Source organism: Mauremys reevesii, linkage group 8 (assembly GCF_016161935.1).
Source record: "Mauremys reevesii isolate NIE-2019 linkage group 8, ASM1616193v1, whole genome shotgun sequence".
In the NCBI taxonomy this organism is placed as follows: Eukaryota; Metazoa; Chordata; order Testudines; family Geoemydidae; genus Mauremys; species Mauremys reevesii.
Window position 1 is genome coordinate 24,226,802 of NC_052630.1, and position 72,089 is coordinate 24,298,890.

Below are 72,089 nucleotides of genomic sequence, written 5' to 3' on the forward strand. Positions count from 1 at the left end.
AATGTCCCTAATGAGAGTTATAACCACCAAGGTTGTAAAGACACCCAGGCAATGGGAAGTTAGGGACAATACAGAAAGAGACTCAACAAATTCTAAGATAAGCACCCCTGCTTGTACTAGTTGCAAGATAAGCACCCCTGCTTGTGTGTAGATTCTGAATTCTAAGAAATAAAGTAGTGTTGCCTTATAACCTTCTAGCTGGAGTACAGGTATTTATATTTTTATCTTCTCTGTGTCTATGCTGTGAATATAACACCCATCAAGATTAATTCCCTAGTGTACTTAGTAGCTACTACTACAGAAAAAAGTAACCATCCATCCACCCCCAAACTCTCAGAACATAATGATAGAGCCCAGCTTTCTCCTTTATATAGATTAGAGCACCTGGCAGCTAAATTGTTAACTGAACATAATGAGACTTCAATTATCACCAGTTAGTTGGCTTTTAGGTGTTTCACCTGAAAAGTCCTGTAAAGTCTACCTCGTTTAGTTAGTATGTTCTCAGGCACCCTTGATTAGCACAGAGAAAGGAAGCTGCCCATACCTTAGAGAATAAATCCTTCACCTACCAGATTTTCACTGTAAACCTGAACTTCTAAATACTCAAAAGTTAGGAAATGGAAAAGTATAAACTTCATGTAAGTTAAAAGTATTGACATAGTTTTTTTTTTTTAATTTAACTATATTATATTCTGAATTTCTTGTCTTCAGTCCTGTAGTTGTGCTTGTTCAGGGCATAATCACACTAATACGTCAGGTATAATACTTAGCCCTTAAGTGGTTTTCATCATTGGATAACACTTTATGAAGATAATTACTGTCAATATCATTGTCTCCATTTTTGCAGATGGAGTAATGGAGATACAGAGAAAAATCAGTAACTTGCCTAAGGTCACATACCAGATCAGCTACAGAGCTGAGGGTGGAACTCAGGTCTTTTAAAATGTATGTATTTTCAGAAACATTCAGCAATTGTTATTGAAGCAGTTGGAGCAAAGACTTACACCCTTAAGTTCCATCTACTTCTATCTGCTCTGGTATGTTGCTTAAAACTGGGTTTATATTACTGCTGCTATGGTTTATGTTGCCTGAATTTATTAGATTTTATTTTTGTACCTCTATTTCCTCTGTCTATGTCATAGGAATCAGTAATGCTTTGTATACACAGTGGGACCCTGCTAGGGCAGTTTTGCTACTAGTGCTTCTTCTGTTGATACTGCTCTGTTTGTGTAACTCTGCATGTACTTCCTAGTTTAAATTCAATATATTCTTTTGATCTTGCTGTTCCTGCTGTTTTTGTTTGCTTTTTAGTGATGCTAATCTTGGCCCTGCCTGTTGCCTGGCTTAGATGCTATCATACATATCTTATTGCTCACACCTTTAATTCCACAGTTCCAGGTAGCAGGGATTCAGTTCACAACCTTTCTCATGCGTTGATTAGAGGTAATCTGAGGGAGGGTAAAACAAATCACCTTGCAAATAACAAATGGACCAGTGAGCAGAATGCTGACTACATTTTAGGAGAGATTGCTAAAGAGGGAAGAACAAAGAGCAGTAATGTCAGCCTGCAGAGAGGTGAAAGGATTTAGTATCAGCAGTTATAAGTGCTTTCCTGTGGGAGTGTTACTGGAGATGAAATAGTGTGGTTCTAGCCCTGGTGACTCAGGTGTCTATGATTTCTCTAGTAATTGTTTGCTGTCTTCAGCATATGGTTTTGTTACAGAAGGAGACCCAAGAAATGCAAAGAGGAGAAACATTAATAAGGGAAGGAGATTCCAAGCAGGACCCTGAAAACGAGAGGGAGGTTGACAGAAGCAACAATGCCTCTCTGCACCATTGCCACTGAGAGAGAATATTTTTAAGGAATTTAGGGGCCTAAAGACACAGATTGGCACTAGGGCTAGATTCACAAAGTGGACTTTCAGGTACCCTGCCACCTAGTGGAATTCACAACCTTGAGTTAGGTGTTCAGGCTCCCCATACAATTCAGGAGAAGTCAGATGCCTGCAAAAAGGGATTCACAGAAGCTATCACCTATTGAGCAGGCAGCCAGCTAAGCTAGGCAATAAGATATGTTGAGGAGAAGAGTGGTGCTGAAGACCTGCCTAAAAGGGAGTTAGGGGACCCATACCGGGCTGGATGGACATGCTCCTTTCACTCAGAATTCACAGAAATGAACCCTCTTCAGGAGTTAGATGCCTAAGCCACATTAGTCAAAAACCTACCCTTATGCCCAAACCCAGGTTCAAATTGGCTCTGGAGCAGAGACTTGATGCCACGTCTCCTATGTGAGCATAGTAACTACCAACCTATACCATCAGTCTCACACAGTCTGTGACCCAATGATGATTCAAGTATTTCATATGAAATGAAACTGTTTCAGGCAAGAATAAGAGCAACCTGTCCCAGAATACCCACTAACAAGGATACTCACCTGCAGGGTTAGGAGATGTGTGTTGTGAGTCCCACATTCTGAGCCAGCTGAGTGGGGATTTGAACCCGGGTCTCCCACATCCTAAGTGAGTGAACTGACTACTAGGTATAAGAGCAGCCTCTCCACTTCTATGGAGTTTGCTCAGCTCAGGCCTCATAAGAAAATAACTACTTTGTGAATCCTGGTCAGGCTTAGCTATGGTGCTGAGTAGCTTGAGAGTGTCGGGGCTTAGTTGGCTTTGCACATACCGACTGGCAGAAATGTAGGTGTCTAGGCTACTTTACTAGTAGAAACTTAGGTATCTAGAGTTTTTAAGTGCCTACAGGGGTAGACAGCAACCGAGAGTAGGTTTTGTGAATACCAGTGGTACATAAATACTGGACTTAGGTGTCTAAATTCCCCTTGTGAATCTAGCCCCAGCAGGATTTTCAAAATTGCATACATGCCTAACTCTCAGGGGCTAGCTGCCTAATTCTTCTGAGAATTACATGCCTAGGTACTCTTGAAAATCCAACTAAGTGCTTATCCGCATCTCACTAGCTTTAAAAAGCAGGCCCTGAGATTCTGTGGGCAGACCTAACATGGGGCCAGGAACATCTTTTTGTGAGTGTCATACTATCTGGAGTAGCTCATTATCATGAATGCCCAGCTCAGGGCAGACTGTCAAAAACAGGGCAGACACCCCAAACTGGTGGTATTTTCTATAATTAGGTTTCACCAGTGACAAATGTGAACGCCTCTAACTATAACAGTCTTCCCATAGAGTCCGACAGTCCCCGTAGACTCTCCAAACTGATATTCCCATGGCATTTCTCCCAAATCAATGCCCAAGACTTTGGGCCTATCATTCTGGGTAAAGGTTCATTTTTGTCAAAATGGGGGCAGTGAAACTTATCCCCCCCCCCAAAAAGGTGGAGGGGCTGGTGTGCAGGGCTCTATTGTTTTCTGACTGGAAATGGCAGTGAGCTAGGAACCACAATTCAGAATATGTTTTGGTGTATTATATTCAACAAATGGGATAATATGGTTTTGGAGAGAGGAAACAAGGTAATGTTTACACTCACTCACAGACTCACTCACTCACAGACACTTTTGCAGCATGGAGGATGAAGGGGGAGAGGTAAAACTGTGGGTTAAGCTGATACTGGGGATGTGAAAGAGAAGCACTCCATGACATGCAGTCACTTTATATCACATGTGGTGTGGACTGTACAATATATGCACTGTACAAAGGGGATTGTGGGAAACGGGAAGGTCCATTATGGATGTCAGTAATTATGGTAAACCAAATGCCAGCTCTGTAGGCCATAGCTAAGAAAGAACTGACAAACTCACAGCTGGAAACCAAAGCAGCTCATGTGTATGAGTTTTATTCTAAATAGGTATTAGTCATCTAAGAATATTTTTAGAGTTTAGACCCTATGGAATGCTTGTAAATTGCTGCATGAATTAATCTCACTTGCAGTGTCTGTAGTCCATGCTATAAGAAAATATGTAAGTTTTGCTTTGAAAATGTCTGCTCTGAACTTCTGAACCCAGGAATGGGAATTGTCCCCCTGCCCCATCAAGAACACCCATAAAGATTAAATAGGCCACTTAGGAACATCATGATTGAAAGGACTGGTTAATGGCCCTATCACACCTTGGAAATGCTACGTGCAAAAAAAGCTCATCTCATGGACTGGAAGGCTACATGTAAAAGATAAAACAGGGTCACAAGAAAAGTTTTCATCTCTTTGCTGTTTGAACTGTCACAGGGCCAGAGATACTTAACTAACGTGGAGATCCCTAGTGCATACCCCTAGGTCTGCCCCGAAAGACATTTTGAATTTATGGATTACTACATCTCTGTCATGTTTAGGAACCATAGATGGTAACTCATTTGTGTATATGCTTTCCTGCTTTAAATAACTCTCTCATTTCTTTGTCCTAGTTAATAAACCTTTAGTTAGTTAATTACAGGACTGGCTATAGGTGTCTTTGGTGTGAGATCTAACATACAAACCGGTCTGGGGTAAGTGGTCTCTTGGGTCTGAGAGGACCCTCAATTTTTTGATTTTTGGTGTAAGTGACTATTTATCACTAAGTCCAGCTTGCCCAGGTGATTTGGGGGGGGGAGAGTTATATCACCTTTCTGTGCCTTGGTTTCCCCATCTATAAAGTGGAGAGATAGCAATTCTTAACTCCTGTGTAAAACATTTGAGAGCTACAGATGAAAAGTGCTATATAAGAGCCAGTTATTAGTGTATTGGCATCTAGATATACAGAGTGATTAAGTTTAAAAAAAATTAAGCTTGAATCAGAGTTGAAAGCTGAAAGGGTGGTTATGTGGAGCTTAAGTTGGTGTTGTGATTCACTGCAGCCCACAGCCAGTGGCGTTCTCCTTTAATTGTTGAATTTTAATGGAGTATGTTGTTGCCCTCCCAAACTATATGTGGCCATGGTTCCATCAAAAATCAGGCCAGGCTTCATGAAGCTCAACAAACTTGGCCCTGCTTTCAAATTGTACCTGTTGGGGATGTTTCACGCTGCCTTGATTCTAACTTACATTAGCACTAAAAGGCAAACACAGCAGTAAAGACTTTGAGAATTAACAGCTTCTGAAACTTCATGTTTCCAACTGATCAGAGAAGACAACTCTCTCAACAAAGCTGAAGCTGACTTTAATTGCAATTTCATGTAGTCGCCAAGTTGATAATCTTTCATATCCATGATTAAGCTCTCTAGTGTTGTTTGACACAGAGGTCCACAGGAGAGTTAATTAAACATAAATGACTGAACATTTTAAGGTCAGAGACCTTAAAGAAAAGTAGAAGATTAAAAAATACCTACCTTGGATTAAATAATTAAATTAGTCAGTGAATATTTTCCTTCACCCTTTATACACAATGACATTTCTACAGTGCTTGAAGAAATTTAAGTAGATTGTGCTTTTGAGGGGTTTGGGGGAAGAGAGGAAATAAATACAGAGTAGTTCAAAACTGCTTCATCAGTTTACTCTAGAACTGTCATATAATCTTGGGACCCAATCCTACCCTCCTTAAAGGCAATGGCAAAACTATTACTGATTTCAATAGGAGCAAGATTGAGCTCATAGTGTTTTCCACCACTAGGAATGAACTCTGCAAATTATTAGAAATAAAATTCCCAAATAGTTGGAAAATAAAATAGCTTCTTGTGTGCATGTTAAAGGGCACTGTTAGGGAGCTAAAATCTTTTAAAATATAATTATTAGTAGGGCTATGTTTATGTCATGGAGGTCAATGGAAGTCACAGGTTCCATGACCTCCATGACATTTTCTGCCCTGGGGCTGGAGCTCCCGGCTAGCCCTGCCTTCGCAGCTCCCGACCTGGTAGGGGGACCCTAGAGCTGCCAAGATGGGGCAGGCAGCTGGTGGCCCCTGCAGCTGTCCTGCCATGGCGAACAGGCGGATCCCGCACAGCTGCCCAGCTGCAGAGGGCAGCTGGAGGAAACTGTGTAGCTGCCCAGCTGTGGCCAGTGGATCCTAGATCTGCCCAGCCACTGTGGGTGGCCAGAAGCTGTGGGACCCTGCATCTACCAGCTGCGCGGAGTGAGAGGACCCTGCAGCTGTCCAACCTCAGGGGCAGGAGGACCCCAGCACTCCCACACACCACATCGGTGGGGAACCCGGGAACCCCAGCAGCAGTGGGTGCTGAACCCACCTACCCCTTTTGTAAGGGATATTTTTAGTGAAAGTCGGGGACAGGTCACAGATTATGTGAATTTTTGTTTATTTCCCATGACCTGTCCCTGACTTTTACTTAAAATGTCCATGACAAAAACTTAGCTTTGATTATTAGATATGAAAGTTGGTAAGATATGGTTCTGCACATATAGAAAGGTATAAAAATATGTATGTGCAGAACCATATCTTATTTCTCCAGGATGGCCCATATGTGAAATATTGCCACGCCTAAATGTTTAAATTAAAATCTAAAATACCACAAATCCCCACACATACTGGTATTAATATAAAACATTTCAGCATCCGTGTTAGTCTGTATTGGTCAAATATCTTGGAGCACAAAAGAGATAATTGGTTAGACAAATCTGCTAGTATATACATTGAAAGTATTACAGAACAAGAATAAAATTGCTCATTTCTGGGCAAGATTCTTATCTCAGCTACAGTGGTTATGCTTAGAAAGTTTTGTCCAAGATAACTTGCTTGAGTTGTACTCCATTGGTAAGGATTCCCTTTCAAACTAATGGAATATTTCAAGGTGGAAGATTTTTTTTTCTTTTTAAATGGAAACCTTTATATTGTCCTGGAGTAACCAATAAGGTCAGTGGAGTTACTCTGCTTTTACAGCCATAGAAATTATATCAGAATCTGACCCAGAGATGAAACACAGGGAAAAACTTCTCTGAAATGCAAAGGCTAATTTGTTCTTCTCTAGCATAGTAGTGATGGAAGTTAAAACAGTCCACAAGTCTCAGCCTCAGTATAGGAGATAAAACAATGATGTGCCTCGAGAATGAAATATTCTGTCTTCTCAAGAGACGTGCTAACTGACAGGAGAATGTAGGGATGCTTCCATTGCCCATGCTGTACCTAGAGAGGATTAAAATTTCTAGGCCTCTCAATCCTGTGCATTGCACTAAAATTCACACACATGTAAAAAGAAAAGGATTGTTTATTGTTTTTTATTGGCTTAAAGAAAGAACCAACAAAGGCCCTAATCTAGCAAGGTGCCTATGTGGGCAAACTCCTGTGAGCCTACAGAGTCCACTGACTGTAATGGAGTTAAATATGGGCACAAGGGTCCAGCCAGGTGAAGCAACTTGAAGGATCAGGGCCAAAATTCAGTGTACAAAAATACTTAGTACATTTGCTTGAGTCCACTCTCAAAAAGGTGCTTCAGAAAGCTGCAGTTGTGTGATTAACTACAATTTTGCTCCATCACTAGACCACATCTCCTGCCCCAAGTGTGTGTGTGTGTGTGTGTGTGTATATATATATATATATATATATATATATGTTTGAATGTGAGAGCATCTTGCAAGTAAATTTAGTCTCCACAAATGTGTTGCTTGTGCAAAGTGCTGCCTGCCTAGCTTCGTGGCTCAAACAGTAGTATTATTTCCTTGGGATTCATATCTTGCAGCCAGACGTATTCTGGGTATTTAACCTGCATTATGTCTTATTTAAAATTCAAACTCTAACAGTAAGCAAGTGAGTTAAAGGCAAGAAAGGGCTCTTATCCAGCATCACAAAGCCAAAACCAGATGTAGTGAACTTACTAGAATGGAAGCTACGCTCTGCCGTATTTGGTTCTCTTTTGTGATAGTTTTGAAATGCCAGCATTGGAGTATGGTTGATCAATATACAGCATATTATAGATTTAGTTACATTAAAGATAATGATCTAGCAAAGTATTGTTCATATGTGAGATTTTGTTACAAGAAGCTTTTGCTACAAGATAGGCAATTAATCTTCAAGTAGACCAAGTAGAAAACAGGTATTTAGTGGTACACAGATTGGTGGCATCAGTAATTATACAGTCTTGTTACACAGAATTATAGCAAAAGGATGGGGGAAGATAATACATTTGGAATTTTCAATCTGAAATAGATGGATAGCTTTATAAGTGTCTGTTGCTTCTCAAGACATCTCCTCATGTATAATGAACACCCGATCATTAGGATCTCTGTGAAGTGTGGCCTAAAATTAGCTATAACCATCTGCATTTCTGAGCTCGTTGTAAAATGTAAACTCTGTACATGTTTTAAATAAGTACTTATTTTTTTCTGTCCAAGAAGAAAAAATAAAGGCACACCCTCTTCAGATATGACACTCACCTGTTGTGGAGCTCAAAAAGTTGCTGCTCATTCTACATTTTGCCACTTGCTGCCTGGCAATTGCATTTGTTATCAGAGTAATTTTGTTTTTGAAACTATGTTTATTTAGATTTAACATAAAACATCACATCCAAATATAACAAGATCTATATTAAAACCTAAATATATTGAGTTATAATGCTGGTAAGTGTATACCTGCTTCTGTAAGACAGAACAAACCTTCACGGTATATAAATATCTCGGTGTATGGTTTTAGTCTAATGTGTTAACAATTCAACTTGGATTTTGGGGGTTCACAGTACCAGGTTAACATAGCATGTCATGGACTTGTTCCAATCTGTGTTCAACTTTTTTGTATTTTTCCATTTCACTGGGTATCGTTCCTTTCAATGCAACAGTGACTATCAGATTTAGTGTTGCATATCCATACACAATTTTTAATGCTAGTCTGTATACATATGATACGCCACCACACAGATAATGGCCTGAGGCCCTGTGCCCACTGAAGTCGCTGGGAAAGCTCCTTTGATTTCAATGAGAGTTGGAACAAGCTCTAGGAAGTGGGCCAAATATGAATATAGCTGGATCTAAGTAGATGGAGACTAGTGAGCACATATATAATTTTGTACTGTTGATGAGATTGCTGAATGCAGCAGGTGATTTACCTTCACTGATTGCCTCCTCAATTCTTTTGTGTTGGCAGGGTAATGAAATGTACAAGAATCTCACCCACTCAGAAGGCTGAGGCAAACAGGTAAGGCGGAGGGAAGTGTAACATGCACTTACACATGTCCACAAACCAAAACACAGCTAGGAAGTCATTTTTAGACCTGTGGGTGAACACTTTTCACAAAGCAATCACTCTATATCTGACCTATCAGTCCTCATCCTGAAAGGAAACCTGCACAACACTTTCAAAATATGAGCTAGACGCTAAAAATCACGGCCTGAATAGAGACACTAGATTTATGGCTTATTATAACAATCTATAACCCCCTAACAACTCCCCCACCCTGCTGCCTTTCGACCCATCTTTCCTTTCCTTCCTGTGATTGCAGGTGTGTTAAAATGGGCCACTTCACCTTGAATGGTCCCTTGAAATATGTGTTAACTACTTATGATAAACAATCGGTTCCATCTTGTATTTAGCTGTGATGCTCTGAGTAAGGCCAGGCCTACACTACAGACCTCTATCAGTATAACTATGTCACTCAGGATCAGGGCCGGTGCAACCCATTAGGTGACCTAGGCAGTCGCCTAGGGCACTAGCATTTGGGGGGTGGCATTTCGGGTCCTTCGGCAGCGACCGCGGCGGCTGGATCTTCGGCATTTAGGCGGAGGGACCTGGGGCAGGGGGGCACGGGGAGGGCCACCTGCAGCAAGTAAGGGGGGGCACGGCATGGCATGGCTCCTCATCCCATCTCACCTCTGCTCTGCCTCCTCCCCTGACCACGCCACCCCGCTCTGCTTCTGTCCCTCCCAGGTTTGCAGCGCCAAACAGCTGATTGGCGCCGCAAGCCTGGGAGGCAGGAGAAGTGGAGCGGCGACAGCGTGCTCGGGGAGGAGGTGGAGCAGAGGTGAGCTGGGGCGGGGAGCTGTCACACGGCTCCCCAGGCTGGGGGGAGCTGCCGCGTGGGGGGGGCGCCTCAGGGTGTAGGAGGGGAGCTTCTGCAGGGGGGAGCGGAGAGCTGCCTCAGGGCGGGGGAGGGGGCGGAGAGCTGCCACAGGGCTCGGGGGGGGCGGGGGAGGTGCAAGGTGGAAGTTTCACCTAGGGCACAGAACATCCTTGCACCCACCCTGCTCAGGGATGTGAAAAAGCTACACCCCCCTGAGTGACGTAGTTATACTGACCTAACCCCCATCCTTCAGGGAGGTGGATTAACTACACCAATAGGAGAAGCTTTTCTGTAGCTATAGTAGCACTTTCACTAAATGCTACAGTGGTGCTGCTGTACGTGAAGACAAGCCTTAAGTTTCCCAGACCTGAAGAAGAGCTCTGTGTAAGCTCAAAAGCTTGTCTCTCTCACCAACAGAAGTTGGTCCAATTAAAGATATTACCTCACCCACTATTTTTCGCTGGCAAAAAAATGAGAGAAACAGTTTCTTGCTTGTTACCCAAGCAATTCAGTTTTTTTTAATTGATTATATAGAATCGTAAATTTATGCAGTCTGATACCTGGCCAAAAGTCCAAACAACCATCAAGGGAGAATAAATAGAAGAAGTAGAACAATACATCTATTTGGACCAAGAAATTAACATGCACCACAATCAAGAAGGTGAACTCTTGCAAAGAAAGAAAGCAGGTTGGTGTGCATCCAGTTCTATCAAGTATGTCTTCCAAGGAAAAATCAACAAGACAACATGCGCCAGCCTATTCAACTCAACAGTATTACCAGCCATGTTGTACGGCAGTAAAACATGGATGCTAACGAAGACAGAGGAGCAGCAACTGTCACGCAGAGGGTGATGGAAAGAAGAATTCTGGGAATTTCAATCTGTGACCGAGTTCCCAATGAAGTGATCAGACAGCAGAGTGGGGTGCAGCACGTCGTCGTTGAGAGCAGGCATAGTAAAATGCGATGGGCCCGGCATATAGTGAGGCTGTCACTGAGAGCTACCCACAAGAACTGAAACAACCACTCAGCCGATCTCCAAGGAGATGGGAAGATTTTATCGTGAAAAGACATGGCTGCACATGGAGAAGGAAGGCCAGGATACGAGAAGAATGGAAGACGTGTTGTGATCAGCGCAATCTATATGGGGGCTGAAGGACCGATTGATCAAGGTGACATAAGATCCCCAAATGGTCTGCAAATTGTAAACAAGAATCCTTGCGTGTTACCTAAAAGGTGAAACATAGCAACTGTATAAAAGCACATAGCCACAGAATAGAGCACTTTTGAATTCCATCAGAACTGTCTTTTGATGGAAAATTGGGTGTTAGACTAAGCAAAAAACTGAAATATTTCAATTCAGGAAAAACTACCAAAGTGCCTCATTGTGGGAATTGTAGTTTAGCCTCCTCATACACCTGTTCCCCCTATGGTTTCCCAGCTGGGCTACCTCTTGAATGATGCTCCATGGCCAAGATTCCATATTGTGGTGGCTCCAAAGGACAGTAGCCTGGGGTATAACCATGGGTGATGTAGTCCAAACAGTGAGCCTGGAGAATGGGGGCATGAAACACAGAACCTATGGCTCACACAAGCCCCCATGGTGGAATTTCCAGATTGAATTGTTGGTTTTCAGATGCAAACTGTGAAAACTGGCAGTTTTCAATTTTTTTTAAGTCAACATTTTTCATAGAGCCTCCCAGCCCCCATTTTCCAACTAGCTTTGGATTAATACACCCATGATTATTGTTATTATCGCAGTAGCTCCTGGAGGCCCTGACTGAGACTGGGGCCCTATTGTATTAGGTGCTGTGCACACACACACAGTCTCTGCCATAGAAAACAGTCTAAAATAGACAAGAAAGACACAGGTGGAGTGTGTGTGAAGTATCATTTTAAAGATGGAAAACTGAGACAGAGAGATGAAGTGACTTGCTGGAGGTCACACAGTGCATCTGCAGCAAAGCTGACAGTTGAACTCAGGTAGTGAAATTGGTTTATGACTCATAGAGGGACTGATTCTGCAACACTCGCTCATACTGAGCAGTACCTGTGAATAGACTAACAGTATTACTCCACTTAGTAGTGGCCGAATGAGGCCCTAATGTCATAACATAATTCCTGTAACACCAGCAAATTGCCGCTGCTCAGTTTAACTGTCATACTTTTTCTCTCCCTGGTGAAGAATTCTGTGTTTCAACCACTCCTCAGATGCATTAAGGACTGAATCTATTGCCTACTGACATAAATGGAACGCCTCCCTTTGACTTCAAAGAACATTGGTTCAGGACCTCATTTCTGTTAGAAGTGTCCTCTGGTTTGCCACTCTAAATCACATACTCTCATTCACCTAACTGGGTGTCAACAAAAAGCATGCCTGGAAGTTGGTGTCAACAAATCTATGGCTCTGTAACTGTTCAAAAGGAAAATCCATTTTAATACAGTGACCTTCATTTTTAAAAGTATAGGGCTTGATTCTCAGTTACACCAAAGCCCCTTTACACTGCTCTGACAGGTTAATGAAAGCCTAATTAAAGTGGACATAAATATAATATTCTCTTTACTGCCAGAGGTATAAAGGAACCTTGTGTACGTATAGGCACCAGTATTTTAATAACCATATCCACTCTGATTACACACTTGTAACTCCGCTTTCCTCCCTGGGTTACTTGGGAGCAGGCAACACTCACCTGTGTACCTGGACACCTGATGTTGTTGACATTAAAGAAGATCCTGAGTATCCCAGTGGTGATATTGGATAGGTGAAATCTTCTATTCACCCCTCTGTAGGGCAGATAAAAATCAATGATTTAAAAAAAAAATCAAAAAAATCCAATTTTTTTTAAATTTAAATCTGATTTCTTTAATAAAGGGTTTTTCCTCAAAAAGCATTATCTAAAGATAGTTTTAATTAAGATGCATTATAGCTCAAAGATATCTCATCATGAATAGGGATCATAAATTCTAATTCTATAGCATGAGAATATATTCATGTAATGTTTAAGAAAAGTTTTATAAATGAGTTCCAATAGTTTATGGATTAGGGACCCAATTTATGAGGTTCCAGGGGTTTCTGTATAGATTATTTAGATTAATCTTTCTATCTACCCAATGGGACTCAGTGCTCAGTCTAGAAAATACCATCAGAGATGCTTAATTTTGCAGTTCTCAAACTGTAGATTTGTGTCTCCAGAAATAACATGCTTGTTAACAGCAAAAATGTTTTTAAATAAATAATATATAGAGGTGAGAAATAAGGTCTCAACCCTATTGTCCCTCTGCAAATTTGTGTACACAGAGTCAAACCCTTACCTCTTTCTAAAGACCAATGTTTCAAAAAGTTCAATGAATAGAAGATTTGGGGGAGCAGAATAGATCTAAAATATTTAATTTAACTATTTTAGTTAAAAAACATTTTAACAAAAACAAACCTGATTTAAAAAAAACTTGAATGTTTAACTAAATTTTAAAAATTCATATGCTTGTTTTGTTAAAATAGTATAGGTTTGCTGGTGAAGAAAAAAATCCAGAATAAATAATGTTGTTGTTTTAGTTAAATAAAACAATTTAAATGTCTGTCTGGTGATGTTCTCCTAATACAGCATGGCAAGAAAATCCTCCAAATATTAATGATTAACCTGTTTAATTGGAGATAGGTCACTTCCAAATGACTTCATAAATATCTGCTTCAGTTACCTTTGGTAAATGAAATAACCAATCATTCATTTTCTGATATAGCTGTAATACTAATTTGAAAAGTTTTCAAAATAAATCACTTTAAAAATGTATAGTGTGTACCTTCTAAAAATGAAACCTACATCTATCTCTGAGTTGTGAAGAATAAGTATCAAGGTTATAACAACCAACAAGAATGTACTTTTACATAGAAATCCATGATTAAATCGAGTCCTCTGAACAGACCAGATCTTCACTCTATGAAACATAATAAAACAGTGCTTAGAATGGAAATGGCAACTCTACATAAATTTCATAGACTTTGAGAAGGCTTTTGATAGCATTCACAGGACTAGCCTATGGCACATTCTGTGGGCATATGGAATTCCTTTCCATATAATCATCATCAAAAGCTTCTATTTCAATTTTACATGCAGTTTTGATCACACTGAGCTCAGTTTTGAAGTCAAAACAGGAGTACGTCAGTTGTGTCATGTCTGCAATCCTCTTCAACATTGCCATCGACTGGGTAATGGAGCATACAACAGAAGACATGCCAAAAGGCATTAAATGGACGCTCTTCTCATCCCTTGAAGACCTGGACTTCGCAGATGATGTTGCGCTCCTACCACATACCCAGAACACCTTCAGGAGATTAAATACAGTCTGGAAATCATCAAAATACAACACCAAAACCAAACTCAAGATTTATCAGAGATGCATACTTTCAACGCTACTTTATAGTGCAGAATGCTGGGGAATGAAAAAGTATGATATGTCCAAACTATCTTCTTTCCATACAACCTGCCTCAGAAAAATGCTCTGTATCTTTTGGCCCAGAACAATCTCAAACCAAGATCTATTGACACAGTGCAGCCAAGATGATCTGAGCACCCTCTTTGCCAGGAGGTGTTGGAGATGGATCGGTCATGTGCTTTGGATGGAAACTGATTCCATCACCAGAGTAGCAATAAAATGGACACTGGAAGGCAAGCGAAAACAACATGGTGAACAGCTGTGGAAGCTGAGCTGAAAAGCCTGGGGCACAGCTGGGGAACCATTGAAAGGCTTGCCAGAAACAGACAGGAGTGGAGGAGCTTCATCACTGCCCTAAACGCCAGAGGCGTAATAGGAACATGATGATGATAATGATGATGAATAAATAATAATAATATAATCTGTGGCATGGGTGTAACTCAAAAAACCCAATTATAAATAATATACATCCAATATATTTAAATTAGAGTTAACACAACTTTACTTAACAACTTAAAAAATCAAGGTATAACGGATTAAGATATATATCACTACTAATTTAAATCCACAGGGGGAAGTTGAATAAAATCAATTAAAAATAGAGTATACAGTAAATAAATGAAACATATCTAACTGGCATTTATACTGCTGCCATTTACCCAACCCTGCAGTGAACACTCCTCTGGATTTCAGAGTCCCAGACACCTGCTTGTGTGGGTGCGCTTGAAGATCTGAAGCTGGAGACAGTGTGCTGTCGGTTCTGTGTATCAGTCCAGCCAAGGCAACAACGCACAACCCCTCTGACGACTGGAGCTGGCTCCACCAAATGTCATCAGCTCTGGGTCCTGGTTCAGTGGGAAGATCACTCTGCCTCTCCTCAGATTCAGTCTCTCTGCTATGCCCCTTCCCTTGCAAGTACTTTCCCAAACAACAGTGGAGGTTACTTATAGTTTCTTCACTGCAGGCCCACCTCAATCAGCTCCAGGCACAGCAATGGTCTCTGCCCTGGCTCCAGTGAAGCCACCAACAGCCTCTGAGGCTCCCTGCTTGATCAAAGCCCCAGCAGGCTCTCAGCAGCAGCTTCTGGCTTCCTAGAAGCAGCTCCTGGTATGGACAGAGCTCCACAGAAGCAATCTCACTCCTCGTCCCAAAATGGAGTGCACCCCTCTCTCCCTGCACTCCCTGGAAGAGAGAAGTCTTTCCCCAAGGTAGCATGGGAGTTCTAGTCTCTAAGACTAGATTGCAGCACACAGTATCTTCCCTTGGAACACTCCCAGTAAAGTTCAGAGTCCTCTCTAGTAAAGGGTGCCTAAACTCTATTTACCCCTTCTACAAGAAACCTCCCTCCTATCATCAATATGACCTAGTAATAAATCCATTTCATATCACTGCCTTTTGTTTCTATACTAGCCTCTTTAATATCCTCAAACGGCAAAGCGTTCAGTTTTCCATTTAATCTGAAAGACAGACAATATTTCTAGCTTTATGGTAACCCCAATACCATTTTGGGACAGTAGTTTAGTACAAAATAGGAAAAAGTGAATGCTACTGATCTACCAATAGCACTTCCTACAGTGCATAGGTTTCTCCTGAAATTGTCCTATCTCTATTTAGTTTCTGGTCATTAAGGGCCTGATCCTACTGAAGTCAATGGAAAAACAACTTCAGTTTACATCAAACAAAGCAAGATCTACCACCTGGAAAGCAAGTACAAATGCCTCTACACTGTGGTATGCAGTTAAGGAAGTGTCCTGTTTGGACACGGCAATTTAAGGCACCTCTCAGTTTCTGGAGGTTCCTTAGGGTGGTGATTCAGCGTATCCCATCTCCAAGCCAGAGTCTCAGCTAGTATAAATTGGTATAATGCCATTGAAGTCAATGGTGCTATGCCTATACCTACCAGCTGAGGAACTGGCCTGTTGTCTTTTACTAAAAAAAAAATAGTTTTATTTAATTATATTCTAACACATTTTTTTTTCTCCCTCTCTCTTTGCAATGGGAAGCAACTTACCTTTTAAAACTCCATTGCTATTGAAACTTGTCAGCTTATTAGCTGGTATCCCATGCACTTTTTAGAACACAGTTATGTTTGCCTCTTGAGCATCTAGGTCAGCCAAGGCTGCAGGAGCTAGGTCTAAAGACTTTTTTAAATTTCAAAATGCTATTAAAAATTATATGAAAAAGGTTACACAATTTCTTCAGCTGTTCCTTTTTACATAGTGAAATAAGCTGAAAAATTGTTCCTTCCTGGAAACTCTGCCAAGTTCATAGCATTAGAGAACAAAATGTCCAAGCGTTGGCATTTGATCAACGTCTCTAATGCACTTAAATATTTTAAAGGGACTGCAGATTTTGAGAACGTGTCTCTCATATTGGGGTATGTGTGGATTATGCTGTAGTCAAGTAAAGAAATATTGATCTAATGAAGTTACACTTGGAGTAACAAGGACTAGATCTAACTCTTGAAATGTTTGACATTGGCCAGAAGCTTTTAAAAATATGTATTCCTCAGCTCTTTCAGTCTTTAAAATCACTCTTTCAAATGGAATATGTAACAAAAGAGGAACCTGATAGAAATTAAATTTATACTGACCGTCTAAGTGAAAAAAGTTGAAATATATTCACAGAGTATAGTAACTATGTGTTCACACAAACTCTCCATCAGTTCAAGATTCCAGTTTGAATGATTTTTCAGTGCAATCCATTCCAGACCAAAGAGTTTAAGGTCAGAAGAAAATATCTGAAATTTTGGCTGATTAATGTCCTTTGCAAAAGTTTTCATCACCTTCACATTCATTCACATATTCTTCTTACAGGAAAACTTATTCTCTGATGTATTTGGAATGAAGTAATGCCAGTAAAGCCATTTTCAATAAATATTATCAGACGTTAATGCAGCTGGTATTTAGTAATCCTCTTTCTCTGACTGAAATTAAACAATCGCCCTTCAGAAATAGGTTTTCTAGTTAATAACAGAACTTACAAAAGCAGGCTGGGCTAATTTTGTTTGCCTGTTCCAGCCAAAGATCAAGGTTTCCTTTTAAAGATAGTTCAACAAGATTTTTTTAGAATTTTAAAATAACTTTTACCCTCACTGCTTATAACTATTCCTTTTAAGCTTGAAGTTGGAATCAAATTCCTGTCCCAAACACTTTTTCCTATATATACTGAGGGTTTTCTAGTGCAGAGTTGCAGATCAGGAGATCATAGCATATATCAAAATTATCTGTCTAGATTTTGGTTTTCTGAATTGTACTTTTTACTTCTCCAAAACCTTGAATTATTACAGAAATAAGGTAATGATGCCTATTAATGTCATGAGAAAGCTTTCAAATCTCCAGCAAGCATAGCTGTAGAAATAGCTCATGGAGAAAGAACAAGTAAAATTAGCAAAGTTAAAAATATTAAGCAGAAACCAAAGTAGATATAAAAGAAATAATGAAGGAATGAATTTGACAATTGTTAATTAATACCAGAAAACTAGGGTTGATTTTTTTTTGTAAGATCAAGGGAACATTTAATTATACACACAGCTGTTCTCAGATGCTACCGGTGTGGTGCTCTGCTCTGCTCAGTGTTGATATCAATCGGCTGTGTGCGTGTGTTCCCTCTGTGTGCTGTCCCAACTCTGCGCAGATAGCTGACACAGCAGACTCCGAGAGAACCCCCAATGACCACAGACTCTAGTAAGGTACGAAGGCATGTCAGCCAGGTTTATTGTTGAAGAGAAACACAGTCTCCAGCTCCTCCGCATGAAAGTCCAAGGTGCTGCTGAGGTGCGACTAGCTATTACTTATGTGCTCCCTACAATGGACTCAGCTCAGTCAGTGGCGAGACTTTCCACTGCCCCCTAGACCGGACAAAGACACTGCCCCAGGGATGCATTATTATACACAAGTACAAACAAGTTACACATCACTCCTGATGTATTGAGGTGCAACCCCTCTACTTAGCAAGGTACAACCCCTCTATGTAGTTTGGTGCCGCCTCTCACCTTATACATGTTGGTTCGAACAAAACAACTCTATCCATCATATTACCCTTTTGGCCCTGTCATTGGGATGGGTCAGCTTGTTCCTTGTTATCTGAGTGGAGTGTACAAGTCTGCGAATGTTCTCATATCTGGTGTCCAGTACCTTTTAGGTATGTCTCTTTTTGCAGCGTCAGCCCTTTCCTTGCCAGCTTCTGTGAGCAAGGCCTGCCTCTGGTTCACAGCTTAACTTTGCTTTATGTTAGCAAAGTCTTAACCATTACTTTAGTTCAGGCCTTACGCCTCAAACTGGGTCTCTAATAAGGGTTTATATCTCAAGGCCTCCTCTTACTACAACAGCAACAACAAAAAACCCTTATTATTAGATATTTATTTATTAACAAATACTGTTCAACTATCACCATGCACCCTGAGGTGCATCTAATACTACTTCAAGCCAACCAATGAAAAACAACCCTGTTTTAATATATCCCACACAGGAAACAATTTATGAAAAAGATGCCTCTCTCATTCTCCAAAAGAAGTCAGGTATATCCTCTGAGGACGCTTTCAAAAAACAACCTGTAAGCTAAGCCATAGGACTGAGAACAAGATTGGGCTTTGCAAACCATTCCAAGGCCACTGTATAAGAAATTTTGGGTCTCCCAGTCCTGCCCATCTCTCTTTAAGAGCCAGATCCTGCTTCCAATCTCAAAGCTTCACATTACTTTATAGGAGTAGTGTCAGGCCCTAAATATTTGTAACTTTACAGTTCCTTAAAGCAATTGGAGCTGCTGTTTCCCTTCTGGAAGGTACAGAGATGATTTATAAAATATGAGATTAGTGAGACAGAGTATGTGGCGTGCTCTAGAGGGAAAGGTGTAGAATGGGGATTCAAAACTGCTTGCTGGAGGGCACTGCACACAGGACTTTCAGAAAAGTAAAATCTCTGTTTGCTACTCAGCTGAATTAATGATACATCTTTCATGCTGGAGTTGCACTTTTTAATTTTAACCCAAATTCCACGTTTATTAATGTTGGGGCCAGATCCTCTGGTGCATGGTATGTGCTTTAAGCTGCCCTTTGGCAGATTCTAACATAGCTGGCCCTGGGAAAAGTCATCTCTGTCCAAAGTGGGATTCACCGGTGGTACAGATGCTCCTATGTCATCTCCTTCCTGTTGCTGGTGTGAGGGACATGATCGGAAGGAGAAAAAAGGCATAATTGGGATGTGTCTAGTGCCTGTCCCTGGCTCAGGTTTCAATCCTTGGGGGACACTAGGAGCAAGTGTAGATTAGAAAAGGTTGCTGTAATTTAAGATGAGGGACAAGCCCTGCATACAGCAACCCCAGGATAAGCAGAGTGCAAATGTGAGGTTCATGTCCCCTTTGGACACACAACTCCAGTTCATTCCTTCCTCTACCCCTCTGCCAGTACTAAGTACAGTTCAGTTTGTTCCCAGGATTTCCAGTCACACATGCAATACTTGAGTGTTCATCTCAGTGGTTTTGGGCCTCACATCTCAACTAGTCCACTTGCAACGAGCCTTTTGGACAAATATATTTTCTGCTCCAGCAATGATATAACTTTCATAATTGTAACAATCTTTTTAGCAGAGTCATTTCTGAAGCTATTGGGTATTACAGAAGTGAAGAGTTTGGGAACACATCCCCCTTTCATTTAAACAAAAAAGGACAATCTTAGTTTCTATGCCTGGAATCCAGAATTTAAATGTAGTACTGGTAATCCTTCCGCCACAGGCCAATGGCAGTAACAAGGGCCAGGTTCAATCTGTCCAAGGGTACTTTTATACAAAAATACATAACGATGACTTGAGCCCCCACCCAGAACCATACTCCTATTTCAGGCTCACGAAAATAGAAATAAAATTTCCCTGGTCACCTTTGCAGGTGGCTCTTCCCCACTATTAGACTCTCAGTATTCTTGGGAACATTGAACCACAAATGGCTTTTTATTTGGGGAAAAGGGAAAAACGATGAAAAGAAACATGAGCTCCTTTCTTCACCAATATATTTATAAACAGCAAAATGAGCAACCCAGTGTGTTAGCAGTTTGGTTAACCCCCTAGTTCCAAATAATAATGATATAATTTGCAGGCACAGAAATCTTAATTCCACACAAACCCCATCCAACTAAAATGCTACCCACAGGTGTAGTTCATCTCAGTAATAACCAAGGGGCACCATAGGTGGCTCTTTTCCACCAATCTGCTTCAGTATAGAGAGACCAACTATACCAGATCCCACTCCAATGTCCTCTACTATGGTATCATCTCTGCCTGGTAGGTCAGGATGCTGTGAAGTTATGTCAGTGTTGCCACTGGCCATCAGGTCACTGCATAATAAGTTCTGTACTACTGATGATCCAGTTAGGCCTTATTGCAAAGTCAGCTCTGAACCACTGGCCTGGTCCAGTCCCACGGATTCACTCTTCACAGGACACAGAATCTCCCAGGAGGGAACACAGAGAAAACAGAATCATAAGGCAGAGTTCTTGCTATGGCATAGCACTCTTGATCTCTAGAACAGAATCCTTCCCTATGGTAGACCTTGAATTTCACAACCAAATCAAAGTCCACTGTCTGTAAGTTCATGGTGACCCACTCAGAGGGGATATCCTGCACATTTTCTATGCCCTTTTACGAATACAGTAATCATAATCTATTATCATTTACACAATCAAACAAACAAATTCTAACTAAAGCAACAAAATTCAGAAGGTGGCATTATGGTGACACCGTTAAATTTAACGTAAATGAAACTGGCCAGAGCTGACTTTTCCCCTTCTTTGCTATAGAGGGAGCAGAGAGTTCCATCCCTCTAAATCTTCTGGCCCTGGAGCTCACACTTGGATGCCTGAGGTTAGGCACCTAGGGTCATATTTTTTCAAGGTAATTAGGCACCTAAAGATAAGGACCAAGTGAGCCTAGGCACTTTTAAAAATCCTACTGAAAATCTGCATCTTTAGGAACCTAAATACCCTTAAAAAAATCTGTCCCCTAAAACCATATTTAGGTACCTACATGTCTCATTCTTCATTTTCGTACCCATAAGGACTCAGATTGAGGATTTTTTTTACTGTCGCTCATGTTTTTTTATTGCAGCTCTTTTTGAATGGATAAAATACCAGCAGGTTCTCAAGCAGAAAACCCCAACTACACATCCCTGTTCACACTTCCCTCATGGCTACCTGTCTGTAACATTCAAGATGGCAACATGCAGAGGAGATGCAGTGGCAAAACCCATGCTTCATTCACATTAAGGATCTGAATTAATGTATAGATATAGACTAGGGATAGTCAAAAATTTTCCATCAAAATTGTTTTATGACAGAAAATTGGGGTTTTGATCAAATGAAAAATTTAAACTTGTCAAAAATCACGCACCCCCAAACCAAAAAGTTTTGGTAGGAAATTATGCCATGGTGCCTCACAGGAGATGTAGTTCAGCTGTTTAATACCTGCATTCGTCTTTAAGGGCTGAGTTCCCAAGCTGGAATATATCTCCCATGATGCACAATGGCCAAGAAGTCCCATGATGCACTGCAATACCTGAGCAAAAGAGGTGACTATGATGCATCATATCAGACCTAGTCTTCTCAGGAGACCTGGGCCATGGAGGAGAAAGAAGACATAAGCTGTCTAGTCAAAATTCCCAAGAGGCACCGTGACAGCATTTCTGAATCAAAGTCTTCAGCCAAAAGTTTTTTTTTTTATTTTATTTTTGCCCACCCCCCTCCAAAAAAAAATTAGAATAGAAAAATAGAATAGAAAAACTATTTTCCAACCATTTGTACGATAGGTAGATATTATGACAAACTGAATGATTCAGTCATAATGAAATAAGAAATAGAGGTACAGACCTACACAAAAAAGATAGAAGATAAATTTAACACTTCCATAGAAATTTGAGTGCTTTCTTAAAAAAAAAAATTATAGTGTCAGCAATGTGGAAAATACCTTCCAGAGAAAGAAAGAAAGAACGAATTTTTTCCCCCTATTTCTTGGGTTGTCTTTGAACCTATCAAAATGTAATTTTTTTCCTACTGCCTGTTATATAAAAGCCAGTTTTAGGGAAGCGTGTACTCCGCCATTGACTAATATGATTACCGTCATCAAACCAGCCACTTTTAAAGGAACAACTGCTCACCTCCAGCTGAATGGTGCATGGAGTAAGGCTGATATTCTGTGATCAAAGAGAAGAATTTCAAGTGTTTTAATCTTGTAGATTTCCATTCCTTTTGATGTTTTTGTTCCCTCTTTGTTAGGCATTACATATACTGGTAGCGTGTTGTTTGGTTCAGAGTATGCTTATTTCTATAGAGCAGTAACACAACCTAGGGTAAATTTTCCCTGTAATTACCAGACTATGATTTGTCTTCTTTTTAAAGAAGGCATTTGTATTTTGTTCCTATTATAAAGTCAAATCACCTGTCAGTTGTCTTTTTAAAGTCAACATCTGACCCTCTAATTGCAGTTTGTTTGTTTAGTTACTAGAACACATTTCTCAGCTAGGCTCTGATATTTCCCTTAGACTTCATCTGGTGGCTGTGCAAGATATTGCTTTGCAACATATGCTGGGACTCTTAATGGGGATTTCCATATAGTTTACATAACAATTAATTAAAAAGTAGGCAATTCTCATAGCAACTGTTCATCACACAAGGCCCGAGTGGCATTTATTTTGTTCTAAAAGCAGACACATGTATTTTGCATTAAGCAATTTTCTCACCTTTTTTATTTATTTTTACGTGAACCAACTGTATGTGTAACAAATCTAATGGCACTCCATGAAACAGTCATTAAAGCTCTAGTACTGTTTTTATATAATGTAATGGCCCTTCCTTCCACACCATCCCCACTGACCACCCCCACTGGTTGCAGGTGGGTGTGGTTTAAGGGAGATGGAAAGTGTTATTTTGGTTGCCAGGTCTAGGAAAGGAAGACACTGCTGCATGAATGCTCTGGCTACATTTGTGTGCTGGATTTTTTACACAGCATGTTCCTACCTCTTTCCTTTGGATATTGCTGATGCCACACAGTGGCTGATGATGATTTCAACATATGCCAGCCAAGAGATGCAGAGTATACCAAGCAGCTGCCATTCCTATGATCGTGAAGAGCCAAGATGAAACAGGCTCTAACCTTGAGGAGAAGAGACAGAGACATGGAGGTCTTGCTGGAAGAAGGTGAACAAAATAATTGCAATAGTCACTCACATGGGGAGGGTGACCAGGATACTCAGAGAGGAATTGGGACAGGAATGTTTCCTGCTCAAGTACCAAACAAGATACTAGGGCAGAAATTTGTGATGAGGCAGAAAGAACCTAAATTGGATGGCAAGGTGAATGGGGAAACTCACCTGATACAGTTTGAAATAGCAAGTGAGCTGAACTGCTGCTCAGAGGAAGAGAAGAGGAAGTATTTAGCTATGAGACTGACTGGGAAAACCTTGCCAATTCTTCCCTCCATCAGTGAAGATGGATTTGCAATTACCCTGCTATCAGGTCTGGGATGGAGAAAGAGCAGAGGTGGCTTGCATCCAGTTCTAGACACAAAGGAGAGGGACAGCTGAGATGCCTACAAGTTCTTCTATCTGTGGTGGGAGGCTGGCACACCAAGATTAGGTACTAATGTGTCTGAGAGGTGCAGTGTAATGGGTCTCCTCTCACCTCTCTGGCTGGGTTGTATGTGAATGTTTTTTTGAGAAACAGGCTGGGGAAATAGAAAGTGTAACAGCATTCTTTCAGTGCATGGATGAAGCAGCTTGCCTCCAGATAGAGGGGAGGCAGGTGCTGCTGTGTGAGGGCTCTGGCTGCTCGTTGGATCGTTTTGATAACGTGAATTTTTATGACAATGATACTTTATATGCTACAATATTACATCATTAGTCAGAATATGAACAGAAGGTAAACAGTGCAATCTGAGGAAAACCACGGGGTGAAGAGTGTGTAAGATATGCATATGCAATCCACTGCTCAGCATGTGTTATGAGACCATACCAGATCCAAAGAGGACATGAGTGTGTCAGAGGCCATGCCTATAGAGCCTGACTCTTTAGCTCAAGCTATAAAGAGTCATGGTTTCAGCTGTTGGGGTCTCTGGTTCAATCCACAGAATTGACTAAGTGAGGAAGGATGGTCTAGTGGTTAGAGTGCTAATATGGCACTCAAGTTCCTTCTATGCCACAGACTTCTTATGTACTTATGGGCAAATCACTCAGGGCAGGTCTACACTTAAAAAGCTGTAGCACTTTAGTGTAGAAACTACTACACGGATGGGAGAGCTACTCCTGTTGGCATAGTTAATCCACTTCCATCAGAGGCGGTAGCTATCTCAACGGGAGAAGCACTCCTGTTGACATAGGGCTGTCCACACTGGGAGTTGGGCCAGTATAATTATGTCATTCAGGGGTGTGGACTTTTCACATCCCTGAGCAACGTAGTTATACCTATGTACATTTGTAGAGTAGACCTGGCCTCAGTCTCTCTGTGCCTTAGTTCCCCTTTGGCAAAGTGGGGGTCTTAGTACTGGCCAGAAAATAAACACATTAAAGATTATGAGGCACTAGGATATTGGGGGCTACATAAGTATCAAAGATAGCAGCCAGTAGGTTACACAAAGACACTGAATGAAGATATGTAGGGAAGTATCGCTTTGCCATATTTCACATCCTTACCTCATACATGGCTGGTTACTCAGATGCCTACACATAAAAACCTATGGGAGTCATCAGCAAAGGTTAAAATGAACTGCTGATTAGGGAGGAATACCCTGGAGTCATTCTTCACAGGAACAGCATGAAAGCAGCAGTGGCCTACTACCTGTAGGGGGAATTTATGGAAGCAAATATTTATTGCCTAGTGTTCCCATGGAGACAAAGTATCCTGGACTCTACCAGTGCAATGTCACAGAACCTGGTAGCCTCTCAGGTACCTTGAAAATAGATTTCTCCCTTTTGATCATTGGATTTGCTCTCTTGCACTATTGCTTCGGTTTCTCTGCTCAGCATGATTTCAAATAGCAGATTTGAAGGCTAGGACTTATAACAATGTTTAAAAGGGGACTGGATAAATTCATGGTGACTAAGTCCATAAATGGCTATTAGCCAGGATGGGTAAGAATGGTGTCCCTAGCCTCTGTTTGTCAGAGGATGGAGATGGATGGCAGGAGAGAGATCACTTGATCATTGCCTGTTAGGTTCACTCCCTCAGGGGCACCTGGCATTGGCCACTGTCGGTAGACAGATACTGGGATAGATGGACCTTTGGTCTGACCCGGTTCGGCCTTTCTTATGTTCTTATGTTCTTATGTGTACTTCTATGGCTTCCTTGAGTATACCTGATATAAATCTGCTTCCTGCTGTGGGCTGATGTTGCTGTAGGCAATCTTTTACTCCCCTTAAATTGCCCAGCAGGTCAGGTCTTTCCCAAAACTTGTTTTCTAGTATCCATCCCCTGTCACACAGGGAGATAACATCATTAGACATCATTTGTACATTGTTCAATATTTATTAATTAATCTCGTCATCCTGTTCAGCCTCTGCCTTGGCCAGTCTAGCTTGCTAGGTCCTGATAACTATTGAATCAGATGCCATGAGTGACAATTTCAGAACCTGCACAGATGAACAAATTGCAGAACTTTTCGTGTGATAACTTTAGTAGGTGAAGAGTGTAAAGGACAATGGTGCTCTGTCATGAGGAAAGCCTGACTCCATCTCTTGTATTCTGTGTTAAGTGCTGGTTTTTGATTGTGAACACAACACGTGCTGTCTTGGTTGGCATCCAAAGTCCCTTTTTCAGTAGCCAGCTTTGTCTTGTGGAAAAGAGAGTCTTAATAGATGACAGGCCTAGTGGCCCTAACACCCACCCAAGACAGGTGGAGAAGAAGCAGAAAACCATTGAACTTTTGGGTAGTTATCTGAACTAAGAGCCAGATCCCACGATCCTGACTCTGAAATGACCAGAAAGAAGTCATATCTGGCCAACTGAGAATTATATTGGAGTTGGAGAGCTCTCCAACTCGTATAGAATAATCATAGAGAGCACTTGTACCACATCCTCTATCCAGAGCTGCCATGGTGAATATGATGAAGGAAGAATGGTGTGTCAGAGTGTCACTGAAACTCATTATGTATGGTCCTCTGGGGACCATGGCCAGAGGGCATTGGTTATGCCAACTGGCCATGGTCCCCTAGGGACCATACATGTCTAGAAACTATTGTATGCAAGCCTAGAGGCTGCTCTAACCTATGCCAGGGCCAACACAGATGAGCCTGGAGAATCCAGGAGTCATAACAGTCAGCTCCCTGACATTCCCCCGATCTGTCCTCTCTCCTGTACCAAAAAGATCTCCACACAGAGGAAATGATGGGGCTAAAATTCTGAGCCTTTTAAAGTTTATCCATCAATACTATACAGATGGACTTTCACACAGAAGCTAGAGGATCATGACTTTTCAGACATCTACCTTCTGTCACATACCCTTAGAGATATGAAAGTTAAAACAAAGTATCTTTAGATTTATGCACAGTTAGTAGGGCTGAAAATTCAGAGGGAAAACTAAAACCATGAGAATCAACACACAAGAAGAAACACTCTCTGGGATTGACATAGAAGAGGTCTGACACTTCACATATCTTGGCAGCATCATAAGCAAAACCTTCTGGAACAGACAAACATATTAAAGCCAGAATAGCAAAAGCCATATATGCCTTGGCAACCCTAAAGCTTATCTGGAGAAACAGAAATCTTACCCTACAAATTAAACTTTGAACATCTAACACCAATGTAAAGTCTGTTTTAATATATGATGCTGGAACTTGGGGTCTTACCAAGACTTTACTATCTAAATTTCAAGTTTTTTAAACAACTGCCTTAGACAAATCCTTAACATCAGATGGCCAGAAACAAATCACAAATGAAGAGCTTTGGAGGAGGACAAACAGAAACTGATAGGTCAGGAAATGATGGACTGAAAATGGACAGGGCTATGACGCACATAGAGGAAAGAATTGAACAATATAACAAGACAAGCATTGGTCTGGAATCCCCAGGGCAAGAAGCAAGAGGGTAGACCAAGGATAACTTGGAAGTGCCTAATAGAAGCAGAATTGAAAGGTACCAAAATGACATGGGAAGAAACTAAGACTGCAGCAAGAGGTCTTCAAAGATGAAATGCTGTGGTGAAGGCCCTATGTTTCACATGGAATAAAGAGGCATAAGTCAAGTAAGTAAGTCATTACAGTACATAGATGAAATTAAATGTATCTGAACACATAGAAATCTCTCTTGTTTTGATAATCTTTATGAAATGCACCTTGTGCTATGTCTTTGAACTCCGAAGTTGAGCTGGAAGTTTTGCTGACAACTTTAACTGTAGCATTGTAAATAGCAACACTTTAATAAGCATTCAAATACATCCTATCAACCTACAGCCCTTAGCAACAGCCGTTGAATGTACTATATGCATTATATCCTCTTTATATGTGGCTCACATAGGAATGTATTGAAAGATAACAAAGGAAGCTTATAAAGGCCAATGTGCCTATGCTTATGGTAAAAAACCTTAAGATGGTCTGATAAATTTAGCTTCATTTATGCATCTACATGTTTGGAACTTTTCCTTTGAATTTTTATGTTCAAAATTCAAGCTGCACTTTGGAGGTGAGAACACCTTTATCGTCTGACTAGATCCATTTTTGATCTTGTCACAGAGTTGTTGCTGGGAAAAGGGAACATTATGCATGGGACAAATGGAGGGTAAGTGAAGAGTGCATCAGAAGAGCAACGTCCAGTCCAAGAACCAAAGTGTTCTTCATCTAGATTTTATAGGGCTCTTACTAGTTCATAAAATCCTCTAGTCATGTATCGAGGGCAAAGACACTAATCCATTATGCAAGTCCCTCATTTAGAAGTAGGTAATAGAAAAAAAATCTTGGAGGATAGCAGACTTTTACTAATAGTGACTTGCTGCTCTTTAGTAAGTTCACTCCCATAGGACACATTCCTTTAAAATATGTTTTAAAATACCTTTAAAAGTTTTAAAATAAATGAACATAAGCATTTTCATCTTAATAAATGGGGACTTACTGAGTTATCACTGTTGCTTGCTTATTGGAAAAGTCTGGCTCAGTGTAAAAGTCTGGAAGGGAGGAAATAATAATTGGTAAGGGTAGCCAACTTGTGAAAAACATGACATAGAGCCAAATTGTCTCATGCATAGATTATTTCCACATCCAGTAGGGAACAAAAACACGAGCAGACTTAGATTCAGAGTTTCTTTTTGATTGTTCCTCAGAGGTGGTGGGTGAAAATTATTAGGAGTTTGGCACCCAAAACCCATGGTTCTTCTGCCAGAGACTAAAGTCATTCATGTAAAGGCCACATAGCTCCACAGTGCTGCCTGGCATTCCATGTCCATGGCAGCAGACTCCTGTACGAGACCAGTCAGGCCTATACTGCCCAGGAAAACTTTGTAGCCCATCAGCAAACTTTTTCAGCTGGAGTTTTACTATGTGGTGATGCAATTGGTGAAAGTTAATGCTGACCTTGACCTTCTCAGCTTTAACTGACACTGGGCAAGAAAGGGATATACCGTGAAGGCCATCCATTCCCCTCTTTTTTCCTTCCCTCCAGTCTAGTCTCTGCAGCTACTAGTTGAGCTACTTGTCCAATTCTTAGCTCTCAAAGAGGGTCTTCTGTGCAAGTGGAGTGAAACAGGGGCATCTTCTTTTCTAATGCTCATGGATATCTGCCCCACAATTTATGACACTGACATTGTATGCTTGTATCACAGGTAACATCACCTTAGTTTTTAACAAGATGGTCACCACCTAGCAGTAGGGTCAGACATAACAGTCATTAACAGATTGAATTTTATATAAATGGATGAGGTCATTCACGGTGACACAGGCTTCATAACTCTTAAACTTTCAGACTATTAGACTTAGCATAGTTACAGTGTTTCCTTCTAAAAATTATTGCCTGTGTCACAAATCATATGGTCCCCTTACTCGGCACAGCATTATCTAAACATTCAAAAATATTAATCACAGAACGGAAATGCTTCTTAAGGTTGCTGTCCAGATCAAGTTAATTAGAGCAGTGTAAGGTAATTAGACTCTCTTCTGGCCAGATCTTTGAAATCAATGTCCGTTTACAGCAGCTGAGGATCTGGCTTTATAAATACCAACAATACTTTATTTGTAATTTTGATTAGAGCCAGTCTATTCTATGAACAATCTGTGTAACCTCCTGAGTTTTCTGTAACCTAATTAAATTGTCAGGTCCAAGTCTATCTCACAGGATAACCTCGCAAGTTCCAAGTTATTTTAGTTCATTTAAGTCAACACCACTGGCATTTTCTACAGGTTCCAAATTACTGTAATTTAATTATGCTGCCTTGCCAGTGACACTGATGCCATCTAATGTTGTTTGTCAACATTATAACTTCTAAGGTCTTGTAATTAAAATGTAGTAATTTTTCTTGAAGCAAAATGAGGTCCTAACATGTTCCCCCCCTATTATTTTACATGTGCATTTCAGGTATGAGACATACATAGATGATACTGGTTATTTAGGAAATAAAGTATTTTGCTTTTATATAAAAATACACAACACTTGTATAGAGGTCAGAGAAGAAATGCACAGACAGAATAATGCTGCATTTTGTTTCACTTATAGCTTTCTACGGTTGGCTTAAAAAGGCTCCGATAACTATCAACTCCAGGGCAGAGATCTCTTTCTTGGTGTTTGCTTTGTGTTGATTCTGTACTGTTCTTTTAATTTTTAGACTGATTCCAAATGCGCTATCTTCGATCTCCATCTGCTATGCTTCCTTTCTAAAGGGAATACAATGGGTTATATTGTACCATTCATTCTGAAAGAACTTCTCTGCTCTGTGGAACAACTCATATCAGCTTTGCAAATTGATTCTCTGCCCAAATCACAAGGAGAAAGGATGTGATTAATGTGTAGAACTGGGAGTCCAAATGTCTGGTTTTATCCCTAACTCTACTAGTGGCTTGTTGTGTGACCTTGCACAAGGTTTTGAACTACTTCTCAACCCCTAAAGAAGATCGTTTCAGAGAAAGGTTGAAGGAAAATGGTGGGGCATGCCATACAAACTTGACCCTTCTTATGTTATACCCATTCTGTGACTAAATAGGGGACTCTCCAGGGTTAACAGTCCAACATCTTTCACCTAATTAGAGGAAGTATTCAGCTCTTCTAATTTCTTCTTGTATAGAGGTCACCTTAACTTGGGAAAGAAGCTTCAGATTCTGGCAAAATTGTTGAATTTGGCCTTTGCTAGGTAAAAATAATCCCCTCCCCTCCCACCCCACCCCACAAGAACCTGCTTTCTCACCCACAGCCCTCGAGTCTCTAATTACTTCCTTTACTAAATCTTTAAACAAGGAAAATTACCACTGAAGTCAAGAATAAGGACTGGGCCCATTGCAGAAAAGGTAAAAATGCTTTTATGCAGCGCTGTGACCAGAGTGACATCATTCTTTTCTGAACTGAAAATGCTTGCTAGTGAAGAGGAAAGGTAGGGCTTCCCATGTGTGTACTCCTCCCTGAGAAGTTCTGGCCTCTGCAGCAGTGATACAGTTGGGTTAAAGTAAGTATAGACCCAGACTTTGAACCAATTTGAAGCCTAAGCCAAACTGAACTTTTAAAAAAAAATTGATAACTTTAAAATAACTATTTTTTCCACCTCTTTATGATTTTGTGTTCTAGACAGACCCAGAAATGGAAAATCCACAGGGCCACATTTTCAAACCTAGGTTTCAAAGGATAGGTTCTCACATCCATACTTAGGAACCTAAATAAAAGTGGCTTTGGAGGCCAGAAGTGTTAAAAATGCTCAGTACCTTTGAAAGATCAGTTCACGTTTTAGATAGCTGCCTAGTTCAAAGCCTAACTTCCGGCACCCAGGTGTGATAATTGGGCCATTATGTCCACAAGCAAGATATACTGAAAAAACGCACAAGAAAGCTACCCTTCATCAGATTTTCAGCTCGCTAGTATATCCCCAAGCATACTAGATAATTAAAATATGCATCCTGGCTTCTGGAGATTTACCTCAACATCAGTAGCTTTTTATCCATTTCTTCCATCTAAATACTGTGCCTATATAATAAATAACAGCAATATCAAAAGCAAAAACATTCACACTAAATGTCAACTGAACGAATTATATGCAAAGAAAAGAATCCCCCATACCTAAGGAGAACCCCCAAATACCATACTTTTGAGGGTTACTTATCACTACTCATGCTAACCCCAGGAGTACTACAAGATGGTCCTGGTTTGGTCTTGGAGATAAAGACATAGGTCAGCTCCAGCTTAATGCATCAATATTTTATATTTTTAAAAGTGGTTCTTTAATCTCAAGTGGTACAAAGACATTTCTAGGCTGTAGAAAGTGAGCACCTACTGTGTTTTCATGTTCATGGTTTATGCATGGCCAGAGAAGTGCTGATAAAGCATTCCCATGTATAAACTGGAAAAAAGCAGTAGGAAAAAAATCATATTTCCATACCTTTTAAAATTTATCATAGTAAATGGCAGGTGGGTTTCAAGAAAACATTGCAGATAAGGGTAATATTTTTACTCTTGTCTCCCTGTCAACTGATTTTTATTTTTAAAGTGTGTGAAAAAAAAATACTAATGAAACTGATGGACTAATTGTACTTGTGAAAGCCAGATGCAGCGTAGGCAGGTGTTCTGCAAGATTTCCTCATACTCCCACAGTTCTGCCAGTAAACCTAAATCGTGACCTCCAATACGGCTGCTAATTCAGGCCTGGTCCTTTTCTGAGGAGAGACTATCAAAATGTCGCAAGCTGTGTCATGGTTTTGTGCAATCCTGGACCAAGCAATATTTTCTATTCCTGAAAGGATTGTCTATCACTATGTGGTTTCTTTCCCAAGACTTAGAAATCACAAAATAAAATAAATACAGTTTTCAAGATCCTTTTTATGTATGATGTCCTTGATGTGCCTAAAAAGGGGTCAATTTTCAACACTGACCTTCTCATGGACTCCTAAAATTGTGTCACTGTAGTTTTAAACGTTTACTTTTTTTTAACCTTAGTGCGCTTAATTTTTGGTACCTAAATTTCACTTTTTTGGTGTGGGAGGTAAGGAACTGGAAGGGAGAGCAATTACTCTGACAAATCTGGGGGTGGAGAGATTGGTTCTTTAATAATTATTACAACTATATCTGGATCTCTCACTAGCATAGTGTTTCTGTATCATATAATGGAATGGATATTTTCTTCTATGGGTATGTCAACACTGCAATTTAACACCCCTACCTGGCCCGTGTCACCTGACTCAGGCTCACAGGGCTTGGGCTAAGGGGCTGTACAACTGCAGTATAGAAATCCAGATTTGGGCTGGAGCCTGGGCTCTGCGACCCCGGAAGGTCTCAGATCCTAGGCTCCAGCCCAAACCCAAACATCTACACTGCCTGAGCCTCATGAGCCTGAGTCAATTGACACAGGCCAACTGTGGGTGTTGAACTGCAGTGTAGACCAGGGTTTCTCAAACAGGGGTCGCCGCTTGTGTAGGGAAAGCCCCTGGCGGGCCGGGCCAGTGTGTTTACCTGCCCCATCTGCAGGTCCAGCCGATCGCGGCTCCCACTGGCCGTGCGGATCGCTGTTCTGGGCCAATGGGAGCTGCTGGAAGCGGCGGCCAGTAAGTCCCTCAGCCTGCATCGCTTCCAGCAGCTCCCATTGGCCTGGAGCAGCGATTCACGCGGCCAGTGGGAGCCACGATTGGCCGGACCTGCAGACGGGGCTGGTAAACACACTGGTCCAGCCCGCCAGGGGCTTAAGCGGCGACCCCTGTTTGAGAAACCCTGGTGTAGACATACCCCTATAGGTCTGAGTTTACATGCCTAGGGAAAGAGGGAGGGTGCTTTTTCTAATAGTCATCTAACTTAAGGGGCATTAAGGGACAATTCTAGATCCAGAAGCCTTAATTGCTCTAACCAAGAACACCAACGCTAATTTCAACAGGGTGGTTCAGACTGAAAGAACCAGACTGTGAGTCAAACAGGCACTCAGGCAGGTCTGAGCTTGCTAGGGGAAAGGAAGTTGGTTCTGTTCTGTTGCTGTAAATTAAGAGAAAAGCCTCTCTAATTTAGTTCGTAGCGAAGTGTAAGATTAGATTAGACTGTGTATATATGTAACCCACACACCTTCTGGGTGTGGTGTTCTGTTTCATCTAGTGGCACCAAGACCACTTAGAGAGATAGTTAAATGAATCTGTTCTACAGCCTTAGCTAACAGCCTGCTGGCTTTTAGCTCATGCAATAGAGGCTCATGCACTAAACTCCAGAGGTCCCCAGTTCAATATTGCCTGCTGGCAACTGGGGTCTGTTGACATTACATATAGGCTGTTTGTTGTTTTAATATTCCTTCCTCTCTAATGCTTTGTTCCATAAAAATACATTGTTCTATAAAGGTTGTTGGTCAATTTCACTAAATCGTTCCTAAATGGAAGAAACTCAGGTGCCAAATCCTAGTTGGACCTGCAGGATGACAAGCAGTTGCTACACACAGTTGGCACACATGCAGGGTTCCCAGTCTAAAAGTGGAGGAATAGTGAGATTTCACCCCAAGACAGCTAACAATGGAAGGCCCAAAACCTGAGGTGGCTGAACTCAGATATCAGGAATGGGGCAGAGGCATACCTAGCCCTGTAACTGTGACAGTTAATGTGAGCTTAATTTTGTTACCTAAGATTTCCCATGAGTAAGGTCTCAGACATGGGTGTGCAAACTGCATTTGTGTGACCAAACTTTGTAGTTGAGTATCCAGCTACCCAATTTCCACATGCAAATTAAAAATGGGCCTAAACCAAGAGCCAAGATGCTAACATCCTTGAACTAGGAGTGGTAGGAGGGTGTTCAGAACCTAGATTTGTTTTACAACATGCAGCTGTCTCTTATGCAAATAACAACTCCTATCCTGCAATTGCATCTGCTAGGGTCAACAAAGTGATGATCCCTTTGTGAAATAATGACAATATTGCATTCTTAGGTACCTCATAATAGCTGACACTTGTACATGTTTAACTCAGTCTCTACTGCACCTGGGAGACAAAAGCTGAAAGATTATACACATGCCCCCCCGGGGTTACACAAACCAGATTTACGCAAATCTGCATTTACGGAAAAAGTTCCGTAAGCTAGTTTATAGATTTTGTTGTTGTTGTTTTGTGTAATGGTCGGGTATACATTTCCGACTTACGCAAAATTCGAGTTATGCAAGGCGTTTAGGACCGGAACGCTTGCATAAGTTGGGGAGCGTCTGTATGTGCTTTCTGTATGCTACTGAAGTGCCAGGGCAGAACACAGATTTGATTTTTCTTTGAAATTTTCAACATGCATGGTATGGTCCTAAAAGGTAGAATCCTTCTGTTTTTCACATATGCTCTACTCTGCAGCTGGCTAAATCTAGTTCCTACATACTGTAAGTATATAGTAATATATTTCCATCATTTATGAGGACAAATACCAAGTGTATAAAGGTCACCATAAAAAATGTGTAAGATAAGGGAAAAAATAGGCTGTTTACAAATAGAACCCTGAGGTTATTCTCTGAGTTTACCATGGAGCAGACTGGTCTCAAGAGGAACATTAGAGCAGATTAATATTTCAGGAGAGATGCTTAAAAGACAACATGCCATGCTATGTAGAGGAGAATGATGTAGTGGTGTTAAAATAGCCACTCTATCTGTGCCTACCTGAAATTACCTGTGTAAAACCTGTCCTCCTATTAACCTTATGCCCTGGAGCAACATTGCCAGAAGGATTCTATTATCTACCAGAGGCAAATACCCAGAGACATACTTTGTTTAATAAAGAATTAGTTATCAAAATATGAATTGATCAGAGGACACCCCCACCTATGGACAGACCAGTATCTTGTCTGTATTCCCACAGTCTCTACAATGCAGTAAATCAAAGTAATTAGCATATGTGGCATGACACTAACAAGCAGCCAGTACACTTTACTTGAATTTTACTTTATTTGTCATCTTGAATTCAGTCAGATGCCTCTCTAATTTTTCCACACTTACTATCAATCAACGAATCAGGCATGACTTTATGAAACAGGATTAATCTCTCTCTCTCTCTCTTTCACTCTCTATATATAAAGAGAGAGAGAGAGAGATGTAATATATACCTATGTTAAGTACAAATCAGAAGATTTTATGAAGATTTTTTATCCACTTTTCTTAGAAATATAAGATATAACAGGAATTGGGTAATTAGTCATGTATACTAGAGCTAGTCAAATAATACCATTGGATGATTTAATCAATTCATTTTGCAATATTTTTCAAAAACATTATTGGGTAAATATTTGTGTCCGTTATTCACTCAGATTATAGAGCTCCTTCTCTCTCTCTCTCTCACTCTCTAATTAAAAGAAAATTGAAGAATTAATCAGCAAATATATTTTCCATTATTTGTTGGATGTAATTCATACAGGGATATTTACATTACAAAGCTCCCAGATCCAACTTGATTTTCCCTTACCATTTTCAACACCAGGATAAATTTGGCCTTCATTTACACCAATGTAGGCCCCTTGACCAGAACATAATTGAAAGCAGAATTTGCCCCCCTACATATAATTGTGCAAAACTATAATACATATTATATGTATCTTTGAATTTGAACTCGGAAGAAAAATTTTCATTTTCATGAGTAAATACGACTTTTCCTGGGACCCAATTCAACAAAGAAGTTAAGCACACACTTACCCTTAAGCATGTGCTTAAGTGCCGTTGATGATCATTGCATGTCTCAGGTCATTGATGAATAGGGATGGAGTTAAGTCTGTACTTAAACTTATATGCATGCTTAAATGCTTTGCTGAATAAGAGTCATAAACATCACTCTTCAAACTGTAGATTGACTAGAAATTCAATGTTTTATTCTCAAGTAACTATTACTGCTTTTTATGGAATACAATTTAGCAGGTGATATTACTAGAACTAGTTAGAGAACTTCAACAGAACCATATTTTGTTAGAATATGCAGTCCTGTTGAAATTAAAATGCTTAGCTAAATTAGGTAAATTTTGCTGGAATTTCATTGTGGAATATATATATGAAAAAGTTCCAACAATGTCAAAGCAGCCTGTTTTAATGTTTTCATAATGAAGCATTTTGATTTAATGTTTTATAATGATTTTTTGCTTCAAATTTTATTTTATTGTTCATTATATGCAATACCATAATACAAAATAAAGTCAACATTGAAACAAAACATTTTGAAGAAGCCAAAATGACATGTTTCAAAATCTTCCTTTGAGGAAAATTTGAAATTTTTTAGATTTAATTCCAATTCTGAATTAAACCAAATCTTGATTTTTTTTGAAGCAGAACTTCCATCCTCTGCATAGCTCTAGATATTAATACCCATCTGGAAAGATCAATCACCATTAGCACAAATCAGACATCAAGAATTATAACATTCAAAAACCAGTCGGAGAACACTTCAACCTCCCTGGTCACTTGATTACAGACCTCAAAGTTGCAATACTTCAACAAAAAAACTTCAAAAACACACTCTAACGACAAACTGCAGAATTGAAATTAATTTGCAAACTTGACACCATTAAATTAGGCTTGAATAAAGAAAAGTAAAACCTATTCCTCATGCTAATTTCCCCCCTACTGTTACTCACACCTTCTTGTCAACTGTTGGAAATGGGCCATTCTGATTACCACTACAAATGTTTTTTTTCCTCCTGCTGATATTAGCCCACCTTAACTGATTACTCTCTTTATAGCTAGTATGACAACACCCATTTTTTCATGTCCTCTGTGTATACATATCTTCCTACTGTATTTTCCACTGCATACATCCAACGAAGTGGGTTTTAGCCCACAAAGGCTTATGCTCAAATAAATTTAAGTACTCCTCATTCTATTAGCACTAACTTCATTAAAGTTCAGGGTAATTTAAAATTAGAAATGCATTTTATTTTCAGAAAAAAATACATGAAATGCATAGAAATGAAGGGTTTTGGAGCAAGAATTTGGAGAAATAAAGAAATTAACCAGCAGCTTTATGTCATGATCTTCATGGAATACTGCTGCTCAGTGGATGCCTAGAGGCTTGAAGATTTACCAAGTACCCACAGTGGAACATAATGATACAGAATTTTATACTAAATACTGGCAGTACTTATAAACTGTCTTCTGGTTCTTATACTACTGTGAGACAGTTAGCAAAAACTAGCCATTATTAAAGAGGATATTTTGAGAATGCAGATTGTGCTTAAATGGGAGAATAAATGATCAAGAGACACTCATTAATATTAAAAATTGTTTGAAGAAAACGCTTTAGGATTCCAATAATGGTCATCAGAAAAATAAGCTTAAACATACAACTGTGACATTTATGCTAAAGATAGCTCTTTGCATAAAGAGGGATTAACAAGGAAGGCTTTAGTCTGAATAGAATTAGGAGTGACATGGAAAATCTTTGGGAAAACACAAATAATTTGCACTCCTTTTTCATATCCACTTTGTTCACACAAATAATAAAATAGTAATACTAATACCTAGCTCTGAGATAGCATTTTTCTTTCCTAGATTTCAAAGCACTTTACAAAGTAGGTCAATATCATATCCCTATTTTACAGATGGGGAAACTGGGGCACAGAGGGGGGAAGTGACTTACCCGAAGTCACAAAGCAGGCCAGTGGGAGAGCTGGGAATAGAACCCAGGGCTGCTGAGTCCCAGTTATAAACTCATACACTTTAAGGTCAGAAGGGACCATCATGACTATCTAGTATGACCTTCTGCACGGTGCAGGCCACAGATTCTCATCCACCCATTCCTGTAATAGACCCCTAACCTCTGGCTGAGTTACTGAAGCCCTCAAATCATGATTTAAAGACTTCAAATTACAGAAAATCCACCATTTAAATTAGTTTAAACCTGCAAATGACCCATCTACCATGCTACAGAGGAAGGCGAAACCCCACCAGGGTCTCTGACAATCTGACCTGGGGAAAATTCCTTCCCAACCCCAAATATGGCAATCAATTAGACCCTGAGCATACGGGCAAGACCGACCAGCCAGACACCGGGGAAAGAATTCTCTGTAGTAATTAAGAGTCCTCCCCATCTAGTTTCCCATCGCCAGCCATTGGAGATACTTCCTGCTAGCAACTGCAGATCGACTACGTGCCATTGTAGGCAGTCTCATTATACCTTCCCCTCCATAAATGTATCAAACTCAGTCTTGAAGCCAGTTAGGTTTTCTGCCCCCACTGCTTCCCTTGGAAGGCTGTTACAGAATTTCACTCCTCTGATGGTTAGAAACCTTCATCTAATTTCAAGCCTAAACTTTTTGATGGCCAGTTTATATCCATTTGTTCTTGTGCACAATAGCGTGTACTTCTCTGGTATTTATCCCTCTGATGTATTTATAGAAAGCAATCATATCTCCCCTCAGCCTTCTTTTGGTTAGGCTAAACAAGCCAAGCTCTTTGAGTCTCCTCTCATAAAGTAGGTTTTCCATTCCTCACATCATCCTAGTAGCCCTTCTCTGAACCTGTTCCAGTATGAGTTCATCTTTCTTAAAGATGGGAGACCAGAATTACACACAGTATTCCAGATGAGGTCTCACCAGTACCTTGTATAATGGTTCTAACACTTCCCTGTTGCTACTGGATACCTCACCTGATGCATCCTAGGTCTGCATTAGCCTTTTTCGTGTCTGCATTACATTGTCAGCTCATAGTCATCTTGTGATCAACCAAAACCCAGGTCTTTCTCCTCCTCTGTCACTTCCAGTTGATATGTCCTCAGTTTATAACAACAATTATTTTTGTTAATTCCTGAATGCATGACCTTTTACTTTGCACTACTAAATTGAATCCTATTTCTATTTCTCCAGTTTACAAGGTTGTCCAGATCATCTTCTATGACATTCCGGTCCTCCTCCATATTGACAATACCTTCCATCTTATCATCTGCAAATTTTATTAGCACACTCCCGCTTTTTGTTCCAAGGTCAGTAATTAAAATGTTAAATAAGATTGGTCCCAAGACCGATCCCTGAGGAACTCCACTAGTAACCTCCCTCCAGCCTTGCAATTTCACATGCCAGTTCCTTAATATTCTTGGATGGAGATTATCTGGGCCACCCGATTTAGCCCCATTAAGCTGTTTGAGTTTGACTTCCACCTTGGATGTGGTAATTTCTACCTCCATATCCTCATTCCCATTAGCCACCTTGCCACTACCTATAAGATTTTCATTAGGCTTATTAAAAAACTGAGGCAAAGTATTTGTTTAGGTGTTGGACCATGCCTAGATTATCTTTAACCTCCACCCCATCCTCAGTGGTTAGTGGTCCCATTTCTTTCCTTGTTTTCTTTTTATTTATATGAAAATAACACCTTTTACTATTGGTTTTAATTCCCCCTGCTTGGGATGCAGGCTTCAGATACTTTAAGTCAAAGTTGCAGAAACTAATTCCAGACCTCCTCCACATTCAGACCCTTGAGTCCTTTGATCCAGTCCACTTCCTTAACTAATTTGCCTTCCTCTGTAGCAATGGAGAAAGAAATAGCAGTGGGTAAAAGAATGGACATTAAGAGGAAAGATAGTGCCGATACCAATGAAGCTAACAGTCAGGTAGGTAATACTGGCTGCTTGGGTCACTACCACTGCTGCCTCTGTGTCTGTCATAGCCTTCCCACGTAATATCCTAAATTCCATGAGGCCATACTGAAATGAAAAGACATATAGATGATGGAGGAAGAAACTACAGGGAAGAACTCCAAAACCAATGAAGAACCATTTTCAAAGCAGGTGTAAGTACCAGCGTGTTCAAAGGGATTTAACCACTTACTTGAACTTAAGCATGTGCATTAGCCCTGTCTTTAATGAGGATGGTTTCCTGAGTTGGGCCCTCAGTCTGTTTCTAACACTCTGCATTATTTCTCTGCTAAATTTATTGGATTGAAAACAAGAACTATGCTCAGAATTGCTTTTATAGTTACAAATTGTTTTTCTAATGGCCCTAGCAGAAAATCTGGTTTCAGCATTTACTTTATTAAGAGTTAGTGGCCAGTTTAGCTTCTAATTGCCTGAGTTACTGCATCCGGTGGGATTCATTGATGTTAATTTGGATAGTGAATCAAGTTATTGTCAGCTCACAAGCAAATCCTAAGATCAGCTGCCTACTAAATACATGCAGATTGTATGATGAATGTTGTGGTAGGTGGGAGTGCTCAGTTTTAAAAAAATTAATAAACTTGACAAGAAGAATAAAATAACCTCACATTTTGTAGCTTTTTGGCAAAGAATAAATTGTTTCTGGTTATTCATAGACAATTATTTCTTTTCTTAGAATGTTAATGCAAATTGTCCTAATGGACTTGTTTTTCTCGTATCCAGTCTTACATGTGTTCTCCCCATGATGAGGGAAGAAGCTTACATTTCAGGGCCTTTTTCAGTTTGCACAGCTGGAGTCTGGAGAAGGGGATATGAAGTAACTCCCTGATCACTTTGTCAAGACTCTGACAGGCCTATTCTGTTAAAGTTTTCAAAAATGAATTCTGTAGCTCAGAGGAAAGATATAATCATTGTTCCACATAATTCTTAGTTGGTCCTTGAAGAGTTGTGACTCATGATACTTTTGCAAATGATATTGCCTCAAGGCCCTTTTCAGACACACACACACACACAACACCCCCCCAAACCCTTTATATTATGCAGAACTATTTGCAGCAGCCTCAACTTAGATAAAATCCTTGCCTTGGAAATTCATTCAATATATTTTATTGCTAAGGTTTAAATGGCCACTCAGACTCCAATCTTGCAAGCATGCATGTGCTTAACTGTAGGTATCTGATTAGACCCATTGATTCTCAATGCCACAATCCTGTTTCTGTCTTGCTTCTGATGCAATGCCGCTGTGCACTTCCCCTTATTCAAAGTGCATTGTAATAGTACAATCCAGCCTTTGGTAACAAAGAGTCAGATTCTGCTACACTGTGCAGTACCTTACTCTGTGAGTAGTCCCAGTGATATGAGGAAGAGTACTCCCAGAGCATGGCACTACTCACTATGAGTAAAGTTGACAGAACTGGTCCCAAAGCAAAGTTTGTTTTAGGCAGAAGCAGTTTATAAAGGTTAGATCAGTGGTCCCCAACGTAGTGCCCGTGGGCACCATGGCGACCTCCGGGGCATTTATGTGTGCCCGCCTAGTGCCCAGCAGGGGAGAGAAGCCGCGGCCCTGCACCTGCCAGGGCCAGAGAACTCAGGCTGCAGGTGCAGTGTTCTCTGTTCCCGGCAGGTGCGGGGCCTGCCTAGTGCCCAGCAGGGGAGAGAATCTGCGTCCCTGTGTCTGCCAGGGACAGAGAGCTCCGGGGCTGCAGGCTGAGGGCACTGGTGTTCTCAGTCCCCGGCAGGCGCGGGACCCACCTAGTGCCCAGCAGGGAAGAGAATCCAGGCTCCCATGCCTGCTGGGGACAGAGTACTCCGGGGCTGCGGGCGCCAGTGTTCTCTGTCCTCACGGCTTCTCTCTGGCTTCTCTCTTCTCTCTGGATTCATATATTATGTAATATTAAATATGTTTTTTGTATTATTTAATGTACAAATACAAAATAAGCCTTGAAAAATTGTTGGTGCCTGCCACACTCTTCTGAAAACATGAATGTGCTACTGGTCACAAAAAGGTTGGGGATCACTGGGTTAGATCATCCAATCAAAGAACAATAGGCTGTGATTTAGTTTATTAGTATTTAAATATTTAGTTTGAATAGCATGTCACAAGTAGTGAATATAGCAATCCTTTGTCTGATATTGTGTTCATGCAAAATTTTCACTGAAAAGTTGTGAACAGTGGGAGGGTGGTTCATGGACAGGATAAAAAGAAAGATACAGTTTGCTTAATCAATTATTTATTTTGAATTATTCGGCTACTCTAGTGTTATGCAACCTTAACCAAGAAGGAATCTCAGTCGTAGTTTGACTGAAAAACAGCATCTTCTGTATCCAATCACAATACCTTCATTTCATAAGTAAACTAAAAAGGCAACTAGAAAAGTTCTCAAATCAAAGTTAAGTACAGTAGATTTTATGCTATTAGATACTCAGTAATAAATTAGCAGTTACTGTAGCAACTGTCACCTTGCATGATATATTCTGTACCTCTGAACACACTTTTTTAAAGACCAACTGTGAAGTCTTGGCTCCACTGAAATAACATGGTACCATTTTTATATGCAGACAAGGCTTAAATCAGGGTCCTATGTTTCTTTTATTTAAAAAAAGAGATTTTTTTTCACAATATATTTTTATATTTGACAAAACATTTTTATATGAAAAAACTTTAAGAAAAACATGTCCTTTTCCTAGTGTGGATCTTGTGAAAATCACAGAGCAAGTCACAGCCCATTGATGGAAGAATGAGTAGAGAACTTCATGAGTTGAAATGTTCATTAATCCTTTTCTATTTCTCCCTTTATGTTTCCTTACAGGGGAGAGTGGAACCCTCTGCTTTTATTTATTTCTTACTCAGGCTGAGTCCCATTGACTTTAATGGAAGTTTGTCAAGTAAGGACTTGAGTTAAAATAAGGAAAGGACTCAGAATGTGCCCCATTATTTCTATCAATTAGAGCAGTCAGTGGTCAATGTCTATTGAGTTCATTAGCCTGGCCTGGTCCAAATAATTGGACTGAACTGGCAACTTGAGCTGATCACACAGTATTCACTAAAAACGCGTTTGATTGATTTGATTATATTTTTCAGGTATATGATAGGAATTGTTCACATAGCTGTTTTCATAACTAGAGCTTTATAAAACTGAATGACAGAAATAGCCAGTAATAGCCTCTAACACAGAGATTACTCTGAGATTGTAAAAGCAGGTTGTTGATATTTTTACCATTTTATCATTAGCCATAGAACACTCTTTATAGTGCAGTTGGAACATAAATCTCAGAGCATCGTGTTTTTGTCATAGGCAGTTCACTGGAAGAGAGAAACAATCAGGAAATACAATAGACAAGCTGGCTAAAAGGATGATTACACTATAGATTTTCTATTTAATCCCGTAAAATGCCCCCCTTTCTAACTAACTCAATATCATTTCAGTCCAATGATTCTTTGGCTTGGTGCAGCAGTACCTGGTAGGGTATGTCTACAGTGCAAGCAGATATCCACAGCTGGCCCACACCAGCTGACTCAGGTTTGCAGGGCTCCGGCTATGGGGCTGTTAACTTGTGGTGCAGATGTTCAGGCTCACGCTGGAGCCCAGGCTCTAGCCTAGGACCCTGCAAGGAGCCCAGGTTCACTCACCTGCACATAGATTCTCTTCAGAAACGTGGCTCCGCTCTGTCTTCCCCTCTGGTCTAAGTCACCTCATTTGTTTGCCTGCTGGCTGGTCCTGCAGTCAAACAAGGCCCCTCTGCTATGAAAGCATGCTGTTCTCTCCTGCCCAAAGCTTTCAGTTCTGCGCTGGGAATTTTCCACTCTCTACTTCTCTGCCCCCTTCAGAGAATCTCGCATCTGAAGAAGTGGTTTTTTACCCACAAAAGCTTATGCCCAAATAAATCTGTCTTTAAGATGCCATCGGACTCCTTGTTGTTGTTTTTTTTGGTCAAACTGGTTTCCCTAGGTTTCAGCCGGCCCATTGTCCCAAGCTTTTGTCTGAATAGGTAGTTATTACCCACCATTGTACCTGGTCTGGGAGAGCCCTGACAGCAGATGACTGAATCCACATCTACATTAAGGCATTCCATTGTTCAGAAACTTTATAACAACTTCATAACATCAACTGGAATTCATGAGTTGTACATACACTCCTCAAATCATCACAGTCACTAAATACTGGAAAGTGGGAGTATCGTTCATACAACCTGAGACTGAAAACACTTTACAGACTAAAAGTTACAAGACAGCTGTCTAGCCTGAGCACTTACCTGTTAATCATTTTTCTTCCATTTGTGGGACCTATTTTCAGGTTCAAGCAATTACATATGCACTGTATGTTAAAATACACATTTATTTATAATCTGTGGCGTGTTCATGAAGACAGTTTTAAAAAAGGATGATTAGAGCTAAGCATATTATCTTTTTTACTTATACTTACCAGTTCAGATTTGACTTATGATGAACACTGTATTATCTCATGTATCATGGAACACTGAATCATCAAACTGGGCTAAATGTTCAAAGTAATGTATTATAATAATCATTGCATGTTCTTCCCCCTTAAAATGCTTCCTATGCTTCCCCTCTAATATCTGGTTTCCTAGATTTGTTCAGTACTTGCAGAGTCAAGCAGTTTTCATCACGAACACCCATTATTAGAAAAGGGAGATCAAAATCCATCCCCCCCCTTCTCCCCAGAGCATTTTTATCTTTTCACCTATTGCAAGAATACAATATCTATTGGCCTACTTTATCTCTGATTGGTAGATAGTGGTACAGTAATTGATACTGATTAATCAAGTGTGAAACAAAACACTGCTGATTTCTCTGGGTATCTATAGGATCCTTACAAGGTTTTGAAAAGAATGTATAGTTCAGGACATAGGCCAACATTAAATGACCTGGGGTCAGGAAGAAACTTCCTCCATAGGCATATTATTGTATAATTGCTCAACATAGGATTTTACACCTGCATTTGAAGTATGGCCAATGACTGAGACAGGACCCCAGACTTCATGGACTCCTGATCTGACCTTTCATGACCATTCCTGTTTCAATACTTCTAAAAGGGTGTAAGTTGTAGTGTCTAACACAGCCAAAAACCGAGAAATGTAGATTGAAAGGGAAGAATAAAAGAACATTCAAAATGGTGAAAATTGCATAAAGATTAACTTCACCAAGCATATGGTTTGAATTAGGCATACTTAGGATCATCAGCAAATCTTTGATAGCGCTATTGATTGAAAACACTAAACAAATTTTCTGGAAGTGGTTCTGATCTCGGCAAATCTGTAACTTTCAGATTTCTGCCAGCAATGCAGATGGAAAATAACCTCTTCCAGTACATTTTTTTAAAAAGAAATAAAAAGACAGTTATTTCAGAACAAGAGATGCCTGAGTAATCTATAATTAGTTCATGTTATTTTTTTCCTTAGGCAATTCGTGATAAGTATGTGTTCAGCTGTTCCTAATATAGACAGTTTCCTATATATATGGTGCTGAATGCAAGTCAACGTCTGAGGTTACAGGTGAAACTGGGAGTTGAACTGAGAGAGCAAATTCTGAACAATATATATTTCCAGCACCAGGTGGAAATCAAAGACTTTTACAGACTTGTTATTTAAAGACTTTTATTTTAAAGAATATATTTTCTGGAATATTTCTCTAACATAAAGATCTTTAATTTTCACTTCACTCATGTGATCTTGATAGGCAGTTCATTTGCTTTTCCCAGACCAGCTGCTTTCCCATGGCAGGTGTGGGATGGGACCAGAAAGTTGGTTGCAGAAGTGAATGGTAGAACATAAGGACTTTTTTTTAAGAGGACATGTTTATGAATTTTGATAACATAGGAAGTAGTTCGCAAGAATTTAATGATTCCAGTAAGAAAAACCATCAGCTTACAAAACAGATGGCATATTACTGCTCACCAGACTTAAAAATATCCCAGGGGATTTGAAAACCCTTCTATAATTAATCCAGCAAGTAAAAATTGTATTCTAAGCATTAATTAACATCCTATCTTTGAATTAGTTGTTTTTTTTTAAAAAAGAAATGTAGGATTTTTGCTTTTTTTTAGTAATGAGTATCCTACCATGAAGAATTTCTAAGAGAAGATGCAGATTTTGGTTTCACCTTCTTATTCTGCTACGTAGTTCTGATCATGAATGAGAATAGTAAATCCTCAACACCACTTTCCATTATGACTTCTGTGGACATTGAGGAATGATTTAGGTCTTGCTAACAAAGATATTTTAAACCTATAAGCAACCACCTTACAAATTTAAAAGAATACCCAAAGGGTTTATCTAAGTGTAAGGTCCAATTGTGATGTCAACTATTTCCCCCTCCACCCTGCTGCCCCGATAACTCCATTGACTTAAATTGAGTCACTCCATATTTACACGGAGTAAATTAAATCAATATCTACCTCATTGGGTTTATTTTATTGTGAATAACCTATTTAATATAAATAACCTATGTTTTTGCTTATCAGGCATGTGGCTTCTACAATTTGGGATTCATGCTTCAGAAATCTCACAAGTAGTTGTAAAAATAACACTAGGTGTTTTGAGATTAATTATTTACAATGACTGTTAAAATATAGAGCCAGATCTACAGATGCAAGGATCTGCCCCATAGAGGACTAATCCAAAACCCAGTGAAGTCAACAGAAAAACTCCAGTTGATAGCTGTGGGATTTAGATCAGGCTAATAAAGCAGGATAAAGGTCCTAAATATTATTATTATTGTACTACATTAGTGTCACTAATGTTTTCTTCTATAGCCAAGTAAGAAATGAATAGATCAGTCCAGTACAGGCAAAACAGGGAGAATTATAGATTATTATTGAATACTATTTTCATAGTGGATGACCCTAGTGATGTTGAGAGGGAAAAAAGCTTTGAAATGTTCCATGCCAGCATTGCTCATTCATTAAATATGGCCTGCTGTGGCATGTGGTATGGGCAGCCAACATCCTGCTCCCAATGTCACCAACAATGGTTCAACTGAACCCGGAGGAATGGCTGGAAATTTTTCAACAATTTCCACAGTGTAGACAGGGTTTGAGTTAAGAGAAAGTTCTGAGGTCTGTTGACATAAAGGAGGAGTGTCAATTGCGGGTGGTTTCTTTTTGAATTCCAAATATATTAAATATGTCCAAATGAATCTACAGAAGGTGGCTCATCTTCCAGTCTTTATACACCAAAGAAATGCAGGAAAACTATTTGTGAACTGAAACCTGCATTGTTTTGAGGATCCTACAAGCAAGCCTTATTTGGCCAGCTCTTGAGCTGATGTCAATTGTATTGCCTTATGTCATCTAAGGATCTGGCTCATTATTTTTAAAATGGCCATAATTTATTCAAGTCTAACAGATGGAAGGTGAACAAATTTTCATCCAAAGAGTGAGAAGAATTACAACCACAGCCTTGCTATGAAAGTTATTTGATTATCACTGGCGTATTGGAACTACAATTTTTTTTGTCTTTTAGGTTTCCTTAACTTTATTATGTGCAATATATGAAAAAAAAGAGAAAGGTTAATATAGCTGAGAGATATTACCCACAATGCACTCAAAGGAAAGTTAATGCTCACTCTGTTTTACTCTAAGTGGATCATATACTAATGAAGGTAAATGGATCATAAGTTGGTACGTATACCTTATACACACATCACTACTGTAAATTTCCATAAATTATATTGTTATGTCCCTTAATTATAAGCTTATATGGAGGTGGATGGAGATAAGTTGGAGCCAAATCCTAAAAGGCAATAATGGCAGGGAAGGTGGAGCCAGAAGGCTAAGACAAGGTTGAGAAGATGTGGAGAAGGGAAGGATGGGAATTGGATATTGATGAATGCTTTGGAATCTCAGAATTGCATACCAGTGCTATTCTGGGCTCCAAATACAATATTTGTGCTGTTCACATTCCTAGTAGTGTTTGATTAAGGGAAAAATATAAATGATCTAATGTGAATATTGCATGGATCAGAAAATGTGAGTAATTGGATTCAACAATTAAGGCTGCTGTCATAGGTATCATGAAAGTATAATCTTAGACAAAAGAATGTTCTCTGGTGCAGTGAAGTATCCTTTGAGTCCATAGTGAGCTAAGTAATGTAGCTGAAGTTTTATATACAAATTTTGATCACATAAATTTTATATTTACAAATAATAATGCTTTTAATCTAAAAAGTCCAAAAAGCAATATACAGATCCCAGTCCTAGACTTCCCATGGACCTTTGTGGAAAGTGATAGAATTAGGCATGGACTAACCTGTTCAGAAAAATTAAGAAACAATCTCACCTTTACCCCAAATAAACCTTTTTGAAAAAGTCCTCCCCACCCCATGTTTAAGGGACTTTAAACTGTCTGGCTTTGTTTGAATGAAAATCTCTCTCCATATTCTGGAAACTGCTTGATCTCATTAGAAAACCTGTGTCTGTCCTCATTTTACAGAATCAAGAATTTCCTGTAAGGTTTGAGTAAGGAGCTGAACCTTTGGGAAGTAGCTGAATTAAATATTTTTAGGTTCACCCAAATCTTGGTTAATAACAGCTTCCCCAACAGAGACCTCTATCATGTCCACTTCCCACCATTATTTTAAAAAGTCCTGGCCTCTTGTATTTGCCTATGTGGGGAAAGGGAGACTAGGCATGGGGAAACTTTTGAAGGGAAAATGCCATGTTTCCTTTTACACTGCTTTTTTGGGCCAGGGTCACTCACCCTGTCCTCTCCCAATTAATGTAGAACACAAAGTAAAACCGAATTCTTTTCTCATTTGACCCAAGTCCTGTGTGCATTTTTTTTAAAGACCACAGAGTGAGTTCTAGCCCTTCACGGACACCATGGAGTAAACAAAAATTAAACTCATTTGAGAAACGTCTACAAGGCCTGTACAAGAGCTCTTGAGAGACAGTGTTTTTTGTTTTTAGGCTTTTTTTTTAAATACCAAATGCTCAGTGCATATGCTGTTGCGTGGTGAATGGACCATTCATTGCTTGTATGTCCATTAAAATAATCAGTAATATGACATTTGTACATAGTTTTGTTAGGTCTATTTAAAATAGCATGTATAAAGCCTGTGTCCAATCTTCTACTGAAGTGGTGAGTCTTTTTTATTATTATTCTCCTTTGTGCAGAATATGATAAATCATAAGCCTCGGAACCAAAACACCCTCTTTGTATGAAGAAAGCTATTACCCTTTTTTATTGATTTGATGGTAGCCACAGAAAGATTATGGGGAAGAGAGGTAAAAGGAGTGGGAGGAATACAACAAAGATTGACTAGAACAAATGAACACAGAAAAAGAGAACCATTAAAAATCTGTTATGTAAAGAGAGAAAGGTTTGTAAGTAGGGTAGAAATCAATGTGAAAATAAAGAGGGAAAAAAGGTATACTGAGTGGGATTACTGTGAAATCTGCTTTGAAAATAATTTAAATCAGATAATGCAAACCTGGCCTCATGGTAAAATGAAACCTTTCTACAGCATGGCTGTACATGTGGGAGGACACAGCGTAGTTTCAAAGAAGGTATATGGATCTATCAGCTGGAAGCATGTGCAAATCCCAGAATGAATTGTATTTGAATGGAAGAGTTTAAATTAGTCTCATTTTGGGCAACCACCTGGTAATTGGACATGGATTGACTAAAAGTCTTCTGCAGTGAAGAGTGCATTATTTTCATATAAGTGAGAGAAATTGCCATGATAAACATTGATGGTTAATATTAAACTATGGATGACTCAGATCAATGTTGGTTGGAAGGAATAAATTTAGGCATATTGTAGCAAAAATATACTAATGTAGTACCATATGTCAAAATCCAGCACAAGGCCAAGTTATGATACCAGCTAAATGAGCTGTGTTCTGGGGAAGTTAATAGAGGTTGAGAAATGGAATTCAACCATGGACTACATGAAAAACCCAACCCTGACAGTTCGCAGAGCATGGCTAATGATGCTCACCCATTCCTCAGAGATGCTTGTTTTAAATACTGGGGCAGATTATCAGGAGGTGTCAGATGTCATCAACCATTGACGTAATCAACCACAGAAGTTATTTATACTAAAGTAGTACCTGGAGTCCACATTGGAGAATCTGGGCCTCACTGTGGTAGGCATTGTACAAATATGTAATAAGGAAAAGAGTCTCAGCCCTGGAGAGCGACAGGGTGCTAGAGGTGGATGTAACAAACAAATGTGTGGAAGTGAGGGGAGAGAGGATGATGTAGCAATAAGAGGGGGAGAGTGTTTTGTTTTAATTTATTTATGTTTGTGTTGACTAGCTATCTGCGAAGTGTGGCTTACCACCTTCCAAGCTGTTAGCAATTGTCAGTGATCTGTAGTATCATTGTCTGCTTATGTATTTATCTCCATGGTGCTTGCTCAACAAAAACTAGCCTCTCTCATGCATTATTGTGGTGTGCAGTCTAATTGCTCACTTCCAGGAATTAACCTAGGTTTCACTTCATGGGGTGGAGGAAAAGTCACTAAAAGCAGCAAGAGAAGATGATTATACATGATTGGACAGGAACAGAATTCAGCAGGATTATTAGACAGAAGACTGCAATCATTAGCAGCATTAGATATCAGAAGAAAATGATGAGATAGAAAGAAAATTCCACACCTGATTGGACAGATGGAGACTCAGACAATAAGGATGATTAAACCAATAGTTCTAGGAATGAGGCAGCAGGAAGAGCATGTCAGGCTTGTTTGAATTGCAGACAGTTACAGCAAAAAGAGACACTAAAAAGCAGCTGATAAAAAATCCAAAAGGCAAGAAGAGCTAGTTGGATAAGATTAGCACAATCAGGGCACAGAAAGAAAGCACAAGAAAGACTGCATTGTACAAGAGATATTCAGATATTCTAGAGAATCTGAAAGTTAGGCATTTCACCAGATAGCCAAATGTAAAAGGACAGCTAATTAGGCAACAACAAGAACTGGACACCAAGAACGTCTTTGGGACAGATCATATAGTGACAGACACAATAGGATCAAGCCATGGCAGGAAGAATATGGCAGGAACATGTGATCGGATAGTGATACAACTGGACCTCAGAAACAATTGGTCATAGAGCTGTGTTTTCAAACAGGCAGTGAGAAAGATCTCTACAGACCACATCAGGAACAGCTGATGGGACACTTCCAGCATTACTGAACATCAGCATTCGGCAGCAGGAAGTTATCTGAATACATCAGGGTTGGACAGAAACAAAGTGAGAAAGGAAACAGCAGATTAGAGTGAGATCAGCATATCAGATGCCTGTTCCACTCTGAAAATGGATTCAGTCGTGGTAACAAACCAAGCACCATCCATCATATTCTGTGTTGGAGATGCTTGTACTGCAACAGTGAAAAAGCAGTGCTAAAGTTGACCCATATATGCTGAACTTATTGAAGCTTCACACTGAACTCTTAATTTCAAATGGTCCCCTCATTGCCAAGGGTGAGGGTCCAGAGCAATCCGTAAGTGATGTGGAGTAGCCCAGTCAGTGAGTTCCCACACTAAGAAGACACTCCATTACCAAAGCCACATCCATGTCTGTGTGTGGATGCAAAATGGGAACTCCATTGACTTAGGCAGGGGGATCCTGAAGGACTAAATAGTTGCACCTTGCCTGGCTGCCTCTTTTTCTGTGTGCACATCCTCACATGTAGTGGTCCACTGTGCATTTATCGACATGGTGGGCAAAATGGTGTTCTCAGCTGCAGCAGGGTAATCCCATCATGAAATCCCAGCACTACTCAGAGCAGTATTTAGCTCAGTGTCTTCTATTGTCTGGCCTTGATAAACAGGACCTACAACAGTGGTCCTTTCAGCACACAATTAATTTCACACCTCATCAATTTTTTTTTCCATTTGGCACAATATTGTGGTTCTTTCACTCCTTTTAATTTCAGTTTTACGGTGTCATGACTGCAGTGCCAGCCAAATTCTGCAAGATAGTTAAGCAAATTTTGCAGCACATCTATCATCTAACCCTGGTCATACCTTATACTACTGATGCCATTGTTGCAGCTACAAAAAATTCTTACTTCAGAGAAGAGTGGGGAGATGTTAATGCAACCATTGATCTCCTGATAATAGCACCATTGACCTTTTTCACCACTATAGCTGTTAGGAACATTTTCTGTGGAGAGATTTTGATGAGTTTCTTGATGGTGCCTCATAGATTTCAAATCAAGTCAATCAGTCATATCTGTTAACAAAATCTTATCATTGTTTTTGGCTGCTCTTGTTGCTTGTCTGGCTTCATTTCTTCTCCTTAACATTTTCCTCATCCTCCGGAAGTAGTTCTCCATGCTTGACTAGCTGATACAACACAATAGGAAATAATGTGCTAAAACTTTCATGAGGTTCTCAACTCTTTGCACCTTTATCCTCTTTGCAATCACTGTAAAAGCAGATTTTTTGGGGCACCAATTTTAATTTGCATAGCAAACAGCCAATCTGATTTTTCTCCCTCTGTCCTCCCTCCCCGCCCAACAACAAGCCATTCCTACATCAAAGAGCATATCTTCACTGCAGAGTTAACTGTGTCTTTTACTCAGGTGTTGCCCCTAGTACAGCTACTGTCCACACACAAAAGCACCTGACCTGAGTTTGGTGGTCCTTTTAATCCAAGTTAGCCTGTCTGGGGGGTATAGACTAGAGTCCACATGCTACTTTCTCTTGGTCTGGTAACCTATTCCAGGCTAATGGGGACTGTGGGAAGTGGCGCGGGCTGAGGGATGTGCTGGCCGCCTCTTCCCGCAGCCCCCATTGGCCTAGAGCGGAGAACCGCTGCCAGTGGGAGCCCCAGTCGGACGAACCTGTGGTCGCAGCAGGTAAACAAACCATCCCGGCCCACCAGGGTCCTTAACCTGGAAGGCTGTGTGTTAAAGGTTGTCGATCCCTGATTTAAGCCATTGGTACCAGGCATTGATGTAGATACATTGGTGAAAGCCCAAGGAAAAGCCCCCATTTATATTGGTGGAGTTTACAGCTGCCTGAAACTGAGGTAAATTCTACTCATACTTTGCAAAAGAATTTACCTTTATTTAGGTTCAGGCATGTATAGAACATTTCAATATGAAAAGCATTAGTCTGACACAGATATGAACAAAGAAAAAGATGGGCTATAATGGAAGTTGAAACTCATCTTCAGCTAAAGTGTGCCCTAGCCACACTTGTTATAATAATAGCAGTTATCATATGGACACTGTTTTTCAACTAAAGAAAAAAATCATAATTAATTTACATGAAGTACAATCTCTATAAATTAATTATGAGAAAAGTGAAATTAATTCAGAAGAGAAAAATCAGTCAGGGACAAACTTATTAAATACTGTAAAATCATTAATATCCATTTCAAAGAAATGAATACAATTAGAGTTGGCTTGCAGGCAAAAATCTATTTTCTCTACCCAGAGGGGAGAATTTTTCTGTGCTATTCTTTGGCAAAACAAGGCTTTGTACATTTGGTGGCAAACAGCTTTCTGCTGAGGACTATAAGAGTAGATTTTGGTTTGGAATACTAGTAATTATTCAGAGAGGAGAGTCAAGCTTCAGCATCCATTGCTTTACCTGGAGAAAATCATTACATACTTAGAACGGAATTTCATTAAGTATATTCACCTACCATATGAACACCTTCTCAAACTGCTCTGCTCCCTATTCTGCTCTGTAATATTCAATCCCTCCAATTTCCATTTTTCAAGGTACCTGAATAAATGTTTTGTGAGGCAATAGCAAGAGGTGCCTGACTTTCATGAATACACTGAACCTCAAACTCAATGCTACATTCCAGTGGATTTGACGTTCAATGCAAATATTTTACACAGCTCCAATTCTGCGATGAAAGTGACTGGGAATCTATAAAAGGATTTCTTTCTGTCTGAAGAATAAAATAAAAGATTTTCACAGGTTACTGTCCAGGCTTCTTGATCTATATGAAAATAGGCTCTTTTAGCTCACAGAAAATGTATATATTGCACTTTCTTTCATTTTTAAGATTGAACTGACATAGGTATGTATTTATCACTCGCATATATCTCCAGCACTTCCATTCTGGGTGATGTTTCTGAACCTGGGGGTGAAATCCTTGCTCTACTGAAGTCAATGGGAGTTTTGCCATTGACTTCAATGGAGTGAGGATGTCACCCTGAGAGAATTACTAAGTACATCTGTTGAAACTCATCCTAGACATATAGGATTTCAATCCTCCACAGTTTCTGCTGTGACTCTTTGGCAGCAAAAAAGTCTGCCTAGAAGAAGATTGTAGTAAAACAGGTTAATAGTGGGTGACTGGAGTTCAATTCCAATTAAAGTGGAGTGCAAGTGGACAGGGTTGATAGAGGAGATGGCATGGCCAGAACGATTTAAAGTCTCTCCCAAATAGCTTTTGCAGGTGGGGCTCCATATAGTGTCCCAGAAGCTAACCCTACTCTCTTCAATTGAAGAAAACCATGGGGATGACCCAGTTTGTTTTAGCTGGGGATGAATGCCTTGCATGGAATTTACACATCTCTATGCCAGTGGCAGTGACTCAAGCTTATTGGATGTGTATATTTATGCTTGTATGTCATGCTAACAAGAAGTCTTGAGTTTCATTCCACCCTTTGTACATAGTGTATGTGTAGTAGTAGGATTTTATGTTTGTATTTTGTATGATTAGAATGAAGAATGAGATAATAATGTAGCATGTATTAAATGTTTTTGATCATATCCTACCAGCCACCCTTCTTGAATAGCAGAAAGAAATGGCCTAATGGGCCATTTGGTAAAGAATCTGTGTCTGTGCTGATTTCAAGGCAGTGACAGACCTTTGACGGTCACCAATTTGTTGTAGGTTTAGCATTTTTAAATAAGTAAAAGTATGCAATGATTGTTTTTCTTTTGCATTGCAATTTGATGTTCCTGTTCAAAATGTTCTGTGTAATTAATTTTGTGTTGTGTATGAATGAGGAATGTGTGTGTTAAGAAATAAGTGTGAAAGCCATTGCTGAACCAGATGGTCTAGGGAGGAACTGGAGACAGATGCAAGGGCGTCAGAAGGCTGTAACACGCCCCTATTGAAATGTCAGAGGAGGGCAGATTGACAACTGTAAAGATGAGACAGTCACCTATCAATGGGGAGAAGATAGCTGTGATCAAAACCAGCATGGGATAACTCCCTGAGGAACTTGATCAAAGAACAAGATAAAGGATGAGAAGGACAATTTAAGAAAACAAACTCTCGTCAAACAACATTTGATTACAGTATGATGGTGCAAAACTCATTGGTCCCAATGAAGGAAAAATCACTATATAAACAGGGTGCCTTGCCATGAAACTTTGGGTTCGTCCTGCCAAGACTTCCCCAGAGCATCGTGTCACGACGGACGGAACCTGGCTTCTCCCTACTAGAAATCAACCTAGCTGGCCACTAGGTTGATCTGGACTCTGGACTGGTAACTATAACATCAACTGGTGGGACAGTGTGTGTGTGTGTGTGGTGTGATTGAATGCATAAGCTAATTGTTGTATCTTCAATAAACCCAGCCTATTGCCTTTCCATTGAGTTTAATAAGCAATGAGGGCCATCATTAGTGGCCAAATTCACTGTTGGCATGAGCTGGGCATTGAATATATAAGATTGTGCCCATTTGTCAGTTGTGGATGTAGCCAAAGTATTTTGCCACATTCATTTTTCAGTTTTACCATGAGGATGAAAATATTTGGCTTCATCTCATCACCGCAAACACTGTAAATACCTGAATAAATGCTAGATTCGGGTAAGGAATAAGTGGATGTTAGGTCTGTTGGTGTCACTAGGCATAAATCTAGGTAACTCGGGAGGATGGCTTTGGGCCTATGTGACCCAAAGTACCTTTATGTAAAGTGCTTTTGTTAGCCTTACTAAACTTTTGTAGCCTCTTGTGTTATGTGCTGACTACTGGCAGCTGCAAGGCTGCTTGACACTAGATGTAGCCAATACTAAATAAGATAGGCGGAAAGCAGATGCTGTAATTAAAGTTATATGCATGAGAACGTAGCCCCCACGGTGGGAAAGTACAGATAACTGTTCACAGAAGAGGTACTAACGAGCTAAAGTGGTTTTTGCCAAGTATGATTTAACCTGTTTAGTGTAATTGCTATTGCAAAGTGTATTTGGTACATGGGAATAGACGGGAGGGGCAAGAAGGGGGGTAAGGGGGAGGAGTGTGGGGGGAATGGAAATGCTTAGCTGAAATCATGTATAAAGAGAGAGAGCTGTTTGTATCGGTGTGCAGGATTTGAGATTGCTATGTCTCCCTTGCACCTTATTTGGTCTCAAATAAACCTGGTTTTGCTTCTCCACCCTGGTGTGTTAATTAGTGCGGCGCACACCGGGCAACGAACCCCCACTGTTGCTGTCCTCGGACCTTTGTGCCGGCAACAGGTCTTTGCACTAAGCCTTGTATCACGAGTGAAACACACAAATAGTAAATAATTATTAAAAATCTTACTACTTCCATGAAGATAATAAATAATGAGGCCTATGGTGCCTTTTCCTGACTAACAAGATCAACTGTTCAGTAAACTTTTTAATCAAATTAGTACCCTTGTCATGCTGCATTTATTATACAGCATTTAATATATTGTGTATATCAATGGTCCACTTAAACACGCACTGTTGTATTCTAATGATATATTCCTCTTCCTATTATCAACTTGATTTTAAGTGGGTTCTAAAGAAATAAACTAGCCTTTCCTATTAGCTAAAAAAAAACCCTACCTTAACTGGAAAATAAACTATGCCAAAAGCAAGTTAAGGCAACTTTAGGTTGTCAAGATTCTATTTTTTTCCTTTCTTTAGAAACCTAGAATTTTAAAAGCCAGAAGTTGTATTAAGACAATAAGCTTTTGCTCAGCTCAAGTGAAGTCAGGAAATGCAAATGTGAAAGTTGCAATAGCAACATTAAACTCATTTTATGCTACTTGAAGTGTGTTCTATATTCTATATTTCAGGTGACAGCCGGTAATATATTAAGGTTCAGAATTAACCACAAAAGCAATAATAGACAATACTGTGTATGTGCAACATCACCAAATTACAAGTGCTATTGAAACCTTAATTTATGCATTTTCTGATGTGAAGCGAGCAACCTCAGTGTCATCTCATACAGTTTTTGGGGGGGTTGGTTTGAGTGGTTTTGTATTTCACTGCTTCGGTTTTTTAAAGAAAGGGAGAGGGGAATATCCTGAAGACTGAACAAGCACTGAAACAACTTTAAACACATGACGAGGCCATAAACTTTTAAACAATCTCAGATATTTAATGTGGTTAAATTACTGGTCAGCCACCCAAAAACCTCCCCAGTAGTGTAAGGCTTTTTAAAACAGAATAAGCACACACTACATTCTTCAGATAACATAAGGCCAGGTCCTTAGCTGGTACAAACTGCTGTAGCTCCATTAATTCCAGTGCAGCTACATTGATTTATATCTGTTGCAAAGCTGCCTTATAATCTTTGAAAGTACCTTAATTAATTACTGCTGATTCTGCTATCACACCAGTTTTACACTGGTGTGATTCCATTCACTTCATTGGAACTGCTAAAAATCTGGCCCTTAATGTGGCATAAGCACTTAAGTCACCTTACAGTAACATAAGTGCTTAAATGGGTAATAACATACAGTGACAAGTGTGCACTTTTTATGAGAAAAATCTGAAAGTGATTTCGGGGACAGTTCCTGGTCTCTGTACACTGTGAAAGTAGCAGTTCATGGGAGATCTACAACTGTGCTGCCTAAGGCCACAATTGAATTCTTAGAGCTCCAATAGTCTCACCTGAAGGAGGGTTGGTCTATACATCCACTTAAGTGTCCCAACCTCCACTGTGCTAGAGCCCATCTACAGCTCATACCTCAAATGTCACAGAAAGTGAAGATCTCTGGTTGGACTCCCAACAAGCTAGATTCTTCATTCTAAATTTCACCAGTTCCATCACCTGTTGAAGCACAAGTGCCCAAGGGAGATAGTGATGGATTTGCCCTTATGTTCCTAAGAGTGACTCTCAGAAACTCAATATAGATTGAAAAGTGCAGACTTAATTAATCTCTACTAATAAATTAGCACTAACTTAATATTTAAAAGGAATCGCATGCATGAAAAATACAAAGGCAGGCTCTCATCCCTAACAACATTGGATACAGTGCATGCACTGAAGAGCAGCCACTCTTCAGTTGTTCTGAACTTTATCCAATCAATGATTTCAAAATGGGCCAAGGGCACACTGTTCACTGAGGAACACTTGCATGCCCCCTGTCAACATTCAGCCATTTTTGATGAGTGCGTAAGAAAAATAAAGCGGAGAAAGAACTTTCTTAAACGGGAGAATATTTTTTTTCCATTCTCCTGGAACTCAAAAATGGCTGACAGGAGTTTGTTCAAAGTGTTCCACAAATTTACCACCAAAAAGAGAGAAAATATGGAACATTTTAGCCCTGAATATGTTTCTTCAGTAAATTATGAGCATTTCGAAAGCAGATACAATGAAAATGTTTTACAACTTCAACTACAGCAGCCGCTACCAGAAACAAACTAAAATACAGAACCAGCACATAATCATATAAAAATTCTCTTTAAATGTACAGATTACAAACTGGGAATATCAAGTGATGAGAAGAGTACTGGCGATGGTAACTTGAAGATGAGCACATTTACCAACTATGATTTTGATGACATGTTTGTTCAGCGAAAATGAAGCCTTGTTTGTTGTTTAGAGCACTGTTGAGACAATTCAGCTCATTAAAAAAACAACTTTATTCCTGGATTCTTCATATGTCAATTCCAAAATAGGCTGCAAAACAGAAAACAAATGTGTATAGGCAAAAATATTGCTTTGCTAGATGCCTATTATGATAAGACGACAACATTCGATATTTTTAGGCCTTGGAAAATATATAACTATTAGCAAAAACAAAAAATAATTGATACATTGCTATGAATCAATAGATGAAAGAATAGATGGTGATAGCAGAGATAGTTCCCTTTACTGAGTGTACAGGCAGTTAAATTTGAAAAAAATGCTTATTGTTGTTTATGGTGCAATTCTTTTTGGAAGTGCATCATGTCACCAGTAAAGCCTGTTCTCTCTGTCTTAGGCCTGGTCTACACTGGGGAGGGGGGTTGAACTAAGGTACGCAAGTTCAGCTACACGAATAGCGTAGCTGAACTCGAACTACCTTAGTTCGAACTACTCACCCGTCCAGACGCCGCGGGATTGAAGTCCACGGCTCCCCCATCGACTCCGCCACCGCCGTTCGCGGTGGTGGAGTTCCGGAGTCGACGGGAGTGCGTTCAGAGTTCGATATATCGCGTCTAGATGAGACGCGATATATCAAACTCCGAGAAGTTGAACGCTACCCGCCGACCCGGGCGGGTAGTATAGACGTAGCCTTTGTTGCTTTCTAAGGGTATGTCTACACTGCAATTAAACACCTGCAGCTGGCCCAGGCCAACTGACTTAGGTTATGATTTAACAACTGTGGTGGTACCTAGAGGCTGATCAGGTTAAAGCCCCATTTTCCAAATGCTGAACCAATGTAGAGAAAATAACAAATCCCTTCTCCAAAAAGCTTACAAGCTAGCTGATAAAACATGACTGATAGATGAGATGCACAAGTGGATTGTCCTGAAACAGGGGAGAAAGAGTAACAAAAATAGGAGGAAGTTCCTTAATCCAGCTGCCCCACTTCTTGCACATGTTACTTTAGATTCTGAGAAGAATAGTCTGTGCAGGGAGTGGAGGGCTTGCTGTGAGGGTGTGGCTGGAATATTGCATGATCTCATCATTGATGTTCTTGTAGCATTTAATCTGGTACCAAAGATTAAAAAGTGATTGAATTTGGCCCATAATATTTATCAAATGCTCCATCTAACTGCATGAACAAAGTTTCAGCTGTTTTGTGATTTATATAACATCATAAATTATATCCAATGTAATATACTCTATGGACAAATTTTTATATAGTGCCATAAATGTGTCCATTTACAGACAAAGTAAGATGATAGGGCAGATGTTCAGGTGGTGACTCTAATATAGCACCATTAGAGTTAATGCAGCTATGCTGATCAACAGTGGCTGAGGATCTGGCATGAAGACCCTGTCCAGAAGCACCTACAAGCTAGCATCCTGATTCTTCAATTTTTTATTCACTTAAGGGGTCTTTAATGAAGGCAATGGGACTATTCACGAATTTCATGAGAGTCAAGATTGTAAGATCAGGGCTTTTGTATCAAAGATTTTAGTTTCATTGTGCTTTTGGGTAAGCTTGTGTGAAGTGGAATACAGCCACAGTATACTTTGACCCCTTAAAATATGGCTGTACTCACGCTGAAATACAATGGAGACTAAGTGTCATTGCTGTTCAGCAAGTCCATCAAAACTGTCTTGATGGGATCCCTGTGGCTCCAGCTGCATTTCAGGCATTCAAGGCAAGAAGCCCTGCTGTGTTTTAGATCCTGTTGATAGAATGCCAGAAGGCACTAGCACACAGAAAGGCATTAAGAGAAGAAGAAGAATCAGATAATGCAGAGCGGCTCATAACTCATTCTAATCAGCATGGAGTTGCATGTGAGACTGTAATTAGTAAAATAAATATGATTAATTCTTCTGTTTATGTATTTAGGATAATTTTCTGAACAAAGATTGTCAGCATTATAGAACAGCCTAGTCTTTATACATAATTGCAAATACAGGAAAGGGGAAGGAAGAGCTTATAGGTCTAACGAGTAACCACATCACTTGAAACACAAGAAATAGATGGAATTGCTAGGTGATTGAGTATCCTTTCCATATAGAAAATAAATGTTCCATCACACAGCAAACACATGAGACTAAAAAGAATTCCAAATACTACAGAAAAGTATAATACAAAATCAAATGCAAAGATTACTGAGTCAACTTTGTGTCAGCTATCTTCACTTGCGTGCTTTCAATTGCACTGAGTTGCAGAATTCCAGCACAGATGATATAATTAAATATACATATGATTTTTTTTAAAGCAGTAACATCACTTTTAACTACAATATGCATTTAAGACAAGTGGAGACCTTCTCTAGACAGTGCAGCATGGAAGAGCATTGCATATATTCCACAGATGTTCTATGACACATACTCTTGCCTTTTCTCGGTTTGCTTAAAACTGCAGCTCCGGGAGTCATGTGATGATGTGAGCATCCTAGCTTTCATCTTTAAAAAAAGTGTAAGTTCTTCATGGGTGTGGAGAAAAGCCTGAAAATATGACTTCTAAATTATCATAAACCTGGTGGCAAATAAAAACAAACACAGCATATATGATTTTTAAACTGTCATATTTTTAAGTAATCCTCATGAATTTGGAATGAATGAGGTTATTATAATTCTTTATACCTTGTTATTATTGTAGTGCTTAGGAGCCCTAGTCATGACCAGGACCTCATTGTGTTAGGTGCTGTACAAACAGAACAAAAAGACAGCCCCTGACCTTTAACATTTCTTAAAATCTAAGTTGTCAGTTTTGTTTTAATTCTCCACATTAAAAGACAGAAATATGATATCGCATTTTAAAAATGACAAATGTGTTTCACATTCCATCAGTACGATAGGTGGGTTTGCTAAAGAAAGAGCCCCAGCGCTCTCAGGCTCAATTTAGCAAAGCTTAACTTATTGTACATACTTAAGTCCTCTTCAGGCCAATAAGACTTAAGCACATACTTCAGTACTTTGCTGAATAGGGGGGAATTATGCACATGCTTATAATTGAGCACAGCCTTAAGTCTTTTGCTGAATTGGAATATTAGTGCCCAAGGAATGCAGAATCATGCCCCTCAGGCAGTCATTTTATGGCTGCACAGTGCATCCACTATAGTGTCAGCTTCATATCTGTCATGCGTTCATTGACAGATTATATCCCACACTTGCATGGGGATTGCATATATGGTTTAATAGGCCATTTACATTTTTATTTTCTATGATCCTATAAAAACTGTTATAAACTGAACCTAAAAAGTTGGATAGTTATATCACTTAGTGGAGGATTCTCTGCAGCTTGAGGTCTTCAAACCACAATTTGAGGACTTCAATAACTCAGACATAGGTTAGGGGTTTGTTACAGGAGTGGGTGGGTGAGATTCTGTGGCCTGCGTTGTGCAGGAGGTCAGCCTAGATGATCATAATGGTCCCTTCTGACCTAAAAGTCTGAGTCTACATGCTATTTGAGTGACAATCACACCTTTAAAAGGAATACCAAGCTCATTCTTTAGAACAAGCCTACCAGTAGTTAATTATTAATGAATTAATGCAGTAGGCAAGAGTGAATTATAAATAATCTTTGTGACCAATTAGTGTGTGTCTAAACACGGTCATTTACAAATCAAAATCACTCCTTTCTGCATAGCGGCATTTAAGACTGCCTCAGTCAGTTTTGGGAAGGACCCCAATGTTCTAACCACTGTACAAACCACACAGGAAGATCTCACAATTTCAACTAAGACAAGACATAACAAGTGAAGGAAACACACAATAAGAAGTAAATGGAGAGGAAGGAAATAGTAATAAGATTACATGGTGACATAAACTAGCTAAGTGCACAATCTGAGGTTACCAAATCATTACAGATGATACGATCAGGTTCTACGGTGACAAGTGTCAGTACAAAAGCCTAAGACAGAATGGGACAGACTATTCTCCTGGGTCTATTGTGAGGATTCATTGGTTTATTTCTATAACATATCAATCATATGTGAGTATAAAGAATTATAAAGAATTATTATTTATTTTTATGAAATAATGACAATTTGAAAACAGAAGCATCTTGTGATGCTAGAATCTGATCAAACAGCCAGTGCAAATGGTATAACCCAAGGAGGAGAGCAGTGGGCAGAAACCATGGGAAACTGGCCTTTGTTACAATTCAGAAATTTCAAGACATACTACTCATACACAAGGCAAACAGGAAATATTGGATGAGGAGACTGAAAATGACTGTATTGTTAATGGCTCTGTGAAAACAGAGAACATGTGCCAGACCAAACTTTCACTCCACTTTAACACTGTGCAGTAACTATAAGCTGGACATTTTGTTTTCCAGATCTTCCTCCTGCCTACCTCCATACACACTGAGGTTATACATGCACATTCCCACCCTGCAGAAGATGCAATAATGTTACAATACATATTGTGCAATACATATTGTGAGTCTAAACAATCTTAAAAGAATGGGTAATGCTATTACTATTTCCATTCATTATGTGGAGGAAAACAACCAGGCTGCCAAACGCCACAGGTTTCTTTGGAGAACGGATTGCTAAAATTCACCACATGCCTAATGATGAATGTGAGAATGTCATGGATGGTTTTTTCTCACTCTGTCCTCTGCAATATGTCACCAGACTGCAAGATTATAGATTGCTAGAGACACAACTAAAATATCCCTATTGGCCAAATGAGGAGAGTTATTTCAGTTGGGTCCTTTGGTATCCAACAGCCACTCCAAGTGTTCCTACCAGGAAATATTGGAGAGAAATGCAACAAACAATGGATGTGTTAGTTAGGAAAGGGTAATTCTCTGTTATGATTGTGACAAAGTTCCTCCTCTACCTTGGTGGGTCCTGCGTTTATTGGTGGATTTGCTTACCTCACAGATTCACCCTGTGGGTCGAGAAACAGCCCAGAGACCTTCCCCCCACAGTCCAGATCAATTCCTCCTGTGTTTGATCAGGAGTTGGGAGGTTTGGGGGGAACCCAGACCCGCCCTCTACTCCGAGTTCCGGCCCTGTGGACTGCAGCTGTCTAGAGTGCCTCCTGGTACAGTTACGCAACAGCTACAACTCCCTGGGCTACTTCCCCATGGCCTCCTCCCAACACCTTCTTTATCCTCACCACTGGACCTTTCTCCTGATGTCTGATAACACTTGTACTTCTCAGTCCTCCAGCAGTATGCCTACTCACTCTCAGCTTCTTGCACGCCTCTTTTGGGACTAGATATCAGTTAAAACAGCCTCAGTGAAGCTCTACTTTATCAATTCCAAGGCACCATTATAATCATCTAGACTGACCTCCTCTAAACACAGAACACAGAACTTCCCCCAAAACAATTCCCGGAGAATATCTTTTAGAAAAACATCCATTCTTGATTTAAAAATTATCAGTGAGGGAGAATCCAACACCCCTGGTAAATTGTTCGAATGACTAATTACTCTCACTGTTCAATATTAACACCTTATTTCCAGTCTGAATTAGTGTAGTTTCAACTTCCAGCCACTGGGTCATGTTACACCTTTCTCTGCTAGATTGAAGAGCCCATTATTAAATATTTGTTTTCTATGTAGGTATAAATTGTAATCAAGTCACCCCTTAAGCTTCTATTGGTTAAGCTAAATAGATTGAGATCCTGGAGTCTATCACTGGAAGGCAGGTTTTCTAATAGTTTAATCATTCTTGTGACTCTTCTCGGAGCTGTCTCCAATTTTTCAAAATCCTTCTTGAATTGTTGGCACCAGAATTGGACACAGTATTCCATTAGCAGTCATGCCAGTGCCAAGTACAGAAGAAAAATAACCTCTGTAACCCTACTCAAGAGTCCCCTGTTTATGGCGCATTAACCCTTTTGGCCTTTGTGCTGGGAGCCCATGTTCAGATGATTATCCAGCATGACCCCCAATCCTTTTTCAGATTCACTGCTTCCCAGGATAGAGTCCACCGTCCTGTAAGTATGGCCTCCATTCTTTGTACCTAGAGGTATACATTTAGCCATATTAAAATGCATATTGTTAATATCGTATTCCTATTATCCCCAGAAGCAGAGACTACCTGGAGCACAGCTTACTCTGGCCATGCCCGCTTCCTACCCATTGCCCACCACCATCCTCCCATTCCTCACTCCCCACAACCCACTCACCCCTGAGAAGAGAGGTGGTGTATTGCTGCTTTGGCCCTTATGCAGAGGGACAGGACATAGGGGCTGTTTCTGATTCCTTTAGGCATCAGAAGAGGCATTAACACAACAGACAACTGGATCTTTGTTGTTACTTGCCATTGTATTAGAAAAATGGGGCCTTTTTCAAGATTGCTGGCAGGTGATTTTTTTTTTTCGCAAAAAATGTGGATAGCTCAAGAGTTTGCTGTCCTAAATCTTTCTTTCCCTATTTTCCATTTAACTCAATAAAGTCTTTTGTGTATCAATGCACATAGGGTCTGGTCTATAGCAAATTCAAATTGCTGGGAGTTTCCCATAAACTTCAATGGGCTCTGGAGGAGACCCATAATTCACAGACAATAGTTATCTATATAATGTGATATATAGGACAGACATGACTTTCGGAAGAAGAGGAAACACAAGTTAGTGTTGACTACAAGGATATATTTGGGTTCACTACCTTTCATATGGCAAATGAATAACTCACTGCATGTCTAATAGGTAGCAACCCATTCAGTTAAAATTAAGTTTTATCAAACAAAATTGAAAGTAGCCAACATTTTTCTCACAGTTATTAAAAGATAAAGCACAATGTGTACTGATTCTGTGCTTTCTGTGTTTGCAATTGCTTTTCTGAATGTCTGCTCATAATGCAATGCATTGTATCTGTTCTTCTTGAATGTTATCTTCTGTTTCCTTCAAAACAATTTGAGGTAGAATAGTCATTATTGAATTTCACAATAGCTTTGTTATCACATAAATAGTTTGATACAGATCAAACAAAATAAAATCTTAAACATATTAAGGATAAGCAGAGAAAGTTTACTTTATTGACCTTTTATGCACAGGTCCAGCATTGAGTAACTCAGTAAACAATTCAGCACATTTCCTTCCCTTAAAACTGGATCAATTAACCACATTTTAAAATCACTCATGAATTATTTAAAGGATAAGGCTTCTTTTCCAGCTTTCCAGTTGTAAATGCTTAGGCAAATTAAATGAAAAACACTTAAAATACAATGAAATAGAGATTACTTAAAACTGTGGATTCACTGGTGATGGACAAACTTCATATATTCTGGAAGTTCAATTTAGATTAGCATCTAAGAGTTCAGATATTTACCCAAACATTATCCAAGAAACAAACCAAAAACACCCACTCAATGTTGATACGTATTCACAGGATTTTTGGCTTTGAATGACGGGTATATAAAAATGTTTTATTAACTATTATTATTATTATTTGATTTACGAATTGGAAGCTCCAGAGAACAGATTGTCTCTTGGTACCATATTTCTAAAATAACATCATAACTGATTTGTGGTTTTCCATTTTGAAAATTCCTTCATGTTTTATGATTTGCCTTCCTCTTTGCTTCTTTAAGTCTTTATTACTATGAGTATTAGTTATTCTAATAGTACCAAAACTATACTAGGTTGCAGCACTTTACAGATCAGGGAGACATGGTCTCTGCCCTGAAAAGCTTTCAATCCAACTTTAAATGAGAAATAACACAAGAGTAATTAACGAAGGGATAAACGAAGTGAAGGAGCACTGGGAACACAAAATAAAATGAATGATTATTGGACAACATCTCCCATTATGAAACATAGTCTCTCCTTTTGGTGAGAGGTGGCTGTGCATCATAGTAGTCACATGGCCACGGCGCATCATTGGAGGAGATGTCTGGCTGGTCAGCCTAACCTATAGAGCAGAAGGAACACATGAGTCATTGGAATTACAGCTCCCAAGGCACCACAGCAGCATTTCTGAATCAAAATATTCTGATTTTCAGCCAAATATTTTAGTTTTTGGCCAATTCTCCCCCCCCAGTTTTTAGATTAAAATATTTTTTTGCTGTAAAAGATAAACACTTTTAATGACAAAATTCACTTTGTTAAAACTCACTTTTCTGTGACAAAATAGCTGTACAAATTTCTGACTGTCTCTAATGAACACTCAAGAACCCATTTGCACATGCAATTACTTGTTTTGTACATATACACTCACAAAATATAATGCATGTTATGTGCTGATGTTTGAAAATTTGACCCCAAGTTAAAGCTTCTCACAATACTCACTATTCCTTGGAGAGGGTTTGAATCTGCAGGCTAAATTGTCCAGCTAAGATTTTTATTTAGTCGTCTACTCTGAGTGAAAGACTTCCAGCGTCTCTTTCCTTGGCTCTCCAACTCTTTTTGTCAACGTCTGTTAGCAATTCAAAACCTGTGTATGTTTTAAAAAATCATTAAAGACTTTTAGTGGAGATGCAGCATGGCTTTATAGATTGGACTGGGACTTCTGAGACCTGGCTCTCCCATTGTTTTGCTCCATGTTTCACTTTCTCTGTACATAAAGTGGGGATAATAATACTATGATATTACCCAGCATACAATCTAGACAGTTGAATAGCGGTGTCTCCTCAGTTCTCCAACCTGGGATGCTTTTTACCCTGCTTTACTGGCGGACAGCAACTCCTGACCAGTTAACACACAGCCTTAAGCATGTAATTTGTTACCAGCTACACAGTATTGAATGCTATTAGCGAGTGACTCATGAATTACACTGCAGAAAAACACCAGCAGATACTCTAATCTCAGACTTTCTCCCAGAAATGCGTGTCTTGTATTGCCCAGCACCTTGCTGAACAATGCAAACTCATATAAAGTCTGTCATTTCATCAATGAAAAATGATATGCACCAGCTTTATTATCCCAAATGGAGTCTCTCCCACACACTTTAATGTAGACACACTGGTTAGATAAAAAAGTGAAACATGTTTATTAACTACAGAAAGAAAAGAAAGATTTTAAGTAATTACAAATAATGAGGCATAAAGGTCAGGCCTGGTTACCAAAAAAATTTAAAAAAGATCAAATACAAGCTAAATGCCTAACATAAAAAGCTTAGTGAACTTCAAAGCAAAAGTTTTCTCTAACCATAAGCTTACAGCAGTCTCTCCTGGCCTGCTTCAGCCAGGATTTCGCCCCCTTCCCAGTTCAGTTTTTTGAGAGTCATTGATGTCATGAGCAGAGATGAAGGAGGAAAGTGAGGTCAAGAATTCCCCCCCCTCTTTATAATTCAATTTCTTGTGCTGGAAATATCCTTGATGAATCATGGTGACAAACACTCACTTGTGGACGTGAGGTTTGAACCGTCCTTGTGATGAAATGCAAATTTCTTTTTCACACCTTCCCCCTGCCAGAGAATGGCTGTTTAAGCAGGTGATAGCCTATTAACATCTGGCTAGGGTGCCAATGTATCTTTGTCCCTGAAAAACAGGTTTGGGCCTGCCTTTTAAACTTTGGAACATGTTACAGCAATGTTATATAGTAGAATTTTATAACTTTACATACAATGCTGCCACACATATTTTACCTGGACAATGATGTTCAGCAGGTTATGAGTTTAATAATGAAACCTCACAAGGCATACTTTATGCAAAATTTATCATAGCCTTGTAAAAGTGGTAAAAATAATGGTATAGATGGTTAGAAATATCCTTTTAAGTGAAAAAAGATATATAAGTGACAATTATAATTATTATCAGGCATGGATAAACTCATTTGGCAAAATACACACACACACAAACTTTAATATCACTCAGTTTTTACAACCAAAATTGATCAGATCAAATTTTATCCCTGAAAATATTCAGCTACCTTTTTTAAAAATTGTTTTCCCCCCACTTCTGATGGCCGGAAACAAAATGGGCAAAAAACAACAAAAAAGACTGCTATTTTGAGATTTCAAATTTCACAGCGGTTCAGATAAGCATCTAAATATTTCTAGGCTTATCTGAATTGAATCCAAACCCTGAAATACTCAGGATTCACCCATCACCTCTCTCTCAATCTCTCTCTTTTGTTTGTTTTTATGGTGTTTTTTCTCTCAAGAAATGTCACTGCCTGCAAAGTTAATACTTTGGTTGTGAAAACTGCTGCAGTATAAAAATAAAAAATTGTTTCTGTCCTAGGATTTCAGCCAGTACACTTCTCCAGAGACAGAGTGTAACTGCACAACATACCTAGCCCCCCAACAATCAATAGCTGCTAAATCTTAGCTTTTAAAGATTTGCCTCCCTTCTTTCATGTTCTTCAATGTTCTGCACATTGAATTGATTGCTTCAGTGGAAAATTAGCTTAGACAAGCAAAAATGTATGTGTTACTCATTAAAACTAATGGAGCAATATTACAAAATACAAGTAAAGCAGCTCACCTGCACTGAAAAGTGAAAACTAGGCAGCTATGGGGCAATAAGATAAGGCTATAGGAGCATCTACTAAAACATTTTAGATTTAGAAAAAAAATAAAAAAAGAGTAAAGGGCTCAGCTGCCATCTGAAGACTGGAAATTTCAGGCCCATTTCTGAATGTTTGTGCCTCATAGCTGCACTGTTTCACTATTAGGACTTGTCTTCACTACCTGGGTAAGTCGACCTAAGTTACGCTACTCCAGTTGACGTAGCTTAGGTCGACTCACCCTGGAGTCTTCACTGTGCTGCATCAACTGGAGATGCTCTCCGGTCGACTTCCTTTACTCTTCTCGGAAAGCTGGAGTACTGGGATCAACCGGAGAGCACTCTGCCATGGATTTAGTTGGTCTTCACTAGATTCACTAAATTGACCCCTGCTGCATTGATTGCAGCAGTGTCGATCTCCCCATAGTGAAGACTAGCCCTTAGAGAGACAAGGTGGGTGAGATAATATCTTTTACTGGATCTAAATGATATTACCTCACCCACTCTCTAATATCCTGAGACAGCTACGATAACACTCCATTTCACTACCAACTTTAGTGAATGTTTGCAAAGCACTCTGAGACCCCCACATTAGAAGGCACTAGAGAAGTGCAACAGTTTAATATGCTATATTAATTCTCAGGTGATATGCACGCAAGGCAAGATCTTCAGAAGTGACTAAAGATTTTAGGTATCTCCTTTTTGGGGAGGGAACAGAGGCAATTTGAGACACCTTAAAAGGACTTGATTCTTATTGTTTTCTGAAAACGAGGCCCCCGGGAAATGTATCAAGTTGGAAACCCACAAACTGAGGCGCCTGAAATAATTAGCCACTTCTGAAACTCTTGGTCTCACTTTTTGTGTTTTCTTCCTTAGAAGATGTAACTGTTATTGAGAAACATTTCCAAATAAAAAGAAAAACACAGTGTGAGAGGCCATGGATGGGGTCATACTGAATATGTTCTCAATTTTTAGTACTGAAGGCAAGATTTCTTTTCAAGCTAGGTAGCCAAGTTGAATCACGGCATCTTTAATTACTTGTTTTAGAGGTGGGACACATTTTTGAAGGATTAATTGCAGTATTTTTTCTAATTGCTTATTGTGCAAGAAATATTAGGAGTAAAAAAAAAGATGTGCTGAAATAACAGTGAGACAGTTGGCTCTGCAGAGATCTGTACTGAGAAGTATTGCAGTAATCTACTGGGAATCTACTTTACAGAAGAAAACTATCATTCCTGTAATTATGTCAACATTATCTTATTGCAAGTTGTGTGGGCTCCAATGTGAACTCTTTGGATAGGCAAATTGCCATATGCCTTCAAATATCAAGAGAGCTGTGCTTCCGCCATTGTACATTCCTGATCTTTGTGGCCTTTGTTACATATCTGAAAACTCATCAAAATCCACCTAATTAGAAGACAATAGACTTCTGCTGTTCCTTTGGAGCCCTCATTGGAATGGACGCATGTGTACGAGACAGTCTGGGGCATCACACAGCAACTGCCTCCCTGCATAGATCCTTCATCTGCTCAAACTATTGTGTTAAATGAGAAACTGAGAGTGATACATGGAAATGGGATGAATATATGTTTGTTTCATTCTGATTTTTATTTTCTAATTTTTTCTGCCTGGGATGCTGCTAACATTTCTTTTTAAAATGACTGTGATTAACTTGTAATTTCTAGGAATAATCACTGTAAGTATAGAAGCATAGGACGAGATTCTGCAAACACATACATGTTTAACCTATGCTCATGCTTAACTTCACTCAACTGAGTAGATGCATTGACTTTGTTGGGACTGTTTGAGTGATTAGTGCATAAATGTTTTCAGGGTCTGGCTCTTAATGATCACATTATATATATATATATAAAGAATATTAGGAGTAAAAAAAAACATGACTGAAATAACAGTGAAGCTGTTGGCTCTGCAGAGATCTGTACTGAGAAGTATTGCAGGAATCTACTTTACAGAAGAAAACTATATATAAGTTATCTTTTATCAAAGCTAGATATTTACTTACCAAAATAGAAACCCTTTTCTTCCCTTTTTCCTCCCAACAAACACTTCTATGTTAGAAAGGATGAAACTTGAAACATCTTCCAGAGGCCTTAATGAATGTATCACACACATGAAAATCATCTCTAATAATTGAAAATGTTTGTATTTCAAATGGAACAGGTTCACTCTCATTGAGGTTTGATTATTTTACAAGTCATTTATTGAGTGATATGTGCACAATTTTCCAAGAATTAAATGCCATCATCAAGGTGTCAAGTAAAAAATGGTTTGTCTGATTAACCTTAACCTTTCAAAAACAAACAAACAAAACAAAAAACAAACAAAACAAAACAAAAATCCTCTTGGGACAGGCTACATGGGCCATGAAATAGCTTTGTGTGTGCGGGGTCAGGGGGGAATGATTTGGCTAGTGGTGCCAAATAAGCTTAAAACAGAACCTGGGTCAGAACTATAATTATGGCGTTATTACCATGACTACATAATGGGATGTTACAATATAATAAGCAGGTAGCATCTACTGTTGTGGCAAGGCACGAGGTGAAGAGGATTTCACTTCAAGGAAAATGACTAAATACCAAGTGTGGCAGGGTGCCATTGCACAGTGCACCCCTGATGGCATGGCATGGCCTTGCAGCTTCCCTGCCCTCAGTTCTCCCCTGATTCTCCCAATACCGGTAATTTATTCACAGCCCAGAGAATTTAAAGTAACATTCCCTTTTGGGTTTAATTTATTAAGTCTTTATGAAATACAGTCTCCTTTGGCTCCTTCCTTGTTGGGTCTTCATGTACACTCTTGTCCCAAGGCTTCAGGTTCCTGTTTCTCCTCCAGTGCCCTCTGTGATGGAATACACCCCCTTATTCACACCCTACTCATTGTTGTAATAATCTTTGAACAAGG

The 72,089-nt window shown here is 39.6% G+C and overlaps 1 long non-coding RNA gene across 3 annotated transcripts; it reads left to right on the forward strand.

Annotated features, from left to right (window-relative positions):
• Nucleotides 1-516: 516 nt before the first annotated feature.
• LOC120370836 lies at nt 517-23,848 on the forward strand. 3 transcript variants are annotated; one of them, XR_005583984.1, is made up of 5 exons: nt 517-638; nt 848-1,037; nt 4,368-4,448; nt 8,962-9,012; nt 23,291-23,848. It is a non-coding gene; the product is annotated as an uncharacterized LOC120370836 (long non-coding RNA). The 3 variants fall into 3 exon arrangements; XR_005583982.1 differs by lacking the exon at nt 23,291-23,848 and adding an exon at nt 14,975-15,501; XR_005583983.1 differs by lacking the exons at nt 4,368-4,448; nt 23,291-23,848 and adding an exon at nt 14,975-15,501.
• The last annotated feature ends 48,241 nt before the right edge of the window (nt 23,849-72,089 follow it).